We start from the raw sequence: 67,513 nt of genomic DNA on the forward strand, positions 1-67,513 counted from the left end.
CACGGCGGAGCAGTGGTTAGCGCATGTGCGGCACAGTTCCAAGGTCTTGGGAAGCTCCTGTGTGGGTTCAAATCCAGCTACCGGACTTACTGTGCGGAGTTTGTATGTTCTATTCCAAAGACATGCATTTCAGGTGGAATGGCCGGTCCAAAGGGTCCCTAGGTGTGAATGAGCGAGCGAGTTGTCTGTCCCTGTGTGCCCTGCGATTGACTGGCAACCAGTTCAGGGTGTCCCCTGCCCACTGCCCGATGATTGCTGGGATGGGCTCCAGCACCCCCACGACCCTACTGAGGATAAGCAGTGCAGCTAATGAGATGAGATGAGATGAGATATGTTGCTAAGTAATAAGAACGCCGAAAGGACATACTAGTTGCTGTATCATGAATAGAAACATTTCAAATAACAGCGGCAACTAAAACTGCCAAGCTAGCTGTTTACTTCTGATCGCAATTCATTATTATCAGTCATTTTATGAGTCAAATTTAGCATTAGCTCTTAAGTAGCATGATTATTAAGATTCAGATAAATCCACAAAAAGGAAGCGCCATGCTATTTTCCCACTTGTGAGCAATTTAGCATTAGTTGCTAAGTAGCATGAGTGTGCAAACAGGAAGTACCATGCCTAATTTGACTCCCTGCTGGTTATCTGTACATTTGCAAGAAAAATTTAGCATCAGTTGCTAGGTAACATGAATATAAACATTTTGAATAAGAGCACTCAATGGAAGTGCCATGCTAGCAGCCTACCTGTAATTGTAGGTCTTCATTATTGGGGCGGCAGTAGCTCAGGAGGTAGAGCGCTCGTCTTGGGATCAAGGGATCCCAGTTCGAATCCCGGCTTGTCCGTGTTACATGTCGAAGTGTCCTTGGGTAAGACACTGAACCCCTAATACCCCCAATAAGCAAGTTATCGTCTTACATGCCTGCAATACAAGGCTGCTATTGGGAAATGTGAAGCACACTGTAAAGCGCTTTGGGAAGTCATTGACTTGAAAAGCGCTAGATAGATGCAGATCATTTCATTTTCATTTCATTTCATCAATATTTTTCAGTGAAATTGAGCATTAGCACCTACAGTAAGTAGCGTGGGCATAAAGATTTCAAACACACACCGACAGGAGTGCCTTGCCAGTTGCCCATTTGTGACTTCCTGACATTTATTAGTATACTTTATGAGAAATGTTGTCTTAATTGCTAAGTAGAATAAATATAAACATTTCAAAAAAGAGCGGTAACTGGAACTGCCATGCTAGGAGGCTATTTGTAGTTGTATTTCTTTAATAGTAGTAATATTCTGAGCATTAGCCACTAAGTAGCATGAGTATAAATATTCAAATAAGTGTGCTAGCATAAAACGCCACGCTAGATGCTTGATTTGTCTTTTTCTCAGTTAAAATTACATTTGTAAGCAAAATTTATCATTGGTTGCTAAGTATAATGAATGTAAAGATAACAGAGAGTTTCATACTAGCAGCCATTGAATGATTTTATATCCTAGTTATGAATGATGTTCTGAGGGAAATTTGGTACTAGCACCTAAGTAGCATGAGTGTGAAGTTTCAAAAAAGTGTGCTAACGGAAAGCGCTATGTTGGCTACCGGATTTTACTGCCTGTCTGTGTAAGAAAAATGTACTATTAGTTGCTTGTATATAGGATTTCAAATAAGCCTGCTAACTGTAACTACCATGCTAGTTACCTGCTAGCTAGCTGGGAACTTGTGACCGCTTGTTCTTGGTGTAAGTACATTTTTACAGAAATTTAGCAGTAATTGCTAAGTAACATGAATGTAAACCTTTGAAATAAGAGCACTGGCTAAAACGGCCATGCTAGCTGCCAGCTTGTGATTCTGTCTTCATTATTAGTCATTTTTGAATAAAATTTAGCATTAGCATCTAATTAGCATGAGTATAAAGATTTCAAATAAGTTTGGTAACGGAACGCGCTTAGCTAGCTGACTCCTTGTGCGTCCTTATTACGTTTGTAAGACAAATTTGTCTGCTAAATTTCAGCTGCTAACCTGCTACGTAGCATGTATACAAGGATTTAAAATAAGAGCGCCAACTGGCATGCTAGTTACCTGCTAGCTGTGAACTTGTCACTGCTTGTCCTTGGTATAAGTACATTTTTACAGAAATGTATCTTTAATTAGAACACTTATAGTCTGCATTTTATTTTGAAAAAATATATAACTTAAATTTAGCATGAACGCCTTAGTAGCATTATGTATCCAAATAGTCTCTCCTTCTACACCAAATATTAGCAACCATGTGAGCATTGTTATTTTTTCTACGCTGATATTAAGCATCCTCTTTTACACAGAATTTTAGCGTCATCTTTGATCACTGCAAAAAATACCTCTGTTTTCTTCTTGCATGCTCTACTTTTACACTGAAAACTACATTTCTATGTAGAAAACTGGTGTCCAATTTTACTCAGCAAAATATGACTCTTGTCTACTTCTGGGGGAGAAGGCTTCGCCGGTCTAAGTCGCCTTGAGACAATGGCAACGAAAAGGCCTAAAGCCACACCCTCGTCTCTCCAGCCAGGAAACATGGCAAAACCAAGCCAGGGTTCTCCTTTTCCCTATCCCTTGGCTGAGGGATGTGACGAAAAAGATTGAGAGACTTGTCTGAAAAGGTTGTTTTTTTTTCGCCATGCAGCCAATATTCCTTGTCACATTAATAAATGTAGTTTATTAGTATCAAATACATGCATTATTTATTTGTGTGTCTCTACTATTTTTCTTCTGAACTGATCAATCAGTATCCATATCAATCAACTCGATAGGAGGGGAACCAATCAGGCAATGAAAATCGATCATTTAAAGCTAAACTTAAAATATGTTAAGAGTACAGTATTACTTCCTTCATGATAAATGCTAGACACTACCTGTTGGTCGATTCGGTAACCACCGAATTTGATTCTGAATTAAATGAAGATAATATAAAACAATCACTCTACACTGGATTAAACTGTTTTATTTTATTAAACTGGTAAAAGGAATTCAGCATTTGTAGCTTAGTAGCGTGAATACAGTACTTCTTAAATGACAGCGTTCTGCTAGTTACCTGATAGCTAGCCGTGTACTCGTGACTGCTTTTCTTTAGGTATTAAAAAATTTGGAACAGTAATTCTGCATAAATAAAAGCACTAACTGGTGGAAAATGTTAATTGGAGCATTTGCTGCTTAGTAGCATTGTGTTTTAAAATAGTCTCTTTTTTACATTAGACGGACGGACGGACGGACGGACAGACAGACCTTTACTGTCTCCTGTAGGATATTGGTTTTCACAGACCTGCCAGATAGCCTTAAAACAAGGACAAATATAAGCAATACACAGGACATGCAGATGGCTGGATAAGATGATTACGAAGAGTTAAGTGCAGCAAGAGCAGAAAGGACCAAGCTTTTACTGAAGCGTACCCACCTCAGAGTCCTGTACCTGCGGCCCGAGGGCAACAGGCATAGGTGACTGTATAATGGACGATTGGAGTCCCTAGTAATTGTCCTGGACATACGTGTGATGGCTTCATTGTGGAGTTGTGAGAGGTCTATGATGGGCAGATAAATGATTTTAGAGACTGTACGAGTAATCTTAGCGAGTTTGTTTCTGTTGGTAATAGAGAGCATATTAAAATAACAGAGGGAGCAGTAGAGAAGGATGGGTTGAATGATACTTGTATATAGCACTCAAAGAAAATTTGGAGTGACAGAGAGCACTGAGTTTGCGAAGGATGTGGAGTCTTTGCTGCAAGTGTTTATGGAGATCAGTGACATGTTTTTCGAGGGTAAGTTTATTGTCCAGTGTGAGTCCCAAATATTTCAAGTGAGTGACACGTTTAACTGTCATGTTGTTTATAGTAGTAAATGCCAGTTCCAGGGAATGTTGTTGGGTGTGGATGAGTCATTCTTTTGTCTTGTCTACATTCAGATCAAGAAAGTTTTCAGCGCACCACTTGGTGATGGGGGTGACAAACTGGTGGTAAGAAGTTATGGAGTTATTGTCCTTGAGGACAATTCTAAACAGTAATTTTGCATAAATAAGAGAACTAACTGGTATAAAATGTTAAAGGTGACATTAACTGCTTAGTAGAATTATGTTTCAAAATATTATCTTTTTGTACATTGTCTTTTTACGTGACGAAAACAAGCGTTGTCTTCTTCCATGTGGAAAATAGCTTCTTCTCCTATACCGACGACTAGCGTTGTCTTCAACAACGAAAACTAGCGCTGTCTTCTTCAAAACCCCAAAGCTAGCATAATTTTCGAACAGGATGAAAATCTTTTTAAACAACTAAGAGAAAATGAACATGTGTGTCTTAGTAGTGTTCGAATAGCTTACTGGAAGCGCCAAGTTAGGCATCTGATAGCTAGCTGTGTACTTGTGAGTGCTTGTTTTTGGGTTTGAGGAATTCTGAACAGTAATTTTGCATAAATAAGAACACTAACTGGTAAGAAAAATGAAAAGTTAAATGTAGCATTAGCGCCTTAGTAGCATTATATTTCAATATTCTCTTCTTCTACACTCAAAAATACTGTTGTTTTGAAATCCCGGCCGCTGAAACAGACACAACAGATTAATTACATGCCATTTTTTACATTTGCGAAAAAAACAAGCGTATCCATGGATTGGAGATAATTACGAGCGATAATGTGTTCACTTTTCAAATCCAGCAATCCGACCGAATGTAGCGCACAAAGGCGATCAATACAAATCAATTCGTTTTTGTCCATTCGGAATAATTGGTTGCAGAATGTGACAAGATGACACGATAACAAAGAGATTGTAGTAAAACGTTATTGAACGCCACCAAAAAAAAGTACAATTCGACGGTTTGTTTAATACGCCTCGGGGCTAGGTTTTGTTTAAGAACAATTTGTCTTTTTTAGTGGGAATTCACAAAACAAGGAATTCGTCTTTTTGTGAGCTTTTATGATTTGTTTTACCTGAAAGATAAATAGTTATTTGGACTTCGTTTCTCCCCTGGGGCCAAAACGTGATCATGACTACAATCTTTATATGTATGGCTCAATTAGTTATTGATCTTTTGGGGGGTTGGCAAAAACGGAGCAAACTGAGCTTTTATTTTGAAACGTATTCCATGCAGCCACTACGGTAGTTATTCAACCATGACTTATTTTATCTAATTAAAATATATGGTTAATTTCGGCAAGTTTTTTTTTTTTTTGCATGATGTGAAATTATTTAAAAGGAGTATCCTTTGCATTGGTGTGCTTGGTCAACAGCGACATCTTTTGACAAATTTGAGGTAGTGCAATACGGAAACAGAAAGTCCTGAGCTTTTATTTTAACTCATATCATACTGCTACGACAGCAGTACTAATAATCAATCATTGATTTTACATTTGTTTAATTTATGTGGTAAATTTCTGCAACTATTTTGGTAAAAGATGAAAGAAGGGGGGAAATGGGAAAAAAAATGTCGTTAAGCGTGTGCAACAGCGGCGACTGTTGGCAGATTTGAAGTAATACAAAAAATAGCAATACAGGAAATTTGAATTCGAAGCGCCTTTCATGATCTTTTGTCGCTGTTCACAAGTCTTGGGTACGTCACTTTAAACCAGGGGTGTCAAACTCATTTTAACTCGGGGGCCACACAATAAAACAAACATTCTCTTGGGGGGCGGACTACTGGATTAGAGAGAAAGAAAAAGAAAGTGAAATAAATAAAAGAAAGAGAGGGAAAGAAAAAGAGAGAATGGGACAGAGAAAGAGAGAGAGAATGAGGGAACGAGAGAAAAGAGGAGAAAATCAAAGGGGAGAAAGGGAGAAGGGGAAAGCATTGGAGAGAGAGTGAGAGAGAGAGAAAAGGAAAAAAGGGAGAGAGAGCAAATGAAGGTGAAAAGACACAGAGAGAGAAAGAGACAGAGGAAAAAAGAATGAGAAAGAGAGAGAGAGAGAGAGAGAGAGAGAGAGAGAGAGAGAGAGAGAGAGAGAGAGAGAGAGAGAGAGAGAGAGAGAGAGAGAGAGAGAGAGAGAGAGAGAGAGAGAGAGAGAGAGGGAGAAGAAGAATAGGAATAAGTAGTGTTTTTGAGGGGCACCTGCCTTTGGCAACATCAAGTGGACTTTTTCAACCTGCAGCTCGTTTTTCTCATGCGCTTCCCTCAGCCTTGTCTCGCGGGCGGGATTCAATCCTCTAGCGGGCCTGATCCGGCCCGCGGGCTGCCTGTTTGACACCCCTGCTCTAAACATATAATTAGTTATAGTTACTCACTACTTCTTTCAAAAAGTAAATGAGTTAGTAACTGAATGACTCTATATTAAAAGTGACTAGTTACAAGGGAGAGTAGATATTTCTTTTACTTTTGAATGTCAAATAATTAAAAAAAAAATTCTGAGCAAATACGAGAAAACTGCAGTGACGTCTTTGATCAGAGTTTACTTGTAGGGATGAGAATTCTGACTATTTTTAGAGGACCGGCTTGTTCTGCTTATTTAACTAAAAACTACCAACCGGCTCGGTTGTTTTTGTTGCCTTCATCCCTTCATTAGCAATCATTATGTAACATTATGCATGAAATTTGCACTCAGTGTTGGGACTAACATGTTACAAAGGAACGTGTTCCTGCAACACAATTAATTTTCTTGATAACGAAGACTGTAACGCGTTATCAACAAAATATTGTAACTCGACTGTCGTTACTACTTGGTGCGTCGCTCCCCTACATTATAAATACAAATCATTAAGTTATTGGGTCCTCTTGTTGATGGGTACTTTCTCTTCACTTACTTCAGGGGTGTCCAAACTTTTGAGAAAGATGGCTAGATTTGGAAAGCTGAAAATGTGTGAGGGGAGACTATTCAGTCTGCCATTCTTTGAAAAGTCTTTAATAAATTCACCCATAGTGAAAGGTTCTCATAGCTCGCCTCTGTAGCATTTTCATTGGACTCTTAGGGTCTTGTGAAAAAACATCTGTACCGTTAAAACCGCTTACAGTTGCTTCACCTTTTCACAGCGTTCGTTTCCAGTTAGCTTATCCTAGTCAGCATTTTTGATCTGGCAGTGTCTCTTGATATTAAATTATTTGAAAACAACCACAGGCAAATAGGTAGACGTAGTTCTGCTCCCTCTCTCTCTTTCTATATCAATGGGTCTCTTTTGTTCTGTTTGCTTATTCTCTCGTTCTCTTTCTCTCTCTAACTCTTTTTCTTTCTCTCTTTTTTCTCTTTCTTTCTCACCCTCTCCCTCGCTTTCTCCTTTTTATTTATATTTTTTCTTTCTCTCTCTCCCTTGCTTTCTCTCTTTATTTTCTCTCTTTCTTTCCCTTTTTTCTATATACCTCTCCCTCATTCTTCTTTTTTACTCTTTCCTTTTTTCTCTCACTTTTGCTCTCTTTCTCCCTTTCTTTATATCTCTTTTTCTCACTTGCTCACTCTTTTCCTCTCTCTTTCTCTCTTTGTGTTTTCCTTTTCTCGCATTCTTCTGATCTTTCTCTATTTCTCACTTAATTTTTCTTTATTTATTTTTCTTACTTTTTTCCCTTACTCCGCCCCTTTCTCTCTATCGGTCTCACTCTTTCTCTCTTTTTCTGTCTTACTGTCTTTCTCTTACTTTGTCTCTGTTGTTTTCTCTTTTCTTTATCCCTCTCTCTCCTGCTCTCCTTTTCTCCTTCTCTCACTCTTTTATTTCTCTTTTTCTCTCTTTCTCGTAAACGTACCGGTCCTGCTCCCGTGAGTTTTTTTTTCTAGCATGTGGCCCCCAGCACGAATGAGTGACAACCCTGCTCTACTGCCTCATTTTTCGCCATTGAGGAGTTAAAACATATCGTTTATTTTGCAACAGTGACATCTTATGGCAAGTTTTAATTGGTGCAATTTAAAGTGTACAATCGCTGTTCCGGAAAGAGAACGCCCTTAACTTTTACTTTGGGAACTATTTCCGTCTAATACAATAGCATATTTCAAGCTCGACTTAATTTAATTAAATTTTTAATTTTATTACCGCAATAGAGTTGGCAATCCATTAAGGGCAAAAGAGGACATTTAAAAATACTTTTATATTTGAGTTTACGAAACAGGGTAATTTGTTGGTAAATCTTTGGTGGTGCAATTTTAGCGTGTACTCGCTGTGAAGGTAACAGCAGCGCTGGGCTTTTATTTTGACACTCATTTCATACTGCCACTACAATAGTACGATTCAAGCACAAATTACTTTATTTGGTTAATTTATAAAGTTCATTTCTGCAAAGTTTTTGAAAAGATATGAAATAAAAAAGGAAGTTAAAAAATATTCGTTCATATTGTGCAACTGCGACATCTGTTGGCGCGTCGAAGGTGGTGCAATTTAAAGTGTCCAGGAGGGGAGAGTGGGAAAGGGAGAGATGAAATGAGAGAGGGAGGGAGAAAAGGAGAGAAGGGTAGAGAAAAGGACAAAGGGTGAGGGAGAGAGAGAGAAGGGGGGCGGAGAGTGAGAGGGGGGAGAGAAAGGAAAAGAGAGAAACTGAGAAATAGAGAGGGCGAGAGCAAGAAAGGGAGAGAGAGGGAGAAAGAGAAAGGGGGAGGAAATGAGAGAGAGAGTGAGAGAGTAAAGGAGATAAGGGGGAGAAAAAAGACAGAGGGCGAGAGAGAGAGAGAGAGAGAGAGAGAGAGGGAGGTTGGGAGGGAAAGAGTAAGGGAGGGGGGAGGGGAGAGAGCGAAGGAGAGAGAGAGGGGACGAGAGACATTCTTGGAACAGTCTTTAATAAAATCTTAGCTCTCCTCTGTAGCATTTTCATTTAACTCTTGGGATCTTGTGAAAAAACTGTACCGTTAAAACAGCTTCCAGTTGCTTCACCTTTTCACAGCGTTTGTTTCCAGTTAGCTTGTCCCAGTCAGCCTCAGGGAGAACAAAAATAGAATGAGGGAGAAAAAGGAGATAAATAAATAAATGATAAATTGTCTGCATTTATATAGCGCTTTTTCAAGTCAATTTCAAGTCTTTACAATGTGCTTCACACTTTACCAATTCACACACACACACACACACACACACACACACACACACACACACACACACACACACACACACACACACACGGGGAGAGAAAAAGACAGAGGGTGAGAAAGAGGGAGAGAGAGAGAGAGAGAAAGGTTGGGAGGGAGAGTATAAGGGGGAGGGGGAAGTGGGAAGGAGGGAGAGAGGGGGCGAGAGAGGAAAAAAGGAGAGGGAGGGCAAGAGAGAAAGAGAAAGAAAGAAAGAAAGAAAGAAAGAAAGAAAGAAAGAAAGAAAGAAAGAAAGAAAGAAAGAAAGAAAGAAAGAAAGAAAGAAAGAAAGAAAGAAAGAAACAATTAAAAAAGACATAAAAAGGAACACTGCCTTTTTCATTCGTTTTAATTATTAGATGAATCGACGTTTTTTTTTTTTGGGCCAAATGTGGAGTATTTGTTACAGTGACACATATTGGCAAGTATGAGTTACTTTCAAATTAAAGCGTCCACTTGCCTTGGCGGAAGCAGACTACACTAAGCTTTTATTTCGAAACCCTGTGATTTTACTCCGAACGGAAACAAGGAAGTAAGAAAAATGGGATCCCATGGCTTCTTTTCCGTATTTATTTGCGCTTTCGTCGACGTTGAAAAAGTTTGAAGTTATTCATATAGTGAAATGAATCGTCAAACAGATTCGGCGGTTCTGTCCAAAGACATGTTGGACCTGGAAGAAGACGAAGACTTGGAAGTTTTCACTAAGGTTCGGTTCCGAAGCCCTTAGCCCGACTTTTAAACGGTTCCGATACTTGTGACGTGGTAGGGAGGAAACAAAAAATGGTGTGGACGACATATTAGCCTTTGGTTTCCTTTTTATTTTGGTTTATTTTGTGTACAGTTTAAAAAAAACTTCGGATGAGTTCTTGCGTTGGGGTTTTAACTGTTTGTTTTCGCGTATTTGTTGACATTTGAAGTATTTATTGTTTGTAAAGTTACTTTATTTTAAACGGACAAGATGTCCACAAAGTCTTGAGTCCTTCAAAGTAAAATAAAAAATTAAAGTAAAGAACCAAAGTTGGTCAGACGAGGAACCAACAAACATGAATGTGTTTCTGCTTAGGAGTGAAAGATATAATTTAAATCATGGGCATAATCAGCCTGTTTTTGGGTTGCTCAAGCACCCCCAAATTCAAACCAAGCACCCCCAAAATGTATAGTGTCCATAAAAGTATGTATCCCTTAATAAAGGACAGGATAGGCTTATTATTTTGTAAAATAAAAATATGAAAAACACAGTGTCAGAAATACTCCACGGCCTTAAAACTGCTCAGTCCATTTGATTCCCCGCACCATTTTTGATACTTAGTTTCGTGGTAATACTGTATTTCTATTTTTTCAGTATTTTTGTAGAATTTATGAAGTCAGATTTATGTACTATTTCTGTATTTATGTAGTATCATTGTAGTTGCATCACTGTCATAATATTCATGTAGCACTACTTTCGTATTATTATAATTTTGTATTCCTTTTATTGTAGTATTTCTGTAGAAGTATTTTTTGAAGTGTTTCCATACTGGTGTCCTTGTAGTATTTTTTTTATATTTACCTCTGATGTATTTTTGTTGTATTTCTGTAGCGGTATTTTTGTATAATAGTATTACAGTTGTGTTTTTTTGGGAACATTTGTAGAGAAGTACTTTTAAAGTGTTTCCTTACTTGTATGTTTGTAGTATTTCTTTTGTATTTTTTTCAATACTACTCTAGCTTTATTTTTGTAGTATTTCTGTTGTAATATTGATGTAATGGTATTTTTGTTTGTATTACTGTAGTATTAATTTTGTAGTATTTCTATAGTATTGTAGTGCGTACAGTTGTTAAAAATGACGCTGATAGTGGCTCCATTCCTCTCGTTGTCATGTGAAGTGTCACTGACCCCTAGTGTCATATCTAAGAGGACAGGTTTATTAGAATAGTCATAGCAATTCTCATTTTTGAGAAGTTGCTCTTTTCGGGTCAGCTCATCTAGACTCCCAAACGGTTCCTTAGATTTTTTTGGGGGGTAGTATATTATCAATAATAATAAAACATTATGCACCAAATTATTTATTAATTAGTAATTTCATATTCTGCAGTGGATCCCTGCATAACACATGGTCTTTACATCAAATATTCACAGATTTACAAAAATGTAGATTTTTTTCACTGAACAAATTTAAAATCGAACAGAGGCACAAAATCCCTGAAAACAAAACAGTAATATATAAATTAAAAATGTTAACTCTTCATGCTATAAATAAATGATAAAATACACCCCAAAAAGTACAATATTTACTGTTATATTTTAACCAATTTAGACACAAATCTTCTGAAAACCATGGAAAAAAAATATAAATTAAAATAAGTAAAATGAAAAGCAAAAGCTCAGCAGTCTCTAAAATTGAAAGATTGAATGCTCTCTGCTTAAAATGAGTCCAAATTTTGCTCATTTTTCTTCTTTTTATGCATACAGTACTTTCCTTTTTTATCTTCTGTATTGAACATTATTACCCAACACCCATATAGCCTTTTCCGTGTGTCACATATTCAAGCTGCGTGTGCATTGTTAAAGCAAAATGGCAGAATTCGTGTCAGTTTATAGCAGCCCATTCACACACAATGATCGCAAACCATCGATAGAAACAGCGCCAAACTGCACAAAGTATGTGCTAGCAGCAAGATAATGACTTCCTTTTCGCCATCAAAGCCAACACAAAGAAAACGTCTTTTTGATTGGTGTTAGATTTCTTCTTTTAAAGGTACTGGAAAAATGGACCTTGAAAATGCTTGAAAAGTGCTGGAATTCGGTGGTGTAAAACTGAAACCAGCTCTAATATTCATCCTTTGGGGAGTCACTGATACCAATATGATGTGACGATACCAGCAGATTTTTGGAACGATGTATTAAACAATGGTAGTTTTTGGGTAAGAAGGAAATATAAGATTCATTTAACTTGATAATTGATGTGAGACCGAAACAAAACAATCACTCCGCTTCTGGGGAGTTGCTTGTTTGTTCATTTTCAAATGTGGGTCTTCAACAAATATATGTATTAGGTCTAAAAATCTGTCTTATATTCGGACAAATCATCAACGAGTCGAGGAAACATTTGTTTTAGTTCATTTCCTGTACTCTAAAACACTTAACATGAATTATTAATAATGCATTAGGTATGGGTTCCTCCCACAAATGAGAAAACTGGAGGAAACAAATTGAAAATGCAGCAAATATCAAAACACTCATCATGAAACCCACAAAAAAAATCAATGGTTGCTAAATGATATGCTGCAAAACCACATGTTAGCGGGTTGACCAGCACCAAATGTCTTTTTGTTGTTAAATTTTGGTCTAAATCTCGCTGATCAATTTTAGCCTTGATTTAGTCCAAAACAAAGTCTAAAGACTGGTTTTCATTTGGGTCAGTTTTAGTCCAAATAAGGCGTTTTTAAACACTAGCCTAACATATTTTCAGCCAGTTATTGCTAGGTGGGAAGAGTTCCTTAATATTACAAAATGTCACACATTTCTAAGGAAATTCTTAGCACTTTAAGAACTTCTGATCCAATCGAAATTCAGTAATCCCTCAGTTATCGCGCTATATGGGTACCAGAACCCCCCTCGAAAAGGGAAAATCAGCAAAATGGTGTTACACCTTCATAAAATCCCACAAGGGGCAAACCTACCTCAAGATAACGTTCTTACCGACTGAGAAATAACAAATAAAATCTACTTTTTAAAGCACAGAACACACAATTGTAGTTGAATTAATTCTATTTATTGTTATTATACTAAACTACAAAAAAATGGAGGGTTTTCCTTTCAGTGCAAGAAAGCGGTTTAGAGAGCAACTGGCTAGCTGCACGCTCGCATTGGGTAATCTTGAAATGAGCCAGGTCTCCACAATGGTTGAAATAGAACAGTCCTGAACGTAGTGCTTTCCCTCGAGTTGCACATCCAGGTTATCCGTTTCATGGGTAATGGATCTGGTGTTTGCGACATACGGGCTCAGCAGGAGCGTTTTAAAAGAGTTTTAGCTTAGCCGTAGCAGTAAGCCAGACCTGCAAACTCGCTGTTACCTTTTTTCCTGACGCCACCTCAGTTGATTCCCAGACCCGATAACAATCCATGGAGCACCTGCTGTTGATCACGATTTCTTTGCACTCTTCTGACTTTCTTAAGAGTCTGGTTTAATTGAGGAATTTATTTTAAATAGACGAGCCGCTAAAATCTAGCTCAGTTGCAGCCGTACTGCGCAGTTTTTGGTGGAGTTGCGGGGCTGAACCGTATCCAGACATGAGTTTCAGGGGGGCTTATCAAACGCACGGGGAGACACAACTACTATTACCCTCGAACGCTTTTGCACAGCACCTTTTTCCAGTGTTTTTCCAGGGATGTGTTTCATGATTAGCTATTTTTTTAAAATTGTGTTGTTAATTCTTGCACTGTATTTTGTAGTTTATTTGTTGTTGCACCGAAAAGTCAATATTTTTTGTTGTCATGAACAGGAATCCAGTTTTAAGCTACTTAGTATAAATACGTTTAAAAGAGTTAAAGGTCAATGGCAAAATGTATTAAATAAATGTTATCCCAATTTAGTTGAATAATGGATATTTAACAACCTATTTATATATTTTTTGTAAAAGAATACATTATTACTCGTAACAAAGGGACCCTAAAACCTTTTTTTTTAATATTTTTCTTCTTTTTTATTTATTTTTCCTTTTTTTTCTTGTGTCCCTCGCCCCTAGATTTTTACTTCTTTTCTCAGGCTTTTTTTTCTTATTTTGTTCTCTTTCGTTTTTTTCTTAATTTATTTTTTCTCTAGCTGTTAAATTATTTTTTGATTGATTGTTTTCCTCTTTTTCTTATTTTTTTCCTGCTTGTTTTTTTTCCTCGGTTTTTTTTTTCGTTTGTTCATTTTCCCCCAGCTTTTTACTTGTATTTTCTTGCTTTTCATTATTCTTTTTTGTTTCTCTTTCTTTTCAGTTTTCAGACTGCCCTCACCACCCCATCCAGTTTTCAGTGGGCGGGCGTAGTGTGTCTATTGGTAGGCACCTACCCTGACTCCCCTGGTAATGCCCCTGGGGGGGATACATTGACTTTTACGCCCGCCCCGCTCTTTGACTGAGAGCATACACCAGCCCATCATTGTTGGGCACACAGTCACCCCCACCCAACAAACAAACCATCCCTAATCTGCCCCCGTAACAGCATTTGCTGTGTGCTGTCCGCTGAACACAATGCGCGATACGTTGATATCAATGACGATAAAGACAATTACATTCAAATTTTTAGGAAGCAGTGTCCCAGCAATAACCATAGCACAAAGTAGCAAAGGATCTCTGTAATGGAAAATTTTTGTCATTTCATCGATGCCTCTCTCTTTTGCAGAAATTATTATTGAGGGAGGAGGATCGCTTTCCCAACTCTCCCAGCTCCATGGTCAACCAGTACCGAATGGACGACGATGAAGGACGGCAAAACGGCCTCACCAAAGATTTGTTCGTTAGCGTCGACAGCCCCGAGAGTCACGTTACCGCTATCGAGACCTTCATCATGTACAGAGTGGTCACAAAGGTAAGGGACACAAACATAACACTACACCCCCGGGATATGGCGTCCCCACCTCATGATGTTTCACTTAATGACCTGGAATGAGATTGGGGTTTTTAACCCCTCTTTACTTCATTTTACAAATTATTTTCCATGCCCAAGTGGTTCCAAATTCAGAAAGGGATGCACAGGGTTCGTCCTGGACATCCTTGAAAATGCTTACATTTTAATGTTGTTTTTAAGGTCAGGAAAATGAATTTTGGATGAAGTGCTTGAAAATACTTGAAATTGTTGCAATTGTTATGTTTCCTGTGTGACAATGACTTGGGTGGCTTGTCATTATGGCCTTGTCATGTGAAGCGTCACCGCCCCCTACTGGTCGCACTCAAGAGGACAACTCTATTTAGAAATCCGGCTCTTTGGCTCAGCTCACTGACAAGCCAACCTGACTATTTAGGAGATAGTAATTTCATATGATTTGCAGGTGATCCCTGCAAAACACACGGAATCTAAATTAAAATATATTCATAGATCTACAAAAAAATTGAAAAATATAAAACAATTTTAGCTTTTTACACAATAAACCGATTTGAAGTTGAACAGCAACACAAAATTCCTGAAAATGCAAAAAAAATACAAATTAAAAATATGAACTCTTCAGTACTATAAATGATAAATTGCACACAAAAAACACTATTTCCAATTTGATTTCATCCAACAGATCTTCTGAAAAACATGCAAAACATACAGTATGATTTAAAATAATTAAAATAAAAATAAAAATCTGCAGTTTTTGAGATTAAATGCTATCTGCCTCAGAGCAATCAATAGCGTTAAAATGAGTCTAAATTTGGATCATTTTCTGCTTTTTACACATACACTACTTCCTTTCTTTTTTAGTCTTCGATATTGAAGTTAATTATTACCCAACACCTAAATTGTTTTAAACAAGTGTGACATATTAAAGCTGTGCATGCATTGTTGAAGTAGAATGGCAGAAGTATCCATCCATCCATCCATTATCTGCACCGCTTATCCTAAATAGGATAAGCATGAAACGCCAATTATCTGAACTCCCTTCCACAATGCCCTCTTCTTGCCATTCAGTTCATAATCTTGCAAGATAGAACTCTAAATTACTATTTATTTTGTGTATTATTTAATGTATTAGCTTTAGGACCCAAAACTTACATTGATGCTAAAGGGACAAGCAAAAAAAAGAAAAAGATAACCATGGAAAATAGACTTGTGATTACTAAGAAACGGGCACACGAATCGATTAAAGCAAGAAAATTTATAAGGCGGATGACAATTCTTGCCAACAGAAGTTTTAAAATCAGTTTTCATTTTAATCAGCCGTCTCCTCCTCTTTCTGCATCCACCCGCTATTCTACTCGACCAGCTCAAATAATGTAACACCAAAGGTAAACTAAATGTCATGTTTCCCTTCCCTCACCTGTATGTTCTGGACTATTAGGCACACCCACAAAATACAAATTTGCTATTGGCTGAAATATCTCTGCCCTGCGACTGGTTGGCAACCAATTCAGGGTGCCCCCTACCCACTGGGATGGGCTCCAGCACTCTCTCAACCCTGGTGAGGATAAACGATCCGGAAATGGATGGATGGATGGAATCACTCCCACAATGCCTTTCTATACATTCAGTTCACTATCTCATGTACTTCATAAAGGCTATGCAAGTTGGTGGTACAATACTGTCATTTATGTAGTGTATTTATGCAAAGGCTTGCAGTGATGCTAAAGGGAGAAGCAAAAATATGATAACATGGAAACAAATCTTAAATAATTATGAATGATGTCTATTTTTATGTACAATATAATAAATTTAGTGTTTTTTTATCTTTATAACGGGTTTAGAGTTTATTACCAAAGTTTTCATCCCACTTTTGTACGGTAATTTCACTTTGTCAATCCATAGAACGGATAAAAGGGATAGAACGGAGTCTTACGTATTTTACAATGTTTCCAATTTGAAATAAAGAATGATTTCTCTCCCCAGACCACCAGAAGCGAGTTTGACTCGAGCGAATACGAAGTCCTCCGCCGCTACCAGGACTTCGTCTGGCTTCGAGGCAAACTAGAAGAAACCCACCCGACCCTAATTGTTCACGTATGAATATCAAAAACTATTTGATATCTTTTTGTACCTTTCTGGTTGCTAAAAGTGAATATGTTTATGTCCTAGCCTCTTCCTGAGAAGTTTGTGATGAAAGGCATGGTTGAGCGATTCAGTGACGACTTCATCGAAACCAGGAAGAAAGCGCTGCATCGTTTCTTGGAGAAGATCGCCGGACATCCCATCCTGTCTTTTAACCCGCACTTTAACCTCTTCCTGACCGCTGAGGTAATGGAACTTGGACGTATGTAGCCGTCTATGGGATTTCATGAGTCAAGGGGGGGAAATGTTTTCATTTTCAGGGTTCGAACGGGTGCTTGAAATACTCATCATTAAATCGTTATCAGAGAACTGTGGATTTTTTTTTTGCGTGGAAAACACAATTTGGCCCAACCTTACCCAGACTTAGTTCTGGCGGCACCCTGATTTAAAACATCCTTGAAAATGATTGAATTTTAATGTTGTGCTTTCAAGGTCAGGAAAATATTTGAATATTTTGGGTCAAACCCCTTTGAAAAGCTTGAAATTATATCCATTGCTCTGTAGACCACATTCTAAAATTAAGATATTTTTTTTTAAGTGCATGAAAATGACGCTGATCTTGGCTCCTGTCCTCATTATTGATCATTATTGTGTTACTGCCCCTTACTGTTTTATGCAAGAGGACAGGTTTATTATACTAGTCATTGGATTTCCGACAGTTTTTCAAGAAGTGGCTTTTCCGGCTCGGCTTACTGAGAAGAGCCGGATCTTTTGGCTCCCACACGGCTCTTTAGATTTTGTTCTTGTGATATGTTAATGATAATAAAAAAAAACATTATGCACCGAATTGTTTATTAATTAGTTATTTCATATTTTGTAAGGGACCCCAGCAAAACACATGCAATATACAAAAAATATTTACAGATCTACAAAAAAAATTGTAAAATGAGAAAGATTTTTACACACTGAACAGATTTAAAGTCAAACGACAACACAAAATCCCTGAAAATGCAAAACAATAGAATATAAATTGAGTAAAACAAAAAGCAAAAGATCAGCAGTCTCTAAGCTGAAAACATTGAATGCACTCTGCTTTGGTGCAATCAATATCATTCAAAGGAGTCCAAATTTGCTCATTTTTCAATTGGATTACTTTATTGGGGATGTAAAAGCGGAACCCATGCAATGACTCAGATCTTGGGGAGTCACTGATGCTGATATCACATGCAGATAACAGTGATATGTTTGTTACCTAAAATTTCCTCCAAAAACAACAGAAAAAAGAAACAATATTGTTTTAAACCTGGAAAACGGCCACTGTGCGAGTACGATACCTAGAATAAGGTGGTATTGGTTTTTTTTCTGTTTGGTGTTTTTTTTTCCCCTTATATTATTGTTTTTTTTTTTTTGTTTTGTTTTTTTGTATTACTAAGCATTTGGACTACAGTACAGTACACCAGAGGAATCCTGCAAATATCGATTTCAGTATCGGTAAAGCAACAAAACCATTTATAGCAGTGTTATCAGAGTCCATTGAGTGTGGGGGCGCTGAATCTAGGATCTAGGTGCGGTTGGGCCAAATAAGCTTTTCCACAAAACCGGCGCTGATCAGAGAAATCCGCTGTTCTTGAAGGGAGAGTCTTTTATATTGGTCCACTAGATTTCACTGTAACGTGTAGTGCAACCAAAAATTAGTCCAAGGAAGACTACAATCTACTAAGATTGAAAGTAAGCAAAAAGCCCCCTTTTTCTTCCAATTTTTACCCAGCCTTTCTCAAAGAAAAGAAAAAAAGGAAACAATATTTTTTTCAAGAATAAAAAAGGATAAAGATTTAAGAGAGGCAAAAATAGGAAATAAAAAGAAAAGTAGGGGAAAGGAAAGCAAAATGGAGAAAAGAGTTTAGCTTGTAACTTTGCTAAATACATCAATTCACCATTCAAAAACTCTAGTATGGTAGTATAGTATAGTATAGCAGCAACTGTAAATAATTCAATTAAACTGGCTTTTCAGGTTTAGTATGGGTGCTTGACATCCTTAAAAATGCTTAAATGTTTAAGTTTTGTTGTCCAGGATTGAAAAGTGCTTGTATTTTCGGATGAATGCTTGAAATTCCTGCCATGTTTCTAAACAAGTCTGCCTGAAAATGACGCTAACACTGCTCTTTGGTGGATTTGCTTTGTCATTCCATCTCTTCTTTACTTGTGATTAACGGCAGCTGGCATTAGTTATTATGGTATCTTGATATGAATCGTCCTTGCTATCTACGGAATTGGTGCATGCTACAACTAAACAGGGTGCGAAGAAATGTGTATTAGTGCAAGGATTATATATCAGTTATGGACAATTATTAAGGGCCGTGCAAAAAATGAAGGAAGCATTTCCTAGTGGTAAACAGAACAACTTCTGCAAATGAAATTGTAAGCTACTTTCATTCAAAACTTAAATGGTGAGACATTTGTCTCAAAAACAAATATATTGGCGATTTATTTGAGATTTCTAATAACCACACACAAAAGATTTAAAATTGCATATGTAAATTTATTATTAATTATTATTAATATTTGTGGCTTGCAAAATTCATGATTCACACCCGATTTTTCCTTCTAATGATACTGCAGAAATAGGAACATTGGCTTTGAAGTCCGTAAAAAGTCTTGAATTTGGCCATAAAAGTGATGCACCAACGCTAGATTCTGTCTGCCTGGGTACGTCTGCAGGATTTGTCACCTCACAAGAAGCAAGGTGCGGGTTTCCTTAGTCGAATGGGCGACACGGTACGCTCCGTGGCCAACACGGTGTGGGGCGTCAAGAGTCGCCCGGAACCCTTTGCACTCATGCAAGACTACGCCGAAAACCTGGGCTGCAAGATCTCTTCCGTTGATAAGGTTTCACAAAGGATCATCAAAGAGCAGAGAGGTAACCCCAAAAATATTTTAATATTTGACGTGTGTTGTACAGAACCCCAGGAGACTGTATGAATCCGTTCTGAGTTAGGGATCGCAAAGTGAAATTGTTTAGCAGGTGATAGAAGCCTACGCTTTTTAGCTCCGAACTATGGGTCCCAATAACAAAGTACTACATCCCTAGTACTACTTACGTGTAATATAAATGCATATGTTTAAAAAAGCATTACTGTGTATTTTTCACACTAACCTGATTATAAAGTGCACGGCCCAAAAATAGTCTTTGGAGAAACAGTTTTCATAAATAAGGTGCACTGGACTATAAGGTGCCGTATGTCAGACCTAACCTCAGCTGCCAGGTACACAATACCTTACCCGCTCCTTCGGTGTTGGGCGAGGCTTTAAAGTCCCCGCCGTACTAGACAAGTGGAGTCGGGGGCCGCCGTCTGTCATGACTCTGCGCCCCCCCACCGTATCTGTTTGCCAGATTAGGTGTTGGATTGGTTTTAAATTTCTTTTGAAATGGTCTTGAAAAGGTCTTAAAAAGTCTTATATATGAATGGAAAAATCCTATGGGAACCCTGGTAATGTAAATTTGGCGAGCTGTTTCACATACAGTTCATAGTACGTACTTTTACGGGATAAGGCAGAGAGACAGTTTAGCCAATCGCAATCCAGAACACAATGCTAATAAGTGAAGTAGTGAAATTATGAAAAATGAACCGCGTTATGGGAAGGGTTCACTGTATTTTGACGGTATATTCAACAGAGTACCTGGATGAGCTGAAGCAGTACGGTCCCTTGTACAGCCAGTGGGCGGATTCAGAATCGGAACTACGTGAACCGCTCAAACTCGTGGCCAACTGCGTAGATGAATGCAGCAAAGAAACTGAAAAGCAGATCCAGAATCTCTCAGAGGCTCTGGTCCCTGTTCTCCACGAGTATGTGCTCTGCAGCGAGGTCTTGAAGGTGAGTCGCGAGTCGATGAGGATTGTGAGGAACTGCCGCTGAGGTTTTGTTCGCTCTAGATGGTGTTGAAAAGGAGAGACAACATCCAGGCCTACTTTGAGACCAAAAACGAAGCGCTGGCGTCCAAAAAGGCCGACCAAGATGTTGTAAGTGAGGTTTTTGTCTTCTCAGGATCTCATTTCTTGCACCTTGTTTGCTTTTAAGCGCCAGTGTGTTTTATATAGCCAACCCTAGTGGTGAAAAAATACTTCATTCATTTATTGATTTAAATAATATGTAAGAACACATGTGCTATTTCATAGGTTTAGACATTTGTAATTATATGACACAACTTAAGACTCCCTTTGAAGAAGCTAACACGTTTGGCTGCCATCTTACTACTACGGAAGACCAAATGACTATTTAGTGAATTTATTCTGTCCCAGTGGTCCTTTTAGCACTTCATGGCCGCATACTTTCCACAGCAGAGCACTTGATGGTCACAGAGTCCCATCATTCAGACATCTTCCACTTTTTTTCCTTTTTTTCCTTCTCTAGCCTCTCTTGTCGTCTACTTGGCTGGCTGCTAGCCGCTGTTGTTATCCTTTTAGTGGCCTTTTGAGTAGATTCTCACGCTAGTTAGCCACATACGTTGGCTCTGACTAACTCTGCTAGTGTCTTCATGGTCTAAACTGAAAAATAGCTTCTTATTCACATCTACAGAAAAATAGGGAGGTCTTTTAAGGCAAAAACAAGCATGGTCATCCTATTCTTTGACACCGACACCCAGTATCTCCTTTTTCAATGCCAAATACTAATGTCTTCTTGCTCTCCAACGTAAATTTGCATATTTTACATCAAAAAATAAAAAGTAGCGTTTTGTTCACCGATACTAAATACTAGTATCGTCTTGTAAAGCAAAAATGAGCGTTGTCTATTTCATCACCAAAATCGAGGAGCTTCCTCTGCACCGAAAACTAGCATCATCTCCTTTTAAGCCAAGAAACTAGCATCATCTTCTACATCAAAATCTAACACGTTCTTCAACTCTAAAAACCAGCATCTTGTTTTTCTAAACTGAGAACTGGTATCTTCTTGTTCAACACCAACTACTAACATCTTCTCGCTATACAGGGGAAACTAGCATCTTTAGCATCAAAAATCGTTTTATTTACCTATACTGAATAATAACGTCTTGTATAGCAAAAGCAGTCGATGTCTTCATTATCGCCAAAAACTAACATCTTCTTCCACGCCAAAAACTTGCGTCGTCTTGCTCCACACTAAGTACTAGCATCCTGTTTTTCAACACTAAAAACTAGGCATGGCGTTGGAAATAAGGTTGCATGGACAGGTGCTAAAAGAAGTTGAAAGCTTTAGGTACTTGGGTTGTAATGTGGCTGCAGTCGATGGAATGGAGTGCGAGGTATTCCACAAAGTGAATCAAGGAAGCAAGGTTTTGGGTGCTCTGAGGAGAATGATGAGCAACTAGAGCTTGAGTCTTGATGTTAAGAGGGGACTGTATGAGAGTGTGATTGTGCCGACTGTGTTGTATGGTGCAGAGACTTGGAGCCTGAACGAAGATATGAGAAGGAATTTAAATGTTTTTGAGATGAAGTGTTTCAGGAGTATGTTAGGAGTGACAAGACTGGATAGATTGAGAAATGAAATTGTGAGAGACAGAACTGGAGTAGTAGTGGAACTGACCAAGCGTGTGGATAGGAGAGTACTCAGTTGGTTTAGACACATGGAGAGGATGGATAAGGAGCGAATGTTGAAGAGGATCTGCAGAGCAGAAGTCAATGGAAGGAGACCAAGAGGAAGGCCGCTATTGACTTGGATGGATGGTGCTATGAGCACACTTCAGGAAAGAGGTCTAAATATAGTGAAAGCTAGAGCTCTTGTTGGTGATAGGAACGAGTGGAGAGGTGTTGTAAAAGGATAGTGGGATGTTTGGACGTGTTCTAATGGATGGGATGGGCAGGGCATCCATATGATGCGGCAGGGGTAAACCAGTGAAAGCTGTCGCATCCTGCTGTTGATTGTTGTTGTTGTTGTTGTTGAGTCACTCAAGGCGCCTAAGGATAATCCTTAGTAGCGCTAGACTCGCTTGTGGGAGGCTCCGTAGTTCTCCGAAGGAGAATCCCAGCTGGCAGTGGTATCGGGCAGACTTGAGTGCAGGGCACCGTAGCCAGAGATGCTCGGCCGATTCTTCGTCCTCACCGCAGAGACGGCACCGATCGTCTTCGCATTTCCCCGTCAAATATTGCCATCTTCAGAGGGAGGGGTGATGACCGGACCGGAATCGTATAAGATCGACAAGGTCTTTCTTTGAGAGCTGGGATTCTTCCTCCGGGTTGTGGTGGGAAGAGGTAAGAGAAATTAGACGTGGGTGGGAAGATGGGAGGTTTGCAGCTCCTGCGAATAATAGCAAGCCGAGTTTGTGGCCTGCTGTTGAACAGAAGAATATGTTGTGTCACCCTGACCCGAGTGACACTCTTTCTTGTGTCCCGTTTCACCTGGAGGGACGAAAGCATGACCAACTTGGGTGCCGAGGTGCTTAATTTGTTTGGGTGTTCGGGCATTTGGGTTGCCCATGGTCCCCAAAAAAATTGTGTTGCGTTTTTTGCTACTTTTTCCCTTTTTTCTTTTCTTTTTTGTATGTGTTTGTCTCTCAGTTGGACATTACTCTCGAGGAATATGACCAGGGTAGGTAGATAGATAGATAAAAACTAGGATGGTGTTTTAAAATACTAGCGTCCTATCTTTTCTGTGCTTGAAAAAAATGTGCGCTAGAATTTCCTTCTGTGTTTAATTGTATTTAATTGAGTCTAGAACTGTATCAAATTTATTGCTCTTGATAAAAATGTAAATGAATAGTTTTAAGCCACAGAACATGTTATTATGCGCTTTTACCAGCAGAGAGCGTTGTCACTCCAATTTTGAACTGCACAATAAGCCTTTTTACAGCTCTGTCGTTCCCGTTTGTGGCGTTTTTAGGGCCATCTGGAGAAAGAAGTGGAAGCTCTGGCCGACAGAATGGAAATGGCCGATAACGCTTTAAAGGGCGATTGGCTCAACTGGCAGAAGAGCATGAGAGAAGACCTCAAGTCTGTTTTCATCTCCACCGCCGACAAGAACGTGGAATGCTACGAAAAGGTGGGAACAACTATTTACTGTACCATTACAAATAAACGATTTGTAATGCATTTAGTGCATTAAAATCATTTGTTTTTCAGTGCCTTGCAGTTTGGGAATCCTTCCTCTTGTCCCAAAAGACGGATTCTATCGAGAATCGAGACGAAGATACTCTTAATATTTGAAGCAGAATTTCGCCTTTGAGTAGGTAACCCGGAAAATGTTGAAATTGTTTTTTTTTTGCATGACCAAAACATTTGTTGACACCGTGTCATTTTTGTGTACCGCTACCATCAAATATGTTTACAAAAAAAACATGAAATTTCTTTCTTTTGAGTCAGGTATTTGCCAATTAACAATAAAGCTAAAAAGCCAACACACCTTAATGTAATTTTATTTTCCTTAGCACTTTTTCATTGTTCAAATATTTTGGATTTCATCTTCTGTAATGCTTGAATGACTTGAAAGGAATAATAAACAATGACTGATCATTCCACAAAAGGAAACATTAGCTTTTATTGACGTTTTCTTTAAACGTGGTCGGCTACAATAGAGGAAATAAAAGGTCAGAATTCTCTTACAAGGTTGTGGGAAAAAGGATAGGTCAATTAACACAATTCCTATATGCATTATATAGTCATGAACAATGGATATCACCTTGAAATAGGGATGCACGATAAATAGGGATGCACAGATCATAGGTTGTGTCTCCTCTTTACCTCTCCATAATGTGCTGGGGGCACTGAAGAGCTCGGTCATAATCAGTAGAATGGCTAAAAATGGTACAGGAGGTTGGTGTGTATGTTCCTCATTATATTATGATTTGTTTTTAGCTTGAATAATCGACGACTCTTTGTTGTTCTCGCCTCTATTACTCTTCATAATGACCATTAGGTGTGGGACAAGAAATCAATTCATGTATATATATATATATATATATATTGTGATTTTACTTTTGGCGATCTTTAAAATGGACGATATTTCTGACGTTATATACTGTATGTAAAAATGCACGAAAGCAAACGGAAGTAGGGCTGTCGCGAATATGACATAATTCATCTGATTGCGAATATTTGTGATTTTTGGGAATATTTTTCACATTGGGGACTATTTTTCACCTTAGCGGTCACTGTCATTTTTCCTCCACGCCCTTTCGGGACCACCCTTGACTGAAATGTCGGAGAAATTATGTCAACGCGTTGCGACGCACATGCAGAAGCAAACAACATCGGCTATCTGTTACGGCGGCGCAACTTTTAGTTACAAAACTGTCATGATTACTGATTCGGGGCACCTGCGGCTGCCCCGTTGGCGCCAACAGCCTTGAGCGCTGATTGGTTCATGGACTCTTTTTAAGAGGGTCAGACCGTTTGCGAATCTATACTCCTAGCTAAGCAAGCTCATACCTTCCGACATTTTCCTGCCCTGTTTTCTCCTGCTTGATACCTGTTGCCGACATGTTTCTGGACCCGTTTCTGCCCTGATCTGCCATCCCGACCACCGACCTGTTTTGCCCCGTTTCCTGCCTGATACCTGTTGCCGATCTCTTTTCTGAACTCGATAACGCCCTTGCTCTCCCGTCCCAGCTAGTAACCTGTATCCCTGTTGCCAACGATTATCCTCGCTCGACACGGAAGCGCCACGTCCGCGTTCCAGCCACCTGCTACCCGTGTCCGTCGATCATCGGATCGTGGAAGCAAGCACCGCTCCGTCTCAATAAAACTGAGTGAACGAACGCTACTGGGTCCTGTCTCAGTTTCTGGCTTGTGACACAAAACTACATATCGCTTCAGTATTTTGGACACATTTTGTGTTTATACTGAGCGACTGCGGTGAACCCCACAAACAGAAGAAACTTTGTTTCAAGAAGGTGTGAGTGAAAGGAGCTAACACGCTAACAGATAGTATTACACGGTACATTGCTACTGAAATGCTTTCTTTCAATACGGGTTTTACAGTTTCTAGGATAAACTATGTTTACTTATTTACAGACCTCCCTTTACCGTTTACCAGTTTGTTATCAAGGCCAAAGAACCGAGACATTTGTCATTTGTGGTTTATACTTGAATTTGGTTGTGTCTCCTCTTTACCTCTTTGAATGTGTACAGCTAAGAAAATGCCACCTGATATAAATGAATGAAAATGCATGTGTGACTTTTAGCAGTTGTACAATGTTTAGAAGTATTTTCAAAATGAGCAGGATTTTATCAGTAGGAAAAAACCTATCGTGCATCCCTACCTTGAAATATTTGAACATATTAAAGTAACTAGAAGGTTTGATGGGATCACTCAGAACAGTATATGGTCATTAAAAAAGTCAAAGATCACAGTTGTTGAATAAAAACAAGACTTCAAGAAATAAATGCTAGAAAGTAAAATCGCGTGGTCTCAAAATCTTTCAACTTGAAACGATTCCAAATTCAAATATTGAACGTCATTCGCGACACGATCACAAAGAAGGGAAAACAGTATTTCATAGTTACTAAAACATGCATTAAGGAAACGATGTCCTGTACACAGTATTATTGAAAGGAATTTCAGTTAGTGAATAACTGTTAAGAAGTCAATCTGGTTTCAAAACAACGTTTTTTTTTCCCCCAAAATAAAAAAATAAAATAAAATAATCATTTATTCCTATGAAGTAATGTTTTTGGTCTTGGTTTCCTGAGTAATTTCTTGGCTTATTTTTTTGTAGTTTTTACATCGTACAATAAACTGTGATAACATACGTCTCTAAACATAATTTTTGTGCTATTTAAAAAAAAGATTCATGTATACATGATTGTAAGTACCACTTAACAGTCAATCTTTTGCAATTTGTCTTGCTAATCGTTCTTAGACTTCTAAGAATTCAGAGTTAAATCACGCTAACATTTTTTGTGTGCTTTTCAGACTAAAATCAATTCTATAAGTTTGTATTATTTTGTTTCCACTTTACCCTGAGCCCATTTTTTTGTTACGAAGAGGATAATTTAAGCGAAAAATCTCGAGTTGTCTAGGAAGCTTCAGCTAAGCTAGCAGCTTTCAAGCTAAGCTTAGGCTATGCTAACCTGAGCCTAGCTTTAGCGGAGGTAAGAATTTCTACTCATAAAATTAATTCACTATTTTTTTCTTACCCGCATTAAGAAGCATAATCTTCTAATTTTCCTTTTAAAATATTTTGGAGTCACTTTGTTTTACTAGCATAATGATCACCAGATTAGCATGCTAGCTAGCTAACAACACAAATATTCCAACACTGAATAATATTTTATGAATCATTCTAAGAACTTGTATAAATATCGTTATGAAATGTGAAAATTGTCAAGCTGCCTTTGAGCAAGGGACTCTATTTCTTGCTAATTTGGTCATTGTGCCATGTAGTACGCAAACGGGCAGTACAAATATTTGGTCTACCTTTGTTTATTTTTAAAGAACTTTAGTGTTGCTTTAGGGCCATATTTGTGAACTATGTTCAGGTAGAAACGAAGCACTTCATTTGGAAAAAAACATCAATTTGAATACGTACATGAATATATATTATAATATCATATTAATGAATTAATAATTCAATAATATATGCAAGGTTCTTCCTTTATCATACCTGTCAACCTGTACGGTTTTGCCGTACAAAGTACGTTTTTTTATGCATTTTACACGTACAAGTACAAGGAAATCTGTACGGAAAAACGCAAATTCGTCAATCGCATGCATCTGCCGATTGGGGATTTCCCATCATGCATCATTCCGGGAAAAAAAAAACAATATGGTAGACGATTATTTTGTATTTTGTACGGGAAAATACAACAGTTTGTACGGGCATGGAGCCGTGGAGGTTGACAGGTATGCTTTATTCTCTCATCAACTAAAAAACTAAAAAGTTTGCCTTAGCGCTGGCTGTGTGAACTATGTTCAGGTAGAGATTAAGCACGTTATCTGGAAAAATCCATTAATACAAATAGGTAAATTAAACGATTAATTGAATAATATTGTTTGTGACGTTTCCCTTCATTCTCTCATTTTCTCACAAAAAAACTCAGTGTTGCTGAAGCGCTGTCTGGTGAACTATGTTGAGGTGGAGATAAAGCACCTTATTTAAAAAAAAACATGTATATTAATAAACAAATAAATAGAAATTGGTTGTGTTTTGTCCGCAATTTCCCTTTATTCCCTCATTTTTCATAAAGAAATATCAAGTTTGCTTTTGGGTTGTCTTGGTGAACTATGTTGAGGTGGAGATGAAGCGCTCCATCTGTAAAATTCCCTTAATATAATTTATAAAATAAACAAATTGATTGATAAATAAAGAATATCTTTTGTGAGGTTTCCCTTTTTCTCATTCTCTTAAAGTTGCTTTAACACTGTCTGGTGAACTATGTGGAAGAGGAGATTAAGCGCTTCATTTGGAAATAACATAAAAATAGATACATAAATAAAAAGTATTTTGTGTGCCATTTCCCTCTTTTCTCTTGTTTTTCTTGAAAACGTCAGTGTTCCTTTGGCGCTCTCTTGGTGAACTATGTTGAGGTGAAGATGAAGCGCTTCATCTGTAAAAATCCATTAATATAAATAATTAAATACTTTTTGTTTGCGACGTTTCCCTTCATTTGCTTGTTTTCTTAAAATGTTGCTTTTGCACTGTTTGGTGAACTGTTGAGGTGGAGATAAAGAGCTTAATTCAGGGAGAATCAAGATCAATCTAAAACTAGAATTTTGTGAGTGTTTTGCCTTTATTCTCTTATTTACTGAAAAAAAGAGTGTTGCCTTACCACTGTCTTTGTGACCTATGAGCGATGAAGCGCTTCATTTGGGGGGAAAAATGATCAATAAACGAATAGATAAAAGCAAAAAAGTATTTACTTTGGGCAAAAAAAATCAATTAAAAAAATAAGTCAATAATATTGTTTGCGCAGTTTATCCTTATTTTCTCATTTACTATACTCATTTACTTTTTGGTGAACTATGTTGAGGTGGAGATGAAGCGCTTCATCTTAAAAAATCCATTAATATGAATAATAAATACATTTAATAAATAAATAATATTGTTTGCAATAATTCCCTTCATTCTCTTATTTTCTTAAAACGTTGCTTTTGCACTGTTTGGTTAACTATATTGAGGTGGAGATAATATCAAATAATAATAAGAATACATTGTACTCTGAAGCTCCGTTCGAGGGGGAAAAAATCACCAATTGAAATAAAATAAAATAAACTTGTATTTTGTGCGCCGTTTCCCTTTATTCTCTCATTTACTAGAAAAAAACAAAAAACACTTCATTTGGAAATAAACATCAATAAATTAATATATAAAAGAAAAAAATAAGTAAATAATATTGTTTGCGCTGTTCATCTATAATATCTCATTTACCGTTTACTGTTATCAATACTTTTTGCTTTAACACTGTCTCAGTGAACTATGTTCAGGGGGAGATGAAGCGCTTCATTTAGGGAAAAAAACCATAAGATGGATAAATAAAAGCAAAACGTTTTGTCATTCTGATCCAAAAATAGAAAAAAATAAAATAGTGTGCGCTGTTTCCCTTTATTTTGTCATTTACTGAAAAACTGTTTTAGCGTCGACTTGGTGAACTATGTTCGCGTGGAGATGAAGCGCTTCATTTAAAAAAAAAAAAAAAAAAAAAAATGAATAAGAGCATAAAAAGTCTAACCCATGCAAACTCGACACACCTTGCTTTCATCCGTTAACAAATAAATAACGATATTTTGTGCATAGTCGCCTTTTTTAACGCTGAAAACTTTATATACAAAAAAATAAAAACAAAATAAACAGGAGGTCGGTTTACAGCTGCAGTCGGGCTCACTGGACTGAATGTGAAAAAACGGGGATGTCCTCCATGTTGTGTCATGTGACCTCGGCGAAGGTGATGTGATTCTGCGGGGGGGAAAGACATAAAAATTACAAAACGCGGCAACGATAAAAAAATGGACTTGTCCGTTAAAATATAAATCGGAATAGGAAAAAGAGAATGTTTCTTTCATCCCTCTCAGTTTTTTTATGCGTGCAGCCAGTTGAGCTCCGAGGCTTCCTCGCTGGGCTATTTTTAGACTGTGCGTACCATTGCCACATTTAATTCGAAGGGATTTTATTTTTATTATTTCTTTCTCTTCGTCTTCAGGCAACTGAAATGTCTCGCAGATGGTTTTTGAAATGAGACATTCGATTTTAATGGCTTACTGGACGATAGCCCGATTCCGTTTGGAGATTTTTGGCCAACGAAGACTGCAGACTTGTTTTTAGGAACTCCCGTTTTTCTCATCAATTATTTTATTTCCTTTCTTTATTCATTCGTCTTTTAGCTTGTTTTTTTCCCCTAAAACACATTTGTTACATGCCTCACCATGTCCTTTTTTCATACAGTTGCAAAGTTTGTAGTTGAGTAGACACTCAAAGTAAGAAGAGAAGACATCACTGAATTTTGAAGTTGCAGGGAGAACAGTAGAGGACTGTGCAAGAAAGCAATAATTACAGTCTGTTCTAAAGGTCTTCCCCTGGCCCGATTTTATTAAGTCAAGTCAAGTCATTTTTATTTGTATAGCCCTTAATCACAAAGAGTCTCAAAGGGCTTCACAGGTTATTACACAGACTACTTTTTCAGACTATTATTACACCCTCCCCTGATCTGGAACCAACATGAAGACAAGGAAAAACTCATGAGGAAAATGAAGAAACCTTGAGAAGGGACCGCACACGTGGCATCCCCCTTCAGGATTGCCAGGTTTAAAAAGCAGATCCACCCTGCCAATGGTGAGCACCAGGGGTGTCAAACTCATTTAAACTTTTGAGGCAGAGAGAGAGAGACAGAGAGAGAGATAGAGACTGTATGACAGACAGTTAGAGAGAAACAGACAGAGAAAGAAAGAAAGTAAGAGACAACAAAAACAACGAGAAAGAAAGAAATTTATGTACAGAAAAAGAGTGAAAAGGAGAGATAAAGAGGGAAACCAATCCTATGAGAGACACTGAGACAGACAGAGAGAAAAAAGAAAGCAAGAGAGAGAGGGAGGACGAGAAAAAATTAGAGCAAGAAAGAGTTAGAAAAGAGAGCGAGAGAGAAAGTGCTAGAGAAAAGGAGTGAAAAAAACAATGCGAGAGACAAAGTAGTCCAGCTACTCATTAAAAACCGCAACTCATTTTTCTCTTGCGCTTCTCTCAGCGTCATCTCAAAGGCCGGATTGAATCCCTAGGCGGGCCTGATCCGCCCCGCGGGTCACATGTTTGGCACCTCTGATCCAAACCGTGCATCATAGACAAAATGACAAACCGGCTTCCTATGAAATCTCCTTTGCATTTATCCAATAGTAAAAACAGCATACACCCATCAATAGTAAACCTGAACGATTTCTATTCCACCCGTTTTTTACATTTGAAAACAATAGAAAGAAGAGCACCTGCGAAGCCAGGTATTTCTCCAGAGGACTGTGGACTTGGCCCATGCTCAGAATGGAGCTGGCAGCGTTGGATTCCGTTGGCGCGTCCTCGCTCAGAAGCAGCTTGCCTTTGAAATAATGGACCACGCACACCACCTGAGCACAAAGTGTGCATTAGCGCCATTCAAAATGAGATATTTCATATGTGGGGGGAGCGGGGGGCAGAAAGATCCATTAGGGTGTATATTCCGTGATTTGATTTTTACAGATTTTTGTGTCATACCGGTACGTAAAAAATGCAGGAAAGCAAACTCATTATTTATGTAGCAATTGTGTGTGAGTGAACACAAACCATGGGCAAGTATTTGGAGTCGGGGGCCACATTGGGTTAAAACATTTGGCCAAGGGGTTCATCCTGGAGATATGTTTTCCCCTTTATTTAAAACGGACATGTTCTGTTTCTTTATATTTATTTCTAAATCAATCGTTTTCATCAAATTGGTTTTGAATTTGTGGTTATGAATAAACTGTGATAATCTAGGGAGGGGGCGCCAACCGTTTTCAAGCTGAGAGCTACTTATTAGTGCAAAGGGCATCCAGTTTGATATGCAATTATAAAATTACAGCTTATGTTACTATGTTTCTCCCAGGTTATGTAGAAAAAAAGAAAGAAATGAGACGCAAAAAGAAAAAAAAAAGAGTAAGAGAGAGAAAAAAACAAGAGAGCAAGTGAGAAAGAGAAAAACGAAGAAAGAAAATAAGAGGGAGCGAAAAACAGTGTCACGGTTGTCATGGCGCCCAATTGGACCCAGCCGTGTGGCGCAAGTTCTGTCACGGTTGCCACGGCGCCCAATTGGCCCTGCCCATGGACACTGGCTGAAACGCGTTGACAGATTGCTTGTTGGGAGTACTTGAACGCGGTCCTTTGAGACGTTAGTTGTCAGAGCGTCTGCAAGACTCCTGTTAGAGTCTGTGTGAAATGCCTACGTCTGTGAATTTGCCTGTGTTTGATCCTGTTTTAGTTTCGGCCTGATCTGTTTGATTTTGATAGCTCTTTTGTTCGGATCTCAATCCACTTCCGCGACCATCGATCCCCGGATCGAGTGTGCGCGCATTCCTTCTCTCCCTAATAAACTGGGAGTATGTTACGCGATTGGGTTCTCCATTACTGTTTCCTGTCCTGGTTCGTGCCAAACAGAGGAAAAACAGAGAGAGAAAGATAAAAACAGAGTGTAGATAGAAAGAGATAAGAAAGGAAAGTAAAAGAGAGAGAGAAGAAGAGGAAAATAAAAATAATGAAAGCTAAAAAGAGCGGACGATAAAACGAGAGAGAGAAAAAGAAAAAAAAGAAAGAAAGTAAGAAAAAAAGAAAGGATATAATTTGGACGTAGGCTCAATTGAACTCCACAGGAAAACATAATTCAGAAAAATCACAATGACCGAGCACTGGTTGAGTATTTTCATAACAGGTCCGCGGGCACCTCAGCTGCCCTCAGGCACCAGGTTGGAGACCCCCTGATCTAGGGAATTCTGAATACAGGACTGTCTCAGAAAATATTGTGAGAATGTTCTTTCATTTCTGGAATGCAATTTTTAAAAAATGTCATACATTCTGAATTCTTTACAAATAGAATGAATTATTATGAATTTGTTTTTTATGATTTTAATATTGCAGATTATGGTTTACAACCTATGTGTCTACTTTCTCATGATATTCTATTATTTTGAAGGGACATCTAAGTCAGCAATATTAAAAGAATAAGACTGTATGAATGTATGAGATTTGAATTTTTTCTAATTGCATTACAGAAATTCAAGAACTGTATCCCGATATTCAAATTTTCTGAGCTAGTCCCGCATAAAGAGAACAATTTGAACCAAATAAATGCATAAAGGTCTCGTCAGACCGCAGGACAGAGTACAATCATCAATGTCTTCTATAGTCTGCTTTATTATTTTTGTTTTTTCTAAAAAATAAAAATGATAACTCACCAAGAAGGTGGCAATGGCCGTGCCGATCATGAACCCGGCGATGACGTCGGACCAGTGGTTTCGGTATTCGGCGATGCGGTTCAGTCCGGTAAGAAAGGCCAGACACACCAGAGCCAAAGACAAAACCGGCTTGGCCAGCCGAGTCCCTTTCACGTGGATTGTGCACGTCACGTACATCTGAAAGCAAGTTGACAAAACTCTCAATGTATATATGTTTTTCTTTTCATTTTTGGGTTGAGAACTATGTCCAGGTGGCAGTGAAGCGCTTCATTTGGAAAATACATCAAAGGAATTACTAAATAAATAATATTGTGTAAACTGTTCCCCTTTATCCTCATTTACTGAAAAATGTCAGTGTTGCTTTACCATTGTCTTCCTGGACTATGTTTGGGTTGAGATGAAACGCTTTATTTAAAAAAAAATTAAATTTAAATGCAGAACTGGTAAATAACACTGTGTTCACTGTTTTCTTTTCTTCTCTCACTTTCTTACAAAAAAACTTGCTATAGCGCCGTTTTGGTGAACTATGTTGAGGTGCAGATGAAGCGCTTCATGTTTCAATAGCTCAATTATTTTGAGTGTATTTTCAAAGGGCGGCCATTTTGCGAATTCTTGTCAACTGAAAATTTGCTTGGTGAACTATGTTGAGATGGCGATGAAGCGCTTCATGTTTCAATAGCTTGTTTATTTTAAGGGTATTTTCAAAGAGCGGCCATTTTGGGAGTTCCTGTCAACTGAAAATGTGCTTGGTGAACTATGTTGAGATGGCGATGAAGCGCTTCATGTTTCAATTGCTCATTTATTTTGAAGGTATTTTCAAAGAGCGGCCATTTTGGGAGTTTTTGTCAACTGAAAATTTGCTTGGTGAACTATGTCGAGGTGGCGATGAAGCGCTTCATGTTTCAGTAGCACAATTATTTTGAGGGTATTTTCAAAGAGCGGCTATTTTTCTTGTCAACTGAACATTTGCTTGTTGTACTATGTTGAGGTGGTGATGAAGCAGTTCATGGTTCAAAAGCTCATTTATTATGAGGGTATTTTCAAAGAGCGGCCATTTTGCTAATTCCTGTCAACTGAAAATTAGATTGCTGAACTATATTGAGGTGACGGTAAAGAACTCAATTTGGAAAATACATCAACATAAATAAATGAATAAATAATTAGTTAATTGATAATATTGTGTACGCTGTCCATCCTTAAACCAGTCTTGGTAAACTATGTTGGGTTGGAGATGAAGTGCTTCATTTTGGGAAAAAAATCTTTTATTCTCTCACTTTCTGAAACAACTTCAAGCCTTCTTTAGCGCCGTCCTGATAAACTATGTTGAGGCCGTGATGAAGCGCTTCATTTTGTTTATCTGACGTTCGTTTTTCGACAGCGAATTTATTTTTGGGGTGTTTTCAAGGAGCAGTAATATTGCCAAATTCGACTGAAATTCAGCTCAGTGAACTATGTACAAGTGGAGATGAAGTGCTTCATTTGGACAAGAAATCCACATAAAGCACGGGTGTCAAACAGGCGTCCTGCGGGCCAGATAAGGCCCACCAATGGTTTAAATCCGTCCCGCAAGACAACAGAGAGAGAAGCGCAAGAGGAAAATGAGCTGTAGTTTTAAATATTTCCACCGGATGTCACCAAGGCCAGTTAACACTTGCAAAACAATTGCGGTAGTATTTCTCCATTTCTCTCTGACTCACTTCTTTTTTTATTTATTCCTCTCTCTTTTTCTTTCTCCTGTTCACTTTCTCTTTCTCTCTCTTTTTCTCTTTTCTCTATTTCTCTCTCACTCTCTAACTCTTGCTTTTTCTCTGTCTTGCTCTCTTTCTATTTTCTCTCTCTAATTTACACTTTAATTCTCTTTCTATTTTTCTCTTTCTTTCCCTTTTTCGACCTCTCTCTCTCTCTCTCACCTCACTTTGTCTCTTTTTCTCCTGCTGACTCATTTTCTTTCTGTCGTTTCACTTCTCTTATTCTTTTTATCTTTCTCTTTTTTCACTTTTTTTTCTCTCTATATTCATCTCCCCCTTGTTCTCCATTTATATCTTTATTCTGCTCTCTCTTTTTCTCTCACTGTCACTCTGTCTCCCTTGTTCTCCCTATCTGTTTATCGCTCTCTCTTTCCCTCCCTCTCTTTCTCTGTCTTTTTCTCCCTCTCTCTTTCTCCTAAACTTACTAGTCCAGCCCCCGGGAGATTTGTTTATAGTATTTGTGGCCCCCAGCTAAAACGAGTTTGACACCCTAGACATAAAGAATAAACAATATTGAGGGCACCATTCCCCTTAAATCCTGTTTACTGAAAAAACGTCAGTGTTGTTTTAGCTCTGTCTTTTGTTGAACTATGTTTGGGTGGAAATGAAGCACTTCATTTTGGAAAAAAACATGAACAAAAAATAAGTTGACAAAACTATGTACGTGTTTCCTTTTTTGGTGGAGACCCCCCCCCCTTTTATTTTTTTAATGTGACCCATATCTGAATGCTGCACCCACATTTGAGCGCACGCAAAGGGCCAAAGCAGCTAAATCAAAGTGACACTTCTCCTGTAAAATTGTCCACGAGCAGTTTTCTTCTTTTTGGGCTTTTTTTTTTGTGTGTGTCATCCTCTCTCACCCTCGTGCTTCTCCGTGAGGCTTTTTGACACGCGCTGTTGTCACGGAACTTGAGGTGACCCAAATTACAAACACATAGGGAAAACATTTTTTTTTAATCGATAATCATTTAAAAACATACCCTAGCACATGCCTCTATTGCTATGGTGGTCATTTAGTACAATACAACCCAATAAAACAGGTTCATGTTTTTATTACATTTTTTTGTGGAAAACCCAATTTGGCCCAAACTCACCCAGACCCTAGCTCCGGCGACCCCCATGGTAATCGAGTATTGAAACCCCTGTCTTAAGACAAGCTATGATGAAGTGTTTCTGGTACATATCAGGAACAGTAAATTCTTTGAGTTTGGAACATTAAAACACAGTACCCTAAATTATCCGAGAAAATTGGGTTAGCGCGACTCAAACTTTTTGTGGTAAACACAATTTGGCCCAACCTCACCCGGACCCTAGCACCAACGGTCCCCAGGTTAATCGAGTTTGAGACACCTGCCTTAACACAAGCTATGAGAAAGTGTTTATGGTACATATCAGGAACAGTAAATCCTGTGAATTTGGAACATTAAAAGACAGTACCCGAAAATATCCGAGAAAATTGGGTTAGCGCGACTCAAACTTTTTGTGGAAAATCTAATTGGCCCAACATCACCCAGACCCTAGCTCCGGCGGCTCCCATGGTAATTGAGTATTGAGACCCCTGTCTTAAGACAAGCTATGATGAAGTGTTTCTGGTACATATCAGGAACATTAAATTATTTGAATTTGGAACATTAAAACACAGTACCTGAAAATATCAGAGAAAATTGGGTTAGCGGGACTAAAACTTTTTGTGGAAAACCCAATTTGGCCCAACCTCACCCAGACCCTAGCTCCGGCGGCTCCCATGGTAATCGAGTATTGAGACCCCTGCCTTAATAAAAGCTATGATGAAGTGTTTCTGGTACATATCAGGAACAGTAAATCCTTTGAATTTGGAACATTAAAACAAAGTACCTGAAAATTGGGTTCGCGCGATTATAACTTTTTGTGGAAAACCCATATTGGCCCAACCTCACCCAGACCCTAGCTCCGGTGGCCCCCATTGTAATTGAGTATTGAGACCCCTGCCTTAAGACAGGCTATGATGAAGTGTTTCTGGTACATATCAGGAACAGTAAATCAAATCCTGTGAATTTGGAGCATTAAGAAACAGTACCCGAAAATATCAAAGAAAATTGGGTTAGCCCGACTCAAACTTTTTGTGGAAAACCCAATTTGGCTCAACCTCACCCAGACCCTAGCTCCGGCGGCTCCCATGGTAATCGAGTATTGAGACCCCTGTCTTAAGACAAGCTATGATGAAGTGTTTCTGGTACATATAAGGAACATTAAATCCTTTGAATTTGGAACATTAAAACACAGTACCTGAAAATATCAGAGAAAATTGGGTTAGCGGGACTAAAACTTTTTGTGGAAAACCCAATTTGGCCCAACCTCACCCAGACCCTAGCTCCATGGTAATCGAGCCTCGAGACCCCTGCCTTAATAAAAACTATGAAGTGTTTCTGGTACTTTGAGTTTAGAACATTAAAACATAGTACCCGAATATATCCGAGAAAATTGGGCTAGCGCGACTCACAGCCAGGTAGAGGGCAGCGTAGATGCTGAGGGCCGCCTCCTTGGATGGGAAAGTCTTTCGGGCTTGCATAATTTCGTTCTGGTTTCCCGTGCAAGCCTCCCGCTGGGTGATGTAGCGCAGTGCCTGGTGGCAACCCAACGCCGTGTAGTTGGGTTTGCAGATGGTCATGAAATACGGCGCCAAATTCCCCGTCACAACCTGTCCCGCGTTGACGAAAATGTCCACCGTGAAGAGGCCGAACGTGTAAACTCCTGCTTGAAAAATGGACAAGATATATGGATATCATTTCTGGTCTATGAGGTACACTCTTGCAAATATGGATTTTTCATGTGAACCTGACAGTCTATGAAAACATACATTCCGTAATACCAGGAAATAATGACTGGATGGCTTGCCCTGCTTGCTTATACTAATTCTATTGTTGGGGGCTCAGGTTTGTGCCAAATCAAGATCCTTGGTCTCACTATCTCTCTCTGTCATGAGGCAAGAGTATTGTGTGCCTCACATAGCATATGCAGATGTTCAACACAGCAATGCATTATATACTAAGTGTATTCATAATATAGTATTAAATTTAGCAATTAAAAAAAAAAGAAAACCTTAAAACTCAGTCAGATGAGATTAAAACTGAATAAACATTTGCAATTGATATATATTTCAATTTATATTTACACATATTTGCCAGGCATTTTACTTGGACTAGCTTGTCGGGCCTTTGTTTTGTTGAAAAAGCAACAGGAAGCCACTAGGGAGTGCCAAAGAGCTGCATGGCCGCATGCAGCTCCAGAGCTGTTCCTACACGAAAGCAGATGTCTGTCGATTTTGTTGGTATTTATTGGGAGTGCCTTGTCATGAAACCTCGCTAAAAACACTCCCAGAAGCCTAAAGTACAACTGTGTTAATTCTTGCAAAAATCTGTTCAGTTGTTTCCGAGCCTATAAACCACGTACAAACACAAACACATGCTCAGATTTCAGGATTTACAAATAGGTTAACTTTAAGATAAGATTTCCATGATGACAGGTGAGGCTGTGACTAACCTGCCTCCCCTGACTGAACGTCACTTATTATACTATACTATACTATACTATACTATACAATACTATACTATACTATACTATACTATACTATATTACAGTAGAGTTACTAACCAGTGAATTGTGGAATCCAATCACATACTATAATTATTTCTGCAATGAGGCTTGACAATTGTGTGCCTCACTCTGGATTTGCAGATGCTCAACATAGTAATATCTTACATACTAATTGCATTAATGATATCAGTATTATCATGTGAAAATTCTGAAATTTCTAAAAAGGAAATCCAAAAATTGTGAAGTAAAATGAGAAAGAACTTTAATAAATATGAGCATTTGATATATTGATATATTTTGAATTGTATATATCCATGATGACAGAGTGAGGCCAAATGAGCGTTCCGTTCGCTTATGACACTTTGCTACCTTAAGGGTACCCAGCTTCATCATGGACTTCAAAGAGCCGGCTTATAGAACTGTTCCTTTCGCCCATGACACATCACTATCTGGAAGGAGAGCCAACTCCTGAGCCGACTCTTAAAAACATCCAGAATTCCCATTAATGGAACGGCTCCCATCGATCACTACAAAGAGCCAGCCCATAGAGCCAGTACGTTTGCTAAAAAAAGTATTCCGGCCCTATTTAGAAAACCCTCTCTTTTGGCCTAGCTCTCTAAAGAGTCGGTTCTTTCGACTCCCAAACGGCTCTTTTATCGATGTATTATCAATAATAATGAAACATAGTGCAACTAATAGATTCATAACTAATTTTAAAACTGTACTATACTATTATATTATCCTTTATTTTTTTCAGCCTGCCACCTACTTTTACCCATTTTAAACTATTTCAATCGTTCAACACATATGGAACGGTCTGCTGTGGTAGCCATGATATTTTTAAGAGGAGGCCCAAAACCCACTTTTTTAATATGGCTTTTGAATGAACATTTTTTAATTTAACTTTGATTTGTTGAAATTCTAATCTTTTACTGTATCATAAGTTACTTTTATTTCACATTTTTATGTTTTGTATCCCAGTTGTTTTCATCTATATTTCTATATATTTTAGTGTTTCCTCTTTTGGCTGGCTGCTGCCATCCCTATCAGTGTGGAGAACTCCCCCTCAGGTCCCTTTCCTCACATGGTTAATCTGTGCCTTTTCATAATCACATTTTATTTCTTTAACTCTTTATTTTCAATTGTATTTTAACCAGTGTGTGTCTGTATGACATCTTTTAGGTGGTTGAGTAGGGATAAAGGAGGGGATTTTATTGTCTTATCGCACACTGAATGTTTTTATACAGCACTTTGAGTCACAAATTTCTTGCCTGAAAAGCGCCTTACAAATACATTTGAATGGATTACAATGGTATTATGCAAACAACTTTAAAGTTAAGCAACAAAGAATCCTTAAAAAAACATGACACAATACATGCAAGTTAAAAAAAACAACAACAAATAAACTATGATATGCAAGAATACATTTTCTGACCACAGGATTCCTTAGGAACACACAAAATATCCATTTTAATCCAAGCGACAAAGAAAATGGCCCCGTTATTACTTAAATAATTCAATGCTTTTCCCCTACGCTGCTTCCAGATGTGTGCTTTCCTATTTATCCATTTAACCAATCACATTTTAGCCATTACTTGATGTCAGAGCCAAAGTTCTTCCTGGGGGCATTCACAACCAGTTCTGCAGGCCCTAAGGCATAAAATGACTTGCTTTAGCCAATCAGATTCCGAGTTGACCTTCAAAAAGCGTAAGGTAACGTCAGCGGTTCCACAAATTGTGATTGGCTACTGGGTGGTAACACAAGTATCGCAACAAGAAGGTGAAGAAAAAATTCCCATGTGTCCCCCGCTTCTCTTTTAGCCCTAGTCAGAATTTAAACTTATGCCAGAAATATGAAGAGACAGGCTGGACTTATAGACTGATAGACTATAACTTCTTGATGGAACTGAAAACAATGAAGACGGATTCATCAAAATAAAGGAGGATGATTTTTTTTGCACGAATAGAAAAGATTTTAGTTGAGTGTGTGTGAGAGAATAGGTAAGTGTGAAGCACATGGTAAAGCGCTTTGGGAGGTTTTTAGTGACTTGAAAAGCGCTATATACGGACGCTCCCCTACTTACGACCATTCGACTTACGAAAACGGTAAATACAAACATTTTTTTTCGGGATGTCGAAAAATACTTGGACATTGCTGTAATTTAGATTTTGTTTTGTGCACCTTTTACAAGTACAGGACATTACTGTAGTGCTTGTTTCCGCCACTACCGGCGTGTGGCGCTGTGAAAGGTCACCCAGCATCCCCCCCGAAGAAGAAATCTGGCTTCCTCTTCCTAGTTTGTGTGTAAACATCCTATACTGTGTCTCCAGCGCGCTAAGAACTTTTAACATTTTTATTGTTTAATATCTTGTGCATCCAGGGCAGCACGGTGCTGCAGTGGTTAGCGCGTGTGCAGCACAGTTATGAGGTCAAGAGATCGAACGTCCTGTGTGGTGTTTGCATGTTCTCTGCACTCTGGTTTCCTCCCACATTCCAAAACCATGCATGTCAAGTTAATTGGCCGGTCCAAATTGTCCCTAGGTGTGAATGCGCGAGTGAATTGTCTGTCTCTGTGTGCCCTGCGACTGGCTGGCAACCAGTTCAGGGTGTCCCCTGCCCACTGCCCAAAGATAGCTGGGATGGCCTCCAGCACACCCGCGACCCTACTGAAGATAAGCGGTGCAGATAATAGATGCTGAGTGTCAAGTTAATTGGCCGGTCCAAATTGTCCCTAGGTGTGAATGCGGTGCAGATAATGGATGGATGGATCTTGTGCATCCATTCAATATGGTTAGTGTGAACTGTAAATATGAGGCAAGCCGGTTCTTTTGAAAGAAGAAGTGGAATAAGAAAGATTGATGCGGTTAAGAAACGGTTGGCCCGCTTTTTTTTTGGGCCACTTTCTACCACAGAGGAGGAAGTCGCCTAACCATTGAAGCTCATCTTCCAAAAGTAAGTAACTTTATTTATCTTTATAGAGCATATTATTTAATGGAATATTTTAGCACAAAACAATACAGGTTACTTATACAAGCCTTAAATCATTCTACTGAGACAGCCCTTGCTAAAGTAACCAATGATCTCCTTTTAACAATAGATTCTGGTGCCTCATCAATGTTACTGCTGCTGGATCTCAGCGCTGCTTTTGATACGGTCGACCACAACATATTATTGGTTCGTCTAGAACGCATTGGTATCTCAGGAACTGTACTCTCGTGGTTTAGGTCCTACCTGTCAGACAGGATGCAATGTGTTAACTATGGCAATCTGACCTCTAAACAATCTAATGTCCCTTGTGGTGTTCCTCAAGGCTCTGTACTTGGCCCCCTTCTTTTTAGTATTTATATGATCCCGCTTGGTGACATTATCCGCAAGTATAATATTAGTTTCCATTGCTATGCAGATGACACTCAACTGTATGTGCCACTGGAAAAAACTGGACATTTAAGTTTTAGAAATCTGGAGGCTTGCCTTACTGAGATTCAAAGATGGATGTCAAATAATTTTTTACGCCTTAACCCAGAAAAAACTGAAATGTTGATTATTGGTCCAGCTCACTGTCGTCAGTTGTTTCCAAACACTACCCTGAACCTAGACAAATGTAATATCACCCATAGTGACTCGGTCAAAAATCTAGGTGTTATATTTGATCCTAATCTGTCGTTTCAGTTACACGTGAAAAATATTACTAGAATAGCTTTCTACCACCTCCGTAATATTGCGAAGATTCGTTCGATGCTGTCCCAATCAGATGCAGAGATTTTAATTCATGCGTTTATTACTTCTCGGCTTGATTACTGTAATGTATTGCTTTCTGGTCTCCCGATGTCTAGCGTTAAAAGTTTGTAGCTGGTTCAGAATGCGGCAGCTAGACTTTTGACTAAGACCAAAAAGTTTGAGCATATTACTCCTGTATTGGCCAACTTGCACTGGCTCCCAGTCCACTTAAGATGTGACTTTAAGGTTCTCTTATTAACATATAAATGTTTGCATGGGCTTGCACCCTCTTATCTCTCCGATTTGATTTCCCCCTATGTTCCTGCACGGAGTCTGCGCTCGGAAAATGCCGGTCTACTTGTGACTCCGAGAGCCAAGAAGTCTGCGGGCTCGAGAGCGTTCTCCATCCGGGCCCCGGTGTTATGGAACGCCCTGCCTCTGGAGATAAGATCTGCAACCTCAGCGGGAAGTTTTTAAATCGAGGCTTAAGACACACTTCTATTCCAAAGCATATGATTGATGCCCACCTCATATTCTGTTTTGTCCTGTCTTTTTCCGACGCCTGCCTGGCTGATACGAAGGAGAAGGATGATTTGGGATGGGTCAGCGGACCAGCGTCTGACGTGCAGCATGTCAACCCCTGCATTTACCAGCTGGCAGAGACGGGAGGCAGCGTCGTGGCCGTCATAGACTTTCTGGACTGATTTGCAGGCTGGGGGCGTCGTTGATGTCATGCACTTTCCGGAAATTTTCAACATCTTACCTTATGTTTACTATTATGTGTACAGTAATGCTAATTGTAATTCACCCTGGTCAATCCTGGAAGGGGGATTACCACATGTGAGGTCCTTTCTCAAGGTTTCTCTTTTCTCCTCACACTGAGGTTTTTGAGTTTTCCTTGCCCGCATGCTGGTTTAAGATCAGGTAATTGTGTAATTTTGTAACTGTAATCCTGTGCAGTCCTTTGAGACATTTTTGTGATTAAGGGCTATATAAATAAATTTGACTTGTAAAGCCCTTTATTACAAGGAGTTTCAAAAGGCTGCACAGACCACAGATTACTGCAAACTACAGACTATTATTACACAATCCCCTGATCTAAAACCTAGACACACTTATATAAACCTTAAACATACATTTCATTGAAAATATAGCACTGAAGCAACAAATTCGACTTTCGAACGGTCGTTTACCATAGATCGGTGGGAAGCCGGCTCCCTTCTATCAGTTTAAAGAGCCAGCTCATGGAGCCGTTTCGGTCACGAAGCGACCCATAGCTAATTCCCCTCACTCATGTGCAGTAAGGCCTTCATTCTATTTTGTCACAGCAGCAATGTGAACCTCCAGATGTTGACAAGTCCGTTTTTAACAAGCATGAAATAGATTTTGTCAAGCCCCCGTGTGACTCACTTGCAAACGAGGCTCGGCGTTCTAATTCTGTCCTCTAAAGCCCTCTAAACTCAGGCGCTTTGTGTTTTCCGGATGACTGCTGCTTTCTAGCTGGCCATCCTTCACCTCCCCAAATTGCTTATTAGGGCGTGAACATAATTCAGCTCGTCCCATCGAATAAGCCGCGGGAGGCGCTTTCCTGTAGCGCGAATGTTTGTAGAAAATGTGACTTTTGAAACTTGAATGCATGTGAAGGAGTATAATATTATTCGTGCAAAGAGTAATTCCCAAGGAGGAATGTATTATGCCTGGAAATGTGTATCTGCATAATGTTCAAACAGGCGCAAAGGATCAAAGGGAATGTTCTTGCCTTTGTAATAAATATGTTATAAAGAACCTAGCAAACAAAGGATTCTTTTATTTTGTCGTAAAAAAAAAATTAAATGAGAGACTGCAATAATGTGACTGAAGTGTGTAATTTTATTATAAGAAGCCAATGTATTTTGGGGCTCATTTTGTTGCGGATCCTTGTCCACTAAAAATTAGATTGGTGAACTATGTTCAGGTGACCATGAACCACTTCGTTTGGAAAATACATCGATATGTATAATACATATTATAATACAATAATAATAGTTATTATTAAAATTAATCAATAAATAAATAGTAAATGCGGTTTAAGGAGTATGATTCACACTGACAACTTGAGTGTTGCTTTTTTGGCGGACTATGTTTGGGTGGAGATGAAGCGCTTCGTTTTTCACCATGAAACAACAATGCAAACAAACATTTATTTATCCATCCATCTATACATTATGTCAAGTCAAGTCAAATCATGTTTTTTTTGAAGAGCCCTTAATCACAAAGAGTCTCAAAGGGCTTCACAGACCACAGATTATTGCAAACCACAGACTGATATGACACCATCCCCTGATCTAAAACCTACATGAGGGCAAAAAATAGACAGATATTGTCAACATAAAATATAGGTTATCCATATGCTATAGAATAGTAGTGTATTTTAAGCTTAGATTTAAACGTTTCCGCAGAGGTTGCAGCTTGAATCTCAAGGGGAAGAGCATAACACAGCACTGAGGCCCAAATGGAGAACGTTCTCGAACCTGTGGATTTCTTCTTGGCTCTTGGGATCACTAGTAGACCAGCATTTTCAGAGCGAAGGTTCCGGACAGGAACATAGGGGGAGATTAAATCTGAAAGATATGAGGGAGCAAGTCCACCGCTTATGTTCACCGCTTATCCTCAGTAGGGTCACGGGAGTACTGGAGCTCATCCCAGCTATCTTCGGGCAGTGGGCAGGGGACACCCAGAACTGGTTGCCAGCCAGTCACAGGGCACACAGGGACAGACAATTCACTCGCTCATTCACACGTAGGGACAATTTAAACCGGCCAATTAACCCGTCATGCATGCTTTTGGAATGCGGGAGGAAACCCACGCAGGCATGGGGAGAACATGCAAACTCCACACAGGAAGGCTGCAGGAGATGGACTTGAGCCCTGAGCCTCTGCACCGTGGGGCTGTGCGCTAACCACAAACATTTATTATAAAGCTTATATTGTGTGCCCCCTTTTCCTTTATGCTCTCATTTACTGAAAAACAGCAGTGTTGCTTTAGCGTTGTCCTGTTGAACTATGTTTGGTTGGAGATGAAGCGCTTCATTTTCAACAGAAACCTCAATGTAAATAAATAATACCGTTTGCGCTGATTCCCTTTATACTCCCACTTAAAAAACTGTCAATGTTGCTTCAGCGCTGTTTTGGTGAACTATGTTGTGGTGGTGATGAAGCGCTTTATCAAAGCTTATTTTTCAGCAACTTATTTATTTTGGGGGTATTTTCAAGAAGCATCTATTTTGCCAATTCTTGCCGATTGAAAATTAGCTTGATTGACACCAATCCCGGATGTTTTTCTACCCTGGGTCATTGTCGGAACCAGAACAGATGGTAGACCCAAAACGCGTAACGTTTCACACAAAGCTTTATTGTAGAATCGAGGATATAGGGTGCGGGGAAACAAACGCCAGCGATCCAGAGATCGCTGGGCAGGAGGAGCAGGGAGCTCACGGGATCAGAGCGTGGTCGGAATGCGGAAGTGAGTGGAGTGACCGTGACGGGCGATCGGAAAGTGGTCGGTGTGCCAAAACGGGTCAAGTAGCCGGAGCGGGAGATCAGAGCATTGTCGAAGGAATGGCAAAGTAGGGGAGCCGGAGACGAACGGAAAGTCAGGGACAGACTAGCAAGATACGGATGAGGACGGGACAGTCGGGAGCCAGAGTCAAAGTGCTTGCCTTGCGTATGCGGAGGTTCGCTGACGGACTGACCAAGAGTGACTGGAGTACTGAGTTTGAATAAGAGGGGAATCAATCAGGCAACGAGCAACAGCTGGCACCAAATGAGCGGGCACAGGTGAGGGCAATGAGTAATCATGACAGTCCTATGTGTATTTTGACGACAGACAAATAAATCTGAACAGGAGCTCATTAAACTTCATTTACCAGTTTGAAAATGTAAAATATTTGACGTACCGAGGAACCGAAATGTCCTGCGCACCAGCGGGTTGAGGTAACAGCAGTCTCCCGTGGCAACTGTCTTCTCAGAGTGGTCAAACTCTTTGGATGTGTACTGGACCAGAAATAGCACCGTCTCTGTTATTGTGATCTGTTTAAAATGGAAATAAAACGGAATATTTTCTTGGGTGTGTGCTATTTTCTTGTCTAACAATAACAAGCAAAAGATTGCGTAGGAGGTGAGAACAAGCTGTAGCAAGCAACTACGGCGGTATCATTCTAAGACAGGGGTGTCAAAATCACTTTAGTTCGGGGGCCACATGGTAGAAAGAAAACTCTCACGGGGGCCGAAATAGTAGATTAAAGAGACAGAAAGAAAGAGAGAAAGGTAGAGAAGGAGATAGATAAAGGGAGAGAACTAGAGAGAGAGAAATAGAAATTGACAAAAAAAGAGAGAACGAAAGTAAGAATGAAAGAGAAATAAAGTGGAAAAAATGAGAGAAAGACAGAAAAAGAGAGAAAAGAAGAGAGGGACAAAAAGAGAGAAAATGTGACACAGAGAGAGAAAGAACAAGAGCAGAAAGATACAAAGAAAGAGTGAGAGAACAAGAGACAATAAGAGAGAGAAAGAAAGCAAGAGAGAGAGATAAAGGCACAAAGAAAGAGAAAAAGTGAGATACAGTATTAAGTGATTACAAAGAAAGGAAAGAGAGAAAGGAAGTGATAAAAAAAAGAAAGAAAAAGATGGAAGAAATAGAGAGAAAAGGAAAGTGACAGACGAAGAGAGAAAAGAAAATGTACCAGAGAGATCAAGAGAGAAAGGATGAGAGAGAAAAAGAAAATAGAGAAAGAGTGAGAGAACAGAAGACAAAAAGAGAGAGAGAAAGTGAGAGGTACAGATTGAGAGCGAGAGAAAGAAAGGGACAAAGAAAGTGCAAGAGATATAGAGATTAGGGAGGAAAGTAAGAAGGGGAGAAAGAAAGAATAAAAGAGTAAGATAGTGAGAAAAAATGGAAAAGGGGAAGAAAAAGAGAAAAGGGAGAGAAAGTAAAAAAAAGTGACAGTGAATACAAAAGCAAAAGAATGAGAGAACAAAGAGAGAGAAAAATAAGAAAGAAAAGACAAAAACAAAAAACAGAGAAAGAGAGAGAATGAGGGACGCCAGAAAAAAAAAGAAAGAGAAAATGAAAGAGACAAAGATAAAGAGAGCAAAAGAGGAAGCTAGAGAGATAAAATTTAAAAAGGAAATTAAGTAGGGAGGAAAGAAAGAATGAAAGAGAGATAAAAGGTGAAAAAAAAGGAAGAACCACAGGGAACAAGGAAGAGAGAGAGAGGCGGGGGGAGAAAAAAAGAGTGAGAGTGAAACAGATCGAATGAAAGAGACAGAGAAAATGAGAAGAAAAAGGGAGAGAGTCTCCAGTGTACAATTTCCCCATTCAATTGAAATAAAAGCTGAAAAGCTCAAAACACATTACATACTTTTGTGTTACCCTTACAATAAATTTTTAATGTCTCAATCATTTAGCAAAACATGGTGGTTAGCCATCCTCCTTGATCTGCTACCTTATCGTGGTGGAGGAGTTTGTGTGTCCCAATGATCCTAGGAGCTATGTTGTCGGGGGCTTTAAGCCCCTGGTAGGGTCACCCATGGCAAACAGGTCCTAGGTGAGTGGCCAGACAAAACACAGATCAGAAGACCCCTAATGATGAGAGAAAACTTTGGTCCTCGATTTCCCTCGCCCGGACGCGGGTTACCGGGGCCCCCTTCTGGAGCCAGGCCTGGAGGTGGGGTCCGCTGGCGAGCGCCTAGTGGCCGGACCCTTACCCACGGGGGCCAGCCGGGCACAGCCCGAAGGGACGACGTGGGACCCTCTTCCCATGGGCTCACCACCTGTAGGAGGGGCCAAAGGGGTCGGGTGCGCAGAGAGCTGGGTAGCAGCCAAGGGAGGGGTCCCTGGCGCGACGATCCCCGGCTACAGAAACTGGCTTTTGGGACATGGAACGTCACCTCTCTGGCAGGGAAGGAGCCCGAGTTGGTGCGTGAGGTTGAGAAATTCCGACTAGATATAGTCGGACTCACCTCTACGCACGGCTTGGGCTCTGGTACCAGTCCTCTCGAGAGGGGTTGGACTCTCTTCCACTCTGGAGTTGCCCGTGGTGAGAGGCGCAGAGCCGGTGTGGGCATATTAATTGCTCCACGGCTCGGCGCCTGTACGTTGGGGTTCACCCCGGTAGACGAGAGGGTAGCCTCCCTCCGCCTTCGGGTGGGGGGACGGGTCCTGACTGTTGTTTGTGCTTATGCACCAAATAGCAGTTCGGAGTACCCACCCTTCTTGGGGTCCTTAGAGGGTGTACTTGAGAGCGCGCCCCCTGGGGACTCCCTCGTACTGCTGGGAGACTTCAACGCTCACGTGGGCAATGACAGTGAGACCTGGAGGGGCGTGATTGGGAAGAACGGCCCCCCTGACCTTAACCCGAGTGGTGTTTCGTTATTGGACTTCTGTGCTCGTCACGGTCTGTCCATAATGAACACCATGTTCAGACATAAGGGTGTCCATATGTGCACTTGGCACCAGGACACCCTAGGCCGTAGTTCGATGATTGACTTTGTCATCGTTTCATCAGACCTGCGGCCGCATGTTCTGGACACTCGGGTGAAGAGTGGGGCGGAGCTTTCAACTGATCACCACCTGGTGGTGAGTTGGCTTCGATGGTGGGGGAAGATGCCGGCCCGACCCGGCAGACCCAAGCGTGTTGTGAGGGTCTGTAGGGAACGGCTGGCAGAATCTCCTGTTAGAAGAAGTTTCAATTCACACCTCCGGCAGAACTTCGCCCATGTCCCGAGGGAGGCGGGGGACATTGAGTCTGAGTGGACTATGTTCCGCGCCTCCATTGTCGAGGCGGCTGATCGGAGCTGTGGCCGCAAGGTAGTCGGTGCCTGCCGCGGCGGCAACCCTCAGACCCGTTGGTGGTCACCGGCGGTGAGGGATGCCGTCAAGCTGAAGAAGGAGTCTTATCGGGCCTTCCTAGCCTGTGGGACTCTGGAAGCAGCTGGCAGGTATCGGCTGGCCAAGCGGAATGCGGCTTTGGCGGTTGCCAAGGCAAAAACTCGGGCGTGGGAGGAGTTTGGCGAGGCCATGAAAGCCGACTTCCGAATGGCTTCGAGGAAATTCTGGTCCACCATCCGACGTCTTAGGGGGAGGAAGCGGTGTGCCATCGACACTGTGTATAGTGCCGATGGGGCGCTGCTGACCTCGACCCGGGACGTTGTAAATCGGTGGGCGGAGTACTTCGAAGACCTCCTCAATTCCACCGGCACGTCTTGCTCTGGGGAAGCAGAGCCTGAGGACTCTGGGTTGGGCTCTCGTATCACTGGGGTTGAAGTCACCGAGGTTGTCAAAAAACTCCTCGGTGGCAGGGCCCCGGGGGTCGATGAGATCCGCCCAGACTTCATTAAGGCTCTGGATGTTGTGGGCGTGTCATGGTTGACGCGCCTCTGCAACATCACGTGGACATCGGGGACAGTGCCTCTGGACTGGCAGACTGGGGTGGTGGTTCCCGTCTTTAAGAAGGGGGACCGGAGAGTGTGTTCCAACTACAGGGGAATCACACTTCTCAGCCTCCCTGGTAAGGTCTATTCAGGGGTACTGGAGAGGAGGGTCCGCCAGGAAGTCGAATCTCGGATTCAGGAGGAACAGTGTGGTTTTCGTCCTGGCCGTGGAACACTGGACCAGCTCTATACACTCTTCAGGGTCTTTGAGGGTGCATGGGAGTTTGCCTGTCCGGTCTACATGTGTTTTGTGGACTTGGAGAAGGCATTCGACCGTGTTCCTCGGGAGGCCCTGTGGGGGGTGCTTCGGGAGTATGGGGTACCGCACAGTCTTATCCGTGCTGTGCGGTCCCTGTATGCCCGGTGCCAGAGTCTGGTCCGCATTGCCGGCAGTAAGTCGGATTCGTTCCCGGTGAGGGTTGGGCTCCGCCAGGGCTGCCCTTTGTCACCGATTCTGTTCATAACTTTTATGGACAGAATTTCTAGGCGCAGCCTTGGCGGGGGTGGAGTCCGGTTTGGGGGCCTCAGCATTGCGTCACTGCTTTTTGCAGATGATGTGGTGTTGTTGGCTTCCTCAGCCCGTGATCTTCAGCTCTCGCTGGAGCGATTCGCAACCGAGTGTGAAGCGGCCAGGATGGGGATCAGCACCTCCAAGTCCGAGGCCATGGTTCTCAGTCGGAAAAGGGTGGTATGCTCCCTCCGTGTCGGGGAGGAGGTCTTGCCCCAAGTGGAGGAGTTCAAGTATCTTGGGGTCTTGTTCACGAGTGAGGGTAGGATGGAACGGGAGATCGACAGACGGGTCGGTGCAGCGTCTGCCGTCATTCGGACCCTGTACCGGTCTGTCGTGGTGAAGAGGGAGCTGAGCCGAAAGGCAAAGCTCTCGATCTACCGGTCGATCTACGTTCCTACCCTCACCTATGGTCATGAACTTTGGGTCATGACCGAAAGAACTCGATCCCGGATACAAGCGGCCGAAATGAGTTTCCTCCGCAGGGTGGCTGGGTTCTCCCTTAGAGATAGGGTGAGAAGCTCAGTCATCCGGGAGGGACTCGGAGTAGAGCCACTGCTCCTCCGCGTTGAGAGGAGCCAGTTGAGGTGGCTCGGGCATCTAATAAGGATGCCTCCTGGACGCCTCCCTCGGGAGGTGTTCCGGGCATGTCCCACCGGCAGGAGGCCCCGGGGACGGCCCAGGACACGTTGGAGAGACTATGTCTCTCGGCTGGCTTGGGAACGCCTCGGGGTCCCGTCGGATGAGCTGGAGGAAGTGGCTGGGGATAGGGACGTCTGGGCTTCCCTTTTAACACTGCTGCCCCCGCGACCCGACCTCGGATAAGCGGAAGACAATGGATGGATGGATGGATGGTGGTTAGCCTGCCAGCTAATGTCAACCCTTGCTAGGCAGTGGAATGCTAACTAGTGTTTGCCCGGCATTAAAACCAAATAAGTCTTTACACTGTGGTGTAAATAGTATTTTTCGTGTTCTGTATGCTCGTTTGATTCCAGGTAGCGAGAAAGTACTTTATCAAAACAAAGGCTAGGGCGATGACTAGATCCTTAGATTATCTCATTTACCGAATATTCTGGGCATAAATGATCTACAGACAACAGCCGTAGAATTTTACAAATGCGCTGGCAAAATGTCTTACCATAGTTGTGAATCAAAACCAAAACTTATGATCGAGTGGAGATTTCCACAGAACAAAAAGCCTTTGTTCAAAGTTTTAACAAATACAGAGATGATGACGTTCAAGGTCACTTCTGGCTACAAAATTAAACACAACTGATATATTGGCAAAAGCTGTATAATCCCCAATTTAGATCTCAATAGCATGCTAGCCTACAGGGTGGTTCACACCTGCAACAATTTCTCATTTAGCGAAGCATTATGGTTAGCCTGCTAGCTAATGTCAACCCTAGCCCCAGTGCTAATGTTTACTAGTGTTTCCTCAGCCTTAAAACCAAATACATCTCTTCCTAGCTAGGTCTATTTAGCAGAGTAGCGACTAACCATTGGTGGTACTGTTTTAGGTTATGCTAACATGAGGATTTTGTGTTTGTGTGTGTGCGGGTGTGTGTGATGTTCCTATTAACTTGTGGTTAGCTTTTTATACTCCTAAGTTTAACCATGTCACCACTCAATTAAGCAATGCTAATGCTAGCTAGCGTTTGCCCAGGTTTAAAACCAACAAGGTATCGCGCTAGCTATAAGTGTATTTAGCAGAGTAGCGCACTAACCTTTGGTGTTATTGTTTTAGGCTATGCTTACCCAAGGATTTGTGTGTGTGTTTTGAAGGATTTTATACATTTGACTTTAAAGGATTTTGTACGATCAAATAAAAATTACATTTAAATGCAAAATATATTCACTGGCTGAGCTGTGGGGCGAGGTCAATGCAACCTTGTGAAGAATGATGTTTACAGAAACAACGGGAACTGGGACAAGGGCTGATATGATAACCAGCACTTCCCGGCGCAAGAGGGGCCAGACATCGAGGCGATGGGGCATTCCTGGCGCGCCAATGGGAGGAGCCGGCACACCAGCTGACGGAGAGACGTGGGTCGAGAGAAGAACTTCAGAAGATCGAGAGAGAAGGCTTGACGGAGACTCGAGCGACACTAATTAAGCTAATTCGGCTAATTCGATGGAGCTCACTTAGTTAAATTATTTAAGAAATTAAATCTGCCCCCGTGTGGAAATGCCGGTCTCTTGTCCGTCTTTTCACATCAAGAAACAAGCGTGAATTGTTAGGAGAATGCAGGTTGTGTTTGGTAAATGGAGTCAGATAACTAATTCGAACAATTTGGTAAACGGTACATTTTTAATATTAAATTTTCTAACAGTGTGTGTGTGTGTGTGTGTGTGTGTGTGTATGTGTGTGTGTGTGTGTGTGGTGTTCCCAGTAACATGGGGTTAGTTTATTATTACTTAAACTACTAAATTCAAAAATATCACCACTCAAATTAGCAGTGCTAATGCTAGCTAGCATTTGCCCAGCTTTAAAACGAACAAGTTCTGGCAACAACTATAAGTGTATGTAGCAGAGTAGCGCACTAACCATTAGTGTTATTGTTTTAGGCTATGCTAACTCAAGGTTTCTTGGTAGCCTGCAGTTGGCTCATTATTATTTAAGTTTGCAAGTCAAACCAAATCCCTCACGAAAGAACCACTCCATTTTATTTTGGGCTCAATTTAAATCCTGATAGCGTGCTAGCCTGCGGGGCAAACCACATCTGCTACAATCAAGGTTACAATGTTTCATTTATCGCCTTCTCCTGTATAATTAGCCAGTCTCTCGGCGATCGTGTCAACTATGTCCGACTTTTCATGTTTATTTTTTTAATTAGCTTTCCTGTCGAGATGCAAATAACAGCAGGCACCGGGATTAACTCTCGGAGCACCTTCTTTTGAATTTAACGGAAGAAGGATCCAGGACTTGCGGTAATAGTAGTTGCAGTGACTCAAGGGAAGAAGAGATGAGCGCTAGCTGAGTTATGCTAATTACACACATTTATCATTGTTAGTTTGTTTTTTTTCTTCCGCTAGTCGCCACAAAGGACTTGACAGGAAGAGCTGAACTCTGCGTATTTGGACTGCTGATGAAGTGTTTGAATAAACTGCTGTCAAGACGCCATGTTTTTGCTGAGCTAACGTTTAGTGCCAGATGCTACCACTCCCATGCTGTCAAGTGGGGTCAACCTGGTGACCACATGCACTTCTCTCTTTGCTTATTTAGTAGAACTCTCAGGATACGACATAATCTGTTCTCAGGTGAGTGAGATTGCCGTAAAGCGGGGGATTGAACCTATGGTAATCCCTGATGCCTGAGGTAAAACTATTAGAATTGTGTTTTCATAATCAATATTAGTAAAACACATTGTACATAGTACTACTTTGATGCAATATACTTATGCGATACAAATGTATATGCAAGAAACATGAAGAAAAATGAAATAGTATTCACTTTTGGTTTGACGTGACTTAAGCTGGTACAGTTGAGTTAGAGGGTGGATGCAGAAGTAAAGTTGGTGATTAAAATTAAAGCTGATTGTAAAATTTCTACTTGTGACGGTTGTCATGCCCTTAGAAGACTCCGTTGCTTTAAAGCAGGGTTTTCAGCTCAATTTACTTGGGGGGGTGCCAGAATTAGGGTCTTGTTGAGGTTGGGCCAATGGTGTTTTCCACCCAAAAATTCTGATACAACAGTTCACCGTTCCCAAATATCGTTTTTTATTTATTCCCTTCCAAACATAAGATCTTAAAATAACAGATATTAAAGACTACAATGAAAATAAATCAGTATTAGATTAATCCATAATCCATCAGGGCGGACAGTGTATGTGAGTCAGTCTCTCGTAGCTTGCATTATTGGCCACCATCTAGGCAAACAAAAGTAGAAAAATTGTACTTCGTGGTCACTCTGAGTCTCCATAGTTTGTATTTTTCCTTGTGCTGCATTCATTTACTTGTACGACACAATACAGCGACATCTAGTGGTCAACACTCTCTTTTAACCACCTCCTTATTCTTAGCGAAGGTAATGATGCATGTGACTTCTTATTTCAATCACAAGCTTAATTTCCATGGTTATCATGTTTTAGCTTCTCTCTTTACCATCTCTGCAAGCAATGGTCCTTAGAAAGCAAAAAATATTCAGAACTGAATATAGATAGAGAAAACTATTGTGGGAGGGAGTTCATCCAATAGCATGTCAGCATTTTCATTATACCGTGATGCAAAAAAACAGCTGACCAGCATTTTATATGACGTAGATCAAGGGTTTCCAACATGGTGCCAACGGGCACCAGGTAGCCCTCTAAAGATGGCTAAGGTGCCTGCATACCTCTTCTGAAAATAGCTCACCAGTGCTCGGTCATTGTGATTTTCTAGAAAAATAATTTTGTAGTGGTTGACTGAGTCTATGTAACCTTATTTAACTTTGTAATATTATAGTAACGACAATGTAATAACATGATAAATTGGGATTTAAAAAATATATAATTATGTCCCCTGCCCACTGACCGATGATTGCAGGGATGGGCTCCAGCACCCCCGCGACCCTACTGAGGATAAGCGGTGCACCTAATGAGATGAGAGATGAGATAATTATGTATAATGTATAATTGCAATTACAGGCAAAATAAGTTGTTGATGTGGCATACAGAAGAGAATGCAATAATCTCATCTCTCATCTCATTAGCCGTACCGCTTATCCTCATTAGGGTCGCGGGGGGGCTGGAGCCTATCCCAGCCATCTCCGGGCAGTGGGCAGGGGACACCCTGAACTGGTTGCCAGCCAATCGCAGGGCACACGGGGACAGACAACTCACTCGCTCATTCACACTTAGGGACAATTTGGACCGGCCAATTCACCTGAAATGCATGTTTTTGGAATGTGGGAGGAAACCGGAGTGCCCGGAGAAAAACCCACGCAAGCACGGGGAGAACATACAAACTCTGCACAGGAAGTCTGGAGCTGGATTTGAACCCATGCAGGAGGTTCCCATGACATGAACTGTGCCGCACAAGCGCTAACCACTGCGCCGCCGTGAGAATGCAATGATGAGGGGACGAAAAACGTCTTATTCCATATTTTAAGGTGAAAACAACATAAGGTGTGATCACCGTTTCCCAGGGGGGTCTACTGTAGTGAGAAAAGTAAATATGTGAGCCACTCTGCCGGAATGTGTTGCAAGTTATATTATTAACACTCTACAATTAGCCACAGAACGATAACAGAGAAAAAAAAGAAAAAAAAATCATGAAAGAAACAGCGTTATACAATTTTCGCTATCTTGAAACGTAAAACATTCGGAAATAATTTCCCTGAGTTTCATAATCCACATAATAGGGATGTCAAGAACCGGAACCGGGTCAGGACCTAAATGCGTTTCTCACACGAGCGATTAATTTTACGGGAAATGGGGAGTAAAGCACACTAGGCAGCAGTCTGGCGTGGATTGACAAGAAGCCAGAGGCAGACGAGATCAATACCAATTGCCCGGGCAGATATCGGACAGATGGGGTCGATACCGGACAGGACGGGACAGACAGGATTGATATCAAAACAGTTTATCGAAATTAAACCGGACAAACTAAACGGGAACGAAACTAGAAACCGATATTAAACAACGGGACAGACAGGATTGATATCAAAACAGGATGTCGAAATTAAACAGGACAAACTAAACAGGAACAAAACTGAAAACCGATATTAAACAGGACAAAATAAACGGGAACAATACCGGACAGGAAATACCAACAGAAAACAGGACCGAGTCAAAACCCACGTCTCACGGGGCAGAGGTTCGTTGATGTACTGACAAAGGAAGAGTGAGAGCACTGAGCTTAAATAGACGGAAAGCCAATCTGTCAACGAGCCGCAGCTGGCGCCACACTGGCGGGACCAATTGGGCGCCATGGCAACCGTGAGAAGGGAAAGTATTAAAGTTCAAAAGTTTGGATTTCAGAAAACAAAGTAAAAATTTGTTTAATGTGTATTTAAATGAATATGTGCTTAAAAATTATTTTATTCTGGTCCAATTCTTTATGTACATGTGTACAAATGCTAGGTTCCTACCGCTTAAGGAGAGTTTAATACATTATTCTTTTTTTAAATGCCTTTTGAAATCAAATTTTCCTTGTTTGGTTTTGAATAAACCCATGTGGAACTGGAACTGCAGGCGCAGGTTCTCAAAAAAAGAGCAGCAAAAGTAAGGACCAACGTAACAAACAAACATGCGGGTACTAAGCGGCAAACAATGTGTCCAAACGAAAAACTAGAAACAAAAACCAAACTTGGCAAAGTTTCAAATTGGAAACAACGATCTTAACTGGAAATGGAAAATGTGAGGATCAAAGAAACAATGAATCCAGAAAACAAACAAACCTTGTGTGGATGTGAAAATGCCACAAGGAGGATGACAGGACAATTCAAAATGACCCTGAAGAGTTAACTGTCCTTTCAAATGTTTCAGGATGATTGGGCAGAGGTGTGTTATCGTTTGACACACCTGTGCCCAGTTCAAAACACCAGTTGGGGCCCTCTGGTGTTGGGAGGTATGCCAGACACAACTTTAAGACAAAATCAACAAAAAATAAACATAATTAATACAAACAAAACAAAAACACTTTAAATAAAGGACGCTTACCGTACTTAATGGATCCTAAGTCAAAACTTGGCGGATAATTATTAATTCCAAAGAACTCTTCCTCTAGATTCATGAAGCATTTGTATCATGAAGCATGAAAAATGACTTTTTTGTAAAACTTATTTTGCAAAACATAACCCTGCTATATTCATGACCAATTTTGTACTCCCTAGATGTGGACGATTTATAAATGGTACTAAATCTTGGTGGAAACGTTTTTAAGACAAAAATCGGATTGAAGACGGCTTAATGCCAGTTAGAGCCTTATTTTTAGAATAATGAATTCAATGCCTTTGAAGACTTTTCAAGGATCCGCGGGTACCCTGAAATGCCTCTGTTCAAATTAAAGATTAAAATTGGAATATCCCTAATGACATAACATTAAAGAAAGCAGACGTGATTTTGTCAGGTTTTTGATCAGAAAAAGGTGGATGGTAGGCCATAAATCAAATGGTCATATCTTTGAAATAGTTTGTCATAAAGCATTGAGTATGGTATCATTTTAAAGCTTATTTTTATACTTTCAATTCATACCAAAACCCCACATTTCGGTCGATGAGGTCGCATATAGACTCAAAATAACTGTTTTTATGATCTGCTATTTGATCAAAGGGGCAACGGTGCAGAACATTTTATTATGGGTTTTAAAGAAACTTGAAACTGCAATCGGATTTTCAAATTTGGTTGGCAGGTTTAACGTGTAAATGTTAAACTACCTTATTGACGTATGAATATGGAACAAGCGAAGTTACTGTTTTGTCAGAACCAGAACAGGAGAAGGACCCTGATGCGTAACACAAGCTTTATTTTACAGGAATGGGGCAGTCATGCGCAAGAACACAAACGCCCATGATTTGGCGATCGGGTGGTAAAACAGGAAGCCAGAGGCCGACGAGATCGATACCAGATACACAAGCCGATACCCGACAGACGAGATCGATACCGGACAGGACGGGACAGACAGGATCAGTACCAGATACTGGAGACTGCAGTCAGCCACAAGACAGGACGAGACAGACGAGATCGATCCCGGATACTGGAAACTGGAGTCAGATATCAGACAGGACGAGACAGACCGGATCAATACCGGATACTGGAGACGAGCGCAAGATATCGAACAGGATGAGACAGGCGGAATCGATAGAGTATACCGGAGGCTGTAGCAAGCTATCGGACAGGACGAGACAGACTGGATCGATACTAGACACTGGAGACTGGAGTCAGATATCAAACAGGACGAGATAGACGGGATCGATACCGGACAGGATACATAAGCAGGATACCGAACAGAGTCAAAACACACGTCTTGCGGGAGCAGAGGTTCGTTGACGGACTGACAAGGGGTGAGTGAGAGCACTGAGCTTAAATAGGAGGGAAGCCAATCAGGCAATGAGCCGCAGCTGGCGCCAAACAGGCGGGGCCAAGTGAGGGCAATGGGCAACTGTGACACTGTTTAGCCAATCATAATAAAGAACCCAATGCAAATCAATGAGGTAGAAAAACTGAAAAGTACATCGTGTTAAGCGAGGGTTTACTGTAATTCCATCAGGATTAAAAGCAATGAGAACCTTCAACACTGAAAATCCACATGATCTAAAAATATTGAAGCAAACTTACACCTGCCAGTTTTATTTTCTCTTACAAGAACCCTTCAGGGGTGCTCCAGGGGAACTTAGTTTAGCGCAAACTAGATTGTAAAAAATCAGGGGTGTTCCAAATTACTGAGAACTTCTAGTCGAAGGTCAAAATTTGATTGATTAGAGCAGTTTCGGCAGTCCTCAATTTCTTTTATTGAACACAATGCATCCTTGACCTTGTAGTGACATCACAACAATCGTGGAAAATCATAACACACTTTCCAATTTGTTGTCAGATTTCTTGTTTGATTAAGCTGGTAGTGAATGATGTAATGGTTTTCAGTTGCTCACAAGCTCAAAGCAATTGTATAGCTTTTTGCCTGGGAGGATGACATCACACCAAGCTCTCACCAGAGTTGCTCATTAGAAGCCATATCTCTACGCTTATGAAATTAACAATGACATATTGGATCAGTTTAACTTAATCAGAAGAAGCCGAAGTCAGACTCACCAGTAGCGTCGGCAACACCGCTACTACGGCGTAGAGCAGGATGGGCGGGATAGCGCTATGGTCCTCCGGTCCAAGGTATGGTTTTGTGTAGGTAGTGTCATAGCAAAAGAAGCCCTGCACATGCACACTGAAGGTATCAGTGTACTCAAAGTAATACGCCAGCATGACTGTCCCTGCCATGATAACCAACTGAAAGTACAACATGATGCCGTAAGACTGCAGGCATTTGATTTCCAGAGAATCCGATTCCCCCTCACTCCTCTACCCGGCGTCTCCCTCCTCCATTCTGGCAGCCGTTCGGGTCCACTCGGCTTCTTTTAGTGACGAGCCCCTCTCAGTGACGGCTCCCCAACCTCTAGTTTCCGCTGTCTTTCTTGCAGCTGCGAACAGCAAATGAGTGCGGGGGTAGGAGAGTAAGAGAGGGGTGGGGGATACGAGGTTGTAGAGGATGGGAGGAGAACAAATGGTTGAGCACCAGCGTGTGAGGCACCTACCACTTCCTTTGTATGAGAGAGGGAGCAGGATACAGAAACAGAAATAAAACGTTGAAGGTTCTCAGGGTCCAGCATCGAAAACCCTTAAAACCAATGCTAGTGTTTACGACTTGCAAACACTACACACACAATCCAAACTAATCCGACCAGGGCGGCAGTAGCCCAGGAGGTAGAGCGCTCGTCTTGGGATCAAGGGATCCCAGTTCGAATCCCGGCTCGTCTGCGTTACATGTCGAAGTGTCCTTGGGTAAGACACTGAACCCCTAATACCCCCAATAAGCAGGTTAGCGCCTTACATGGCTGCAAGGCCGCTATTGGGAAATGTGGAGCACATTGTAAAGCGCTTTGAGAAGTCATTGACTTGAAAAGCGCTATATATAAAATGCAGATCATCCAAAGACTACCAGGTCCTAACAAGAAGTAGACAAAATGACTAAACCTTTGATCGGTTGCCAGCAAATGAAGGTCAGCTAAAACCTGAAAGTGGAGAACGCCGGGTGCAGGGTGCCTTATAACCAGCATTGGGGTTTATTCTGACAACACTGTACAAAAAAACCCCAGCCCAATTGGACCTAATCCAAAGACTACCGTATCTCAACAGGGAATATACAAAGTAAGTAAACCTTTGATCAAACAAATCAATGTCAGAGCTATAATTTAAAACCGGAGAATGAGGGGTGTGAGGTACCCTATAACCAGCGCCAAGGTCTATTTCCAAAACACAAAAGTTAAAAACACAAAGTTAATCCAATCCAAAGACTACCAAAACAAATATAGCAATTAAATTGAGTAAACCTCTGATCAGTTGCTAGCAAATCAAGGTCAGATCTATTCCCCAAAACTGGACTAGGTGTGAGGTCCTTTATAACCTGCGAGGCAAAATCAAATCAATTCCAGATCCCAACAAGGAATAACCAAAGTGATTAAACCATTGATCAGTTGCTAGCAAATCCAGGTCAGATCTATTTCCCAAAACTGGAGAAGGCCGGGTGGGAGGTCCTTTATAACCTGTGAGGCAAAATCAAATCCATTTCAGATCCCAACAAGGAATAACCAAAATGAGGAAAACCTCAATCAGTTACCAGGAAACCCAGGTCACATCTATTATACTAAACTGTAGAATCCCAGGTGTGAGGTCCTTTATTACCTATGCTAGTATTCATTACTAGCCAACACGAGACACAAAACCCAAAACAATCAGACCTTTCCTAAAGACTACAAGATCCCAAAAACAAAAAAATCAAAGTGGGTAAAACTGGACTACTTGGGCTTTGCCATACGTGAGTTGTTCCCAGACTGTATGATATACAATTTGGTTAATAATAATAATAATAATAATAATAATTTCCTTGTATTGTCATTCTGTGTAACAATGTACACACAACGAAATGTCGATTGCACCTGACCCGTTGTAGTGAGCCGATGCAGCCGCAGCCAACAGAGGGCGCCGCCGACCACTTTTTAAGTCTTAGGAATGACTCGGCCGGGGCGCGAACCACCGACCTCCCAGTCTCAAAGCGGGCGCCTTACCATCTAGGCTACTGAGCTGGTAGGGTCGAATGATGTGTTTTGGTCATGAAGGATTTTATACATTTGACTATAAAGGATTTTATACGATCGAATACAAAGTACATTTAATGCAAAATATATTCACTGGCCCAGGGTGCGATGTCAGGGCACCCTGGTGGAAAATGTTGTTTACAGGAACGGCGGGAACGGGACGTAAGGCTGTGAATGTGTGATACTGGAGTGTCATGCCCAATTTCGTTGTCACAATATGTTAACCTATTTTGTAACAATGACAATAAAGGTATATTCTATTCTATTCTATTCTATAAGATAATCAGCACATCCAGACGCAGAAAGGCCCTGATGACGTAGAAACGCTCCGTGTTGTTATGAGTATTCCAGACATCGCGACGCTCTTCGACGAGATGGTGAAGCCCAGAGGGGGCTTCCTTGGCGCGCCCATGGGAGGAGTAGGCACGCCATTATGCGGGGAGTAGATGGCCAATAGGACAAAGCTAAAGGACTTGAGAAAAAGGCTTCCAAGAGACTCCAACGTCGCTAATTCGGCCGTTTTCGATGGAGTACACTTAGTTAAATTGTTAATGAAATTAAATCTGATGTGCGGTCATATTCGTAGTGTTACCGCAGTTGAATAGAAGTCATCGACAATGTTTTGGTCATGTCTACCTACGTCTTCCTGGGAACTGTGTAAAAACCAAAATGTGTCCATACCCCAGATTTAAAATTTATGGGTGACGTCCTCAGTTCTTGTTAATAGCTATCTTACTCCATTTTCCACGTCTGTTTGCATTCTCCTATTTTTTACGTACCGGATATGACGTCACAAAAATCGATTGCGTGTAGAAACAGTTTTAAAAACGATATATACAAGAATCGATTTTTTTGTCCCACCCATTGTATTTAAGGACTCTGTGTTTCATTATTTCCAGCTCTTTGTATTGTCTCTATTGTCGTTTTCGGTCGAATTGTCCTTGAATCTTTTCGTACCCAACATACCGAAAGCTGTATCGATCTGGACCGGGGGCCTCCAACTTGGTGCCGGTAATCTTCTGGTAAAAGTATTTTTTTATTCCATGACTACGTTATTTAATAACTAACTTGGTACTAAAATGTTAAGTTGTGATTTTAAAATTTCAAATAAATTAATTCCAGTTCATGAGCTTGGACAAAGAATATCGATTTAAGTATTGATAATTGTTTTTTAGTCAATTCTTTAAGGGGGTAGTATGAGATTTTATTTGTGTATTTAACAAAAAAAATGATTTATTTTACAGGAAATACAACAAACTTATTTCCAATTTATGGGGTTTATAAAGTGAATGAGCAGAGATTTTTTATTTTTTTTAACTAGATATACTTTTGCTTTGTAGATGGCTATCTTCCTACCTCTTTAGCTATTTAGCGAGTGTAGACCTATTGTACATGAACTACAGCAGCTTTTATTATAAATGGGTATTTTTAATGCAGACTACAAGTTCAAACTAATGTCAGGAAATTTAAGCAAAAGAACCAAGTTCAGCCTGATGTTAAGAAACCACAAGACCAAGGTGCAAAAACAAAAAAACAAACTGAAACTGAACTGGTTGATAACACAAAATGTGTGAACTGATGGCAAGTTGAAAACTGAAGTTTCTGTATCCTGCTGACATTTACAACGCCTGAAAAGGGTATACAAATCTTGCTTCAAAATGAAATGTAGAGATTATTGTCAAAAATGTCCAATTGAAGACTTGTATTGCTGTGGTCCCCAGTATAATTTCTGCCCCAAAAAACTTCTCGAGAAGCAGTTTACCTCCAGCCTCTTAATTTACCAATATTCACCTCACCTGAAATTCAATGAACACACGAAGGACAAGATCATCATCCACTATCCTTCTTTACAAGCTATCTAAGTGAGCTTTTTACATTTTTGCATGCAATCTAGCTAACATTTTACCTCTTTTGCTGGTTATCAAGCTACATTTTGGCCTCCTTTCTAGCTAGCTAGTTAGCTTTTTTCATAGCTTTCTATCTGGCTATTTAGATGCCTTTCTACTCTTTTGGCAAGCTATGTAGCTTACTTTTAGATTTTTTCCTTTCTGGAAAACTTTCAATCAACTTTTAAGATATTAAGCAATTATACTCGTGTGGACCACGGGTATAAAAGCTCCCGAGCCGGTGTTGTGCCCAAATCCGACTCCTACGCAACTTTTTAGACATTGAGCAAGCCATTTATCTATTTAGCAACTATCTATCTAGCTTTTTACATTTTTTGCATGCAATCTAGCTAACATTTTACCTCTTTTGCTAGTTATCAGGCAACATTTCAGCCTCCTTTCTAGCTAGCTAGCTAGTTTTTTTTCATCTTTCTACCTATTTAGATGCATTTCTACTCTTTTGGCTAGTGATCTGGCTCCCTTTTAGTTTTTTACCTTTTTTGGAAACTTTCAAACTAACTTTTCAGCTGTTTAGCAAGCCATCTAGCTAGGTTGCTACTTTGAAAATGCATGTCAAACTAGGTGCCTTTCGCGCTCATAAGAAACAAACAGTAGCTCGTAGCTTAAAAAATGTTGGAGACCCTTGATCTGGAAGATCTTCTGACCTTTTTGATAGTATTCATCCACTGGTCCTTACAACGGCTCGTTTGAAGACCTTTCAGTTCTCAACAATTACAGAGCAATCATACAAGCCCGCGGAATTGCTTGTACGCCGTCTAAATCCCTATCTCGATTCCCACTACAATGCCTACGATGTCGACTACGGATAATAATAATAATTAGCTTCTGTAATTCGTTGGAGCAAAATAGCGAAGGATGAAAGCGTTTGTTGAGAGCCAGGAAATGCCTACATCGTCTTTTGGCCCATCACTAAGCCAAAGGCGGCGGTATGACCCAGATACAAGCGAATGCACGAGCACAAGGAAGCATGCAAATTCACGCCGGCTAACAACCACGCTCATCACGTCCAAAAGCGTATCAATAATTTCTCAGTCCGCACAAAACGGCGTTGAGGTTTTCTACCGCACGGGGACCGGAAACGGTTAAATGGACCAAAACAGAAGCGGTCAGTCATGTATGTAATTTACATCTTGTTAAGTGAAATATAAATAATCATGACCTCGCCCGCGTTTAAGCGCGAGAAAAATCAAATGCGGCGAAGTGAGATTCCAGGACAACCCCGAGAACCTTTTGGCATGGCACCACTGATGAATTTAGGAACCTGCCGATAAAACGTGACCTTTGTTTTTCCGAACACTTGTCAACAAGGATGAACGCCCCTACTAAAGGATTGCCATTGAGTTTACTGTCGTCATGGCAACAACTTGAACGCTGAAAAAAAATGGCCTTTGTAACTGCATTTTGTGTTCGAGAATCCGTTATGACTTAGGTGCTACTCCGGGTTGTGGGAGTCATTTTAGCTCGGGGGCCACGTGGTAGGGAAGAAAATACTCTCGAGGGGGCCAGACCGGTAGATTAAAGAGAAAGAAAGTGAGAAAGAGAGAGAGAAAGGAAGATATACTGAGGGGGGAGGAGAGACCGAAAAAAAGAGAGAAAGAAAGAAGAAGGAAGGAAGCGAGGAAGGAAGGAAGGGAGGAAGGAAGGAAGGAAGGAAGCATGGAAGCAAGCAAGCAAGCAAGGAAGGAAGGAAGGAAGGAAGGAAAGAAGCAAGGAAACAAGGAAGGAAGGGAGGAAGGAAGGAAGGAAGCAAGGAAGGAAGGAAGGAAAGAAGCAAGGAAGGAAGCAAGCAAGGAAGGGAGGAAGGAAGGAAGGAAGGGAGGAAGGAAGGAAGGAAGGAAGGCAGGAAGGAAGGAATGAAGGAAAGTAGGAAGGAAAGAAGGAAGGAAGGAAGGAAGGAAGGATGGAAGGAAGGAAGGAAGGAAGGAAGGAAGGAAGGAAGGTAGGAAGGAAGGAAGGAAGGAAGGAAGGAAGGAAGGAAGGAAGGAAGGAAAAAAGGAAGGAAGGAAGGGCAAAAGACCAAGGACAGAGCAGGAAAGCAAAGGGGGGAGAGAGAGAAATAGAGCAAGAAGAAGAGAGATAGAAATGGAGAAAGAAGAGGGGCAGAGAAAAAAAGAGGGAGGAAAAGGGGGAGAGAAAGAAGGAGGGGGTAAGAGAGAGAAGAGAGTGACAAAGACAAGAGAGTGAGAAAGGAAGAGAAATGTCTTTGTGAGTGGCAAAACCGAGCATACGTATTTAAAACTGCCACATTACTCTTGCTCCCCGCTCAATGTTGTTGGTTAATTCGACCCGCAGGCCGCATGTTGGACACCCATGCGCTACCCTTTAGCCCCTCCCACTCTCAGTTAGCATTACGCTAGCATCCGTTCCTGAGGCAATTTATAAATGTTACCTTTCGTAAATACCAACTCTAAGCGGGTAATCTACATCATGAATGTTTTTCGCTTGTGTTAAAAAGAATACAGTACAGTATTTCTTATTTCTTAACCTTGTGTGTTTCATTACTGCCCCCAAGTGGAACTACAGCACTTTGCACCTACCTACCTCACACTTTCAAATATTGTAATTGCCTAGCCATAGCGTAAACCCTTTAATTTAGTTTACCCTAATTTAAGAGTTTATCTGGAACCTAAAACCTGAATACGAAACACTAACAAGAGTTTGGAACATTATTTTGAAAACTAAGGTCATTGTGACTTAAAGCAATAATTTGTTAGCCACTTATACATCGTGAGCCCTCTTTAAAACCTTACTCCAAATTTTTGGGGAACCATTTTTTGAAGCGCAAACCACAATTTAAATCCTTAACCAAGGTTTTAAACCTTATTTTAAAACCTCCATTGATAACATAGGTCATTATGAAATCATTAAATAGCAACTGTGATAAGTCCTAAAGCTCACTTCAAAACCTTACTTTAAATCCCTACTTTGAATCCCCATTTGAAGCCCAAATCATAATTTAAAACCTTAACCATGGTTTTGAACCCTAATTTTAAACCTCCATTGAAAGCATAGGTCATTTTGAGATAATTTAAAAGCAAGTGTCATGAATCGTAACCCCCACTTAAAAACCTTGCACTAAATCATTACTTTCAACACTTATTTGAAGCCCAAACCAAAACTTCAAACCTCAATCATGGTTTCAAACCTTAATTTACAATCTCCATTGAAAACGTAGGTCATTATAAGTTCATTTAATGGCAAGTGAGATTATTCGTGACCCTACTTAGAAACATTCCTCCGAATTCTTGTTTTCAAACTGTCACCCTTATTTAAAACCATACTTCTGGATCCAGCCTGACCAGCCCTGGCCCACAGGCATAAAAGCCCAAACCAGCCGAGCCTGACCAATGAACTTGATTTTAGGAACTTAGCCCGGAGCAAAAACTAATTTTCACATTTCATTTGTGAGGAATCAGGAGGAGGAAGGAAGGGTGATACTAACTATCCCCCCAATTTAAAACCTTACTTCTGACCCTCATGTATGAGCAATAATTTACAAAATAAAACGCTATTTTGGACACCTACTATGGGACCTTCTCGTGGTCAAGGACCCTCATTACATTTTTGAACTCTCATTTAAAGCCTAAATTTTATTTGAACCCTTAACTTTCTTTTCAAACCTTAATTGAAACCCTCCTTTAAAAACTTAGATCGTTATGTGGGCATATAATAGCCACTGTTATAAATCGTGACATTACTTTGAAACCTTACTCCGAAATTTAAACACTCAACCTAATTTGAAACCTTATTTCTTAACTACAAGTTGGAAAAATCGTTTTACAAAATGAAACCGTGTTTTGACATTTTTATTTTATTAAACCTTACTCTGAGAGCTCTCTTTAAATTTAGAACCCCCTTTTCGAAGCCCAAACCATTAATTTGAAACACCATTAAAAACCTTCATTATGTGTTTATTTAATTGCCACTGTGATTCTTCTTGACCCTACTTTTAAACCTTTCTCTGTAACCCTACTTTCAAACTCTCGACCTGATTTAAAACCTTATTCCTGACCCATGCGTTGGATGAGTAATTATACCAAATGAAACCCTATTTTAAACCTGACTCTCAGACCACTCCTGTAATGATTACTCATTGCCCTCACCTGTGCCAGCTCGTTTGGCGCCAGCTGCTGCTCGTTGCCTGATTGGTTCCCCTCGTATTTAGACTCAATGCTCCATTCACTCCTTGTCAGTCCGTCAGCGAAACTCCGCATACGCAAGGCTAGCATTATTTGACTCTGGCTCCCGTCTGTCCCATCCTCACCTGTATCCTGCTCGTCTGTCCCTGACTTCCCAATCGTCTCCGGCTACTTGACCCGTTCTGTCCATCGACCACGCTCTGATCTCCCGCTCCTGCTGCTTGACCCGTTCTGTCCATCGACCACGCTCCGATCTGCCGCTCCGGCTGCTTGACCCGTTCTGTCCATTGACCATGCTCCGATCTCCCGCGCCTGCTACTTGACCCGTTTTTCGCACCACGACCACGCTCTGATCGTCCGTCCCGACAACTCCACTCGTTTCCGCATTCCGACCACGCTCCGATCCTGTAACCTCCTTACTCCTCCTGCCCGGAGAGCACCGGATCACTGTCGTTTGTTTCCCCGCACCTGACTTCCTCGATTTTCCAATAAAGCTTTGTGTGAAACGTTACGCGTTTGGGTCTACCATCTGTTCTGGTCTGACAACTCTGGAATTTAGAACCCATATTTATCTCAGAACCCTTATTTGAAGGCCAAACCAATACAACGGTTTTAAACCTCTATTGTAAAAGTCATAATGTGGTCACCACACAGTGTGAGTGAATCTTGACCCTACTTTGAA

The 67,513-nt window shown here is 40.5% G+C and overlaps 2 protein-coding genes across 2 annotated transcripts; one reads left to right on the forward strand and one right to left on the reverse strand.

Annotated features, from left to right (window-relative positions):
* The first annotated feature begins 9,480 nt into the window (after window positions 1-9,480).
* snx7 (sorting nexin 7) lies at window positions 9,481-24,135 on the forward strand. Its single transcript, XM_088321964.1, has 9 exons — window positions 9,481-9,691; window positions 14,357-14,542; window positions 16,541-16,651; window positions 16,727-16,885; window positions 19,358-19,556; window positions 20,313-20,512; window positions 20,572-20,658; window positions 23,492-23,650; window positions 23,731-24,135. The coding sequence occupies exons 1-9, from the start codon at window positions 9,608-9,610 to the stop codon at window positions 23,812-23,814; spliced, it is 1,269 nt and encodes a 422-aa protein (XP_088178090.1). The 5' UTR covers window positions 9,481-9,607; the 3' UTR covers window positions 23,815-24,135.
* Window positions 24,115-59,094, reverse strand: plppr5b (phospholipid phosphatase related 5b). Its single transcript, XM_088321965.1, has 6 exons — window positions 58,732-59,094; window positions 45,963-46,095; window positions 37,217-37,467; window positions 32,990-33,166; window positions 31,019-31,153; window positions 24,115-29,501 (listed from the first exon to the last, which is right to left on the reverse strand). Exons 1-6 carry the CDS (start codon window positions 58,933-58,935, stop codon window positions 29,472-29,474), a joined length of 930 nt encoding a protein of 309 aa, XP_088178091.1. The 5' UTR covers window positions 58,936-59,094; the 3' UTR covers window positions 24,115-29,471.
* Between the last annotated feature and the right edge of the window lie 8,419 nt (window positions 59,095-67,513).

This window comes from Urocampus carinirostris, chromosome 18 (assembly GCF_059441175.1).
Source record: "Urocampus carinirostris isolate Australia breed hairy pipefish chromosome 18, RoL_Ucar_1.0, whole genome shotgun sequence".
Taxonomy (NCBI): domain Eukaryota; kingdom Metazoa; phylum Chordata; class Actinopteri; order Syngnathiformes; family Syngnathidae; genus Urocampus; species Urocampus carinirostris.

Excerpts from the sequence above, each read along its gene's own strand:
- snx7 (XM_088321964.1), top strand. The coding sequence starts at position 9,608 with ATGAATCGTCAAACAGATTCGGCGGTTCTGTCCAAAGACATGTTGGAC. Across the intron at positions 20,659-23,491 it reads AAAAGGCCGACCAAGATGTT|GGCCATCTGGAGAAAGAAGT; the intron begins GTAAGTGAGGTT and ends TGGCGTTTTTAG. Across the intron at positions 23,651-23,730 it reads ACGTGGAATGCTACGAAAAG|TGCCTTGCAGTTTGGGAATC; the intron begins GTGGGAACAACT and ends TTTGTTTTTCAG.
- plppr5b (XM_088321965.1), bottom strand. The coding sequence starts at position 58,935 with ATGTTGTACTTTCAGTTGGTTATCATGGCAGGGACAGTCATGCTGGCG. Across the intron at positions 37,468-45,962 it reads CAGGACATTTCGGTTCCTCG|GAGTTTACACGTTCGGCCTC; the intron begins GTACGTCAAATA and ends TTTTTCAAGCAG. Across the intron at positions 29,502-31,018 it reads AGAAATACCTGGCTTCGCAG|AATCACATCACCTTCGCCGA; the intron begins GTGCTCTTCTTT and ends TCCCCCCCGCAG.